This window comes from Vicia villosa, unplaced genomic scaffold (assembly GCF_029867415.1).
Source record: "Vicia villosa cultivar HV-30 ecotype Madison, WI unplaced genomic scaffold, Vvil1.0 ctg.002191F_1_1, whole genome shotgun sequence".
Taxonomy (NCBI): domain Eukaryota; kingdom Viridiplantae; phylum Streptophyta; class Magnoliopsida; order Fabales; family Fabaceae; genus Vicia; species Vicia villosa.
In genome coordinates, this window is record NW_026705863.1 from 72,843 (window position 1) to 144,931 (window position 72,089).

Below are 72,089 nucleotides of genomic sequence, written 5' to 3' on the forward strand. Positions count from 1 at the left end.
AAAATTCAAACTATACAAAACTTGTTTTAGATCTTTCTCCATGTGCCAAATCATCTCCATACACCATAACAAACTTGTTGAACTTCTCCCAAACCTCATTCCATGCTACATGACTTTAATCCTAAGCAAGCTCCAAACCAAGCTTCAAAGTTCAAATTTGATTCCAACTAACTCCATAGCTAGTTCTAAACCCCAGGTTATAATCCAATCGAGATCAAAACTTCCTTAGCAAGATTGTCATCCCCTATATAAACTACCTTTCCCTCTAAAACTCATAATCACCATTGTTTATAAAAAATCACCAAAACTCTATCTCTCTTTGAAATTCCAATTCCTTTACTCTCTCTCAATTCTTTTCATTCTATCATCGTCAACCTCACACATGAAAGCTGTTGTAACACATTTTAAGCTTAATTCATCATCAAATCAAATATTCATCTTCAAGCTCTCATCAATGGTGAAGAAATCAAATTCTTTAATTCAGTGTGATTTGATCCAATTCCTTACTTCAAACATCATCTAAACTAGGGGTAACAAAACAGGTTGTCCGCCCTGCTCTGCACCCACGCTGCCTTAAGTCCCCAAAAAAAGAGCTGGGCGGGCAAGCCCACCAAGTGATATTGGGCATAAAACTCAATCTCGCCCCGCCAAGGTGGCAGGTTGGCGGGCGGCACACCTATTTTTAATTATTCTTTTTCAAATTTTTAATAGATTAATAGGCTTTTTTATCTTTCAATTAAATTTTTCACTTATTTTTTAGAGTAATTTTTTATAAAGCTTCTTTTTAACATATTTTACTTTAAAATATGTTGCATATATTCACAAATAAATGTATAAAATAAAACCATCAGGAATTGGAATTACTAGAATCAACAAAACAGAGTCGGGTTTAAGGTAGGACGAGCTAAACGAATAGGTGAGGTAGGCTTTGGCGGGCGACGAATTTTGGCAGGGCGAGCATTGGCGGGCAGCGGATTTTGGCTGGGCGGATTTTGTTGGATGGCGGGCCCAAAACCCCAATCCAATCCACCCTATTTTATGGCGGGTGCACGAGCCGGCCCAACGGGCCACGGCCCATTTTTCCACCCCTAATCTAAACATCACACCTAAACTTCTGAATGCATCAATAGCCTTCTAGAAGTGTTGAATCAAGCAAATCAACTTCATCTTCTTCGCATCATAACTGGACTTGGACTGAGCAATTCAACATGATCAGAAGTAAAATAGATATGGATTCTTCATCATCGGACTTCTCTGAAGTTTAATTGATCTTCATCTTTGCTTAAATCACCTTGAGAAGGCGCATCAGACGTACTCTGATTAGTAAGTTCTCTCACACTTTAAACTCTATGATTTCAGCATCATTTCAAGCAAAACACGATTGTATCCTATGCAAAAATCTTCACTGAGCAATAACCTTAACATTTGGATGATTGATTCTTGTTATTAGTCATTTAATTTCAATTTTAAAACTTAGGGTTCATGTTTGTTTTGTTTCGATTTGAGAGATTGAGGATGAATCTGGAGAATATAGTTCCATATTTTGAATCAGCGTGAAGAAACGAAGAAGATGATGGTGGATATTTTGATTTCTGGAAAACTCCACCACCGTCCATGGTGGAGATGGTTTCCAGAGAAGATGAAGATAACAAGGAGCTTGGTGCGTTTTTTTAATTCAAATGGATGCGTTGTCATGTCCTCATTGGTCCACCTTTTTTTTTATTTTCTTTTTTTTAAAATACTCAGAAATTATAAAATAGGTTAATTGGGTTGGGTCTGGCGCATAATTGCTATTCATAAATCCAGATTCATTTTCTCGCCCCCTTGGCCCATTTATTTCTATTTTCTTTTTTTAATTTGTTCTAATATTTTCTTTTATTATTTTTAATACATAAAAATGTTTAAAAAATATTTTTAATTGCAAATTGTATTTTAGAATTTCATTTTAATATTTTAGACTTTATTTTGATATTTTTAGGCTATTGTTTTAATTGCTTCAGTCTTTTAATGATTGAAAATGGATAAAAATATTAGTACTTTGTTTTAATTTTTAGATTAATAAAAAATCCAAAATGACATGTCACATTTCTTTTAATATTTTTAGGGTTATAGATTTTATTTTTTATTATTTTTCTTAGTTTAAAATGACCAAAATGCCCTTTGTGCTTGTGTGGATTTTTTGTTGACTTGTTGATTAATTCTTGATGATTCCCTTCATGATGTCTTGCTTGATTGATTGCCTTGATCCATATTTGATTACTTTCTTGCTCACATGTTCCCTTAGGATTGTTAATTCAATATTAATCTTCTGATTAATTTGAATTAGTTAGACCTTAGGATCTTAAGCCAAGCATGATAACAGTTAGGGTTTAGTCCCTTTGATCCCAACCTTAGGTCCATCTGTACGACAACATTAGGGTAAATCTTCCCCCTTGGTATTTTTCTTTTGCATGGCACTTTTCTCTTAAAACAAAAATTTCTTTTCTTAATCAAATCCAAAAATACGGAATAAATATGATGCGTACAAATACGTCATAAGCCTTAAGTACATGAGAAAAAATGAGTGAGGGTTATTCCTTACCTCTTCTTAGGGTGTTTTGCACATGAGACATTTGTCTCAATCACATGGAATACTCTATCTCATATCATAGACTTTAGTATAGTACGTATCTCAAACATTTTAAATACTAAGGGACAAATACTCAAATACCCTGAATCTTTAAGGGACCATTTGATGTATTCCCTAGAAAAATACTAGAGCCAATTTCAAATCATTTTACCTCTTGGCTTTTCTCTTTAACCTTTTTCTCAAAAGGGCAAGTTATTTCCATGCTACCACATTGAAGGTCGTGTCTAATGCTAGAGTGTGAACGTTAATATCGTCCATTAAAAAACACAAACAAACAAATCTTTTTAAGAAGAACTACAAAGCTCTGATTTCTCGATTGCACATTAGGGATGCATAGGCATAGGGTTCAGGAAACCCTGGCGAGCTCAATAATAAAAACCTTTTCTTGTTCCCAATCAACTCATTCATGCATTCCCCTTAACAAGTAAGTTTTTAGATATACATACCCCTTTGATTAGAACAACCAAAGTGGATCCCGTAGAGTACTACGGACATGAGGGGTGCTAATACCTTCCCCTTGCATAATCGACTCCCGAACCTGAATTCGGTTGCGAGACCTTGTTTTTTTCCATATTTGAGGTTTGCTAAATATCTCCTTTCCTTTTTTGGGATAAATAAAGTTCAGTGGCAACTCTGTTGTTCTTTTGCGGTAGCGACATTCTCCACCATTGTTTTTAAAAGCTTCATCCCCAAGTCTTTTCTCTTCTTTCATTGACGAGACTCACTGAAAGTAATACATCTCCAATTGATGAAGTTTGATCCTCTAGGTTGCACTCCCAATAACTTATAACTCTTTCCACCTCTTGGATAAACATTGATGACATACTCTAAAACTTTTCCATCAAGTTGAATTAGCTTGATTTTCAAAATAGGCAAAGCTTTGGCTACCTTCAAATAAGAGTAGTTTTCAGGTTTTCTACTATAAACTACCATATGTGTTTGTAATTTTGTTCCTGTAAATGAACATGTGTTAACTAGGTAAGTTGGTTTGGCACCATCCTTACCCCAAAAACTAAATGAAAACTCGACGTTCATATGCATTTTTATCCATTGTCTTCGGCAATGCTCATTAAAGTTATCTAAAATAACCTTCAATCATCCACCATGCCTTGACCTCAATTCTCATAGCTTATTATTGTTATGAAAGTTTTCACTAGGTGATGATGAATAAAAAACAACATTAAAATCTTCTAAAATATATAAGTCATATATTTTAGACCATTTAGCTATGATAACTTCACCATGTGAAATCTTCAACACGTCATGTTCAACTCTAGTGCAATAGCCTAGATCATGAAACATGCTTATGAATAACAGGTTTCGCTTGAGCTTTCGGACATACATCATGTTGTAAAGAAGAAACTCATGATCAGTAAAAAATTTAAGACTGGTTGTACCAACACCATAAACCTTGCAAGTCTTATTTTCACCAAGGAGAACTACTCCACCTTGCTCTAGCTTCAAAGTATTCATTTTTTTCTTAAACACGTGTGGTAAGAGCAACCTGATTCCATGACCCGACTCTTTTCAGTCTCCAAAATCGATACCACTAGTGCACCAACATTTTCATGACCATCCTTATCTGAGGTAACTACAATTTGAACAAAACCATCATTTCCCCTCCTTTTGAGATAACTCCTCATAAATTGGTCGGTTTGTTGGCAAGTAAATAATTTTACCTTTAAATTTTCAAACCTCTTTAATTTAGACATCCATCTACACTCACTTCCTCCTTTAGAGACACTCAAGCCTTCACCGGTATCATGAATATTAAAAATTTTCACCTTTGAAAATTCTTTGGATCTCACACTCGTCTGGACTTCATCCAAATTAATAGTACCTTCCTTACCATATAGAAGGGAATCCTTGGAGTTCTCAAAGAATTTAGGTAATGAGCTTAACAAAAGTAGATCTTTGTTCTCATCATCAATCTTCACCTCAATATTCTCAAGATCATCAATAAACTTGTGAAATCCTATCAACTCTATCCACTATGAATTCGTTCTCTACCACTCGAAATGAGTAGAGTTGTTATTTTAGACACAACACGTGAGTCAAAGACTTGGTCCTATAAAATTAATCAAGTTTTCCCACATCGAAGTCACATTCTTATCTTTGGTGAATTCCCTAAAACTTTTCCCCTGAGGCACAAGATAATGGTGCTCCTGGTCTTACCTATCATCTCAGTTTTCCTTTCTTATGTTAGGCATGCAAGTGATAACACGAATTTATATCATATATTTAGCTTAAATTCCATAAATATTATCAGCATTTTCATTTAATTATATTGTTTTATTATGATATTATGCGGGTATTTCCGATGTTTCAGGTATTATGTTTGTGTTGAGAACTATTTGTCAAAATAAGAAGAAATAGAGAAAAATCAATTTAAAAGACAAGTAAAGATGGATGTGAAGCATTAGTAAAGAATGGAGGTGAAGCATTAGTAAAGAATGGAGGTGCAAAGAGCAACTGGCCCAACCCAAAAGAGTGAGCGCGTGGCCCACTCAAGGAAGTGAGACGTCCGTCTCACAATCATGGATGACGCCCGTCTTGGGCTTGCAATGAGGAAAAGGCCCAATTGAAGGAGAAGACCAAGTAAATGGAGTGGAGACGTCCGTCTCCCACTCCCCTTGCCACATCACAAAGAGGAGACGCTCGTCTCCTTGTTTGTAGCCACTTGAGATGCACATCTCAAGCCCCCTTTCAACAACGACTCTTTTTCTGGTCACGTGAGCGCACACTTTAAGGAGAAAAAGGAGGAACGTGAAGACTAGAAAGTGAGAAGTACTTTGCAAACCTAGTCCTATAAATACCACATGCATAACACTTGAAAAGGGTCCGAAATTCTGCAAAGAAACTCTGCCGTTTTTATTTTTTGCATTCATTATTTCCCTTGCAATTTAATTCCCGCTTATTCTTTTCTCACAACAATTTATACACCGGAAATTGTTGTGAACCTTTAATAGATCTAGCCTTACGTTAGATTTAGTTTTTATTCCTTGTTTTACTATTTACGCCGAATAATTTATGAAGAACGATCCAACCGACCTATGGTGGAAGTTCAAGTACTCGAAGATTCCAAAGTTTAATTTAATCCATATTTTTATTATTCAGGTTTCTATTTACCGCTTTAATTATTATTGCATGATACATTGTATGCCATTTAATATGCCTATTACTATGAACCAAATCAATTTATGCATGTTTAACTGTATCAATATGTCTGGCTAATTTAATTAAGATATCGGTATGTAAAGTAATTTAACCGTAGGGATCCGAAATAAGTTGGCTTAAATATGTTTTTATTAAATATCACTCTTTTCTGGTTTTGTGTCTAATTAAATACGCTAAAGTTGTAAAATCAATAGAGCGAGAGTTTGAGATTTTCGAACTGATAAAAGTTAAAATCAATAGAGCGAGAGTTTGAGATCTTTAACTGGATAGTAGACATATAACATTAATTTTAAGGATGGCGAAAGCGTGTTAAAACTGATTAGAATTTATTTATTTTCAAAAAGTGTTTTTAAACTCGACGCGGGACAGCGAGAGCGTATGTTAGGGAATACTAGCATGATTTTAGTAAATAGAGCGAGAGTTTGAGACTAGGAGATTTAAGTAGATAACTTCTTCACGAAATGAGCATTCTATCAATTGTGATGTTTTCAAAAAGATTTTCTATATCTAATGGGATGGCGAGAGCGTACATTATGAGTTAGGATGGTAGTCTAAATCAACAGAGCGAGAGTTTGAGAGGAGGACTTTTAAACAACATAGTTAATAGAGATTTTTAATTAAATAAGAACCTTAGCCAATGGACCTTCGGATCACCTAAGTTAGACGAAATACATACTGATATCCGTTTATCATTATATTTTTAGAATTAATATTTTAATTTTCCCGTTAGAAACAACCCAAGTATCCTTAGCCTTAGCTTTACATAGTAACCTTAGATAACGGTAGGTCGATTCATAGTCCCTGTGGATTCGATATCTTTTAAAACTACACGACATGACTGTGCACTTGCAGTCATCAGATTAATAGACACGTAAAGTCACGATGCAAGCATCAATGCATCACTCTTCAATACATTAATGCAATTTTCTTGAGTTAAAATTGCTTGCATCTTCATTTTCCACAATCCAATATTGTTGTCTCCATAAAACTTCTTGATCACCCATTTACCTATGGTGCTTAATAGTAAATAATACCCCTATGCCTCGTGGTGGGTGCCACTTGTTGTGAAAAACAAGTAGAATAATTCAAAGCACTTATGAAGAATTATTCAGAGTTTCAAACACACTAAGAAATCTGATGCGTGGGGAAAAAATGTTGGTGTAAGCCCTAGAGCCCAATAGTTTTATTAGAACTTGGTACTTGTATCAAATTAATTATTAATAATAAAATGCATTTCTTTGTCATGTTTCTTTTTCCAAAATAATAAGGTCCCAAGAATATCTAGTTCGTTTGATGAAACATTAAGTATGACTTAATTATGAGATCTCATTAATCATAAGTGTTGAACTTGAGACTTCACACACAAGAGGGGGATGAATTGTGTGGTTTAGAAAAATATGTTTTTGAAAACTTTTGGCAATTAAAATCAGAGTTTAAAAACATTTTTAAAAGTATATGTAGAGGAAATTAAATAGCAGAAATTAAATAGTTAAGGGGAGATATGGACTTGATATTTGGACTTTCCAATAATACCCGAGATCTTTTAGTAAGAAAAGCTCACGAACCCGCTTATACAAAGAAATGGTGGTTGACCTTCAACCAAAATATTATTACAAGACAATAGATATGAGCGGTTTGTGTAATTTCTCCAAAATATTTTTGAGAGTAAAGTGGCCAAGTTCCCTTCCCAATTGAGGATTAAAGCAGATAGTCTCCTTTCCACGAACACGGACCTTGTAAGGGTTAACCTTCAAGTTCCAAAAATTGGAGCTCAATAATCTTAGCTTTAGCAGGATAAACCATAACCTCTGATATTTTAATAGGGTTAATCTCAAACCTAGGAAGATTTTACTATCGGCTAATCCTCAACCTATCTTGGTTTTAACCGGCTAACCAAGAACTATGGAAGATTTTTATAATGGCTAATCTTCAACAAAAATATGAACTGAACACACAATCTCCAACCAAAGCTTTTATTGGATTTAGCTTCTAACCACAAATAATCCCTAAATGGACAGTATTCAACCAAGGTTCATATAAACGATATCCTTGGTGAATTTTTACAATTATAAATTACACAAATAACCTCACTCACAAAGAGACTTTCCTTAAAAAAGCATCTGGCTATAACATCTAGTAAGAGAAAGTAAAAAAAAACTTAGAGCGAGAGAGAGTGAAAGGAGATAGTGTCAAAACATGTTTCTAGATGATTTAAAATGAGAAATGAGGTCTCTATTTATAGGCAAGAGGTGTGCCAAAAATGAAAATTGCATTCAATAATTTTTACGGTTAGTTAATCGATTAGATTTCAAAAAACAATTGATTATAAGTTCCAAAATGGAAGTTTAAGATATATGCTCATTGCACATCATTAAGGTGTTGTCTAAATCACTTGAGGGTAATTTTGAATTGGTCTAATTGATTATACCAAAGTCCTAATCGATTAGATGAACCGAATTTTTCCTTCTAGCCATTTCCACAGCTCATAAGTCATCAGGTACAACTCCTAGACATTTTTAAAGATATTTTCTCTTTGATAAAGATATTTGAAAAAGGTTTTAGTGTGTGTGTGTGTGTATGTGTTCTTATAGACATATAATTTTATGAAAAAGCCTTTTTCTTACCTGAGTTCACTCTCTTATTAAGTCGGGAGATTTAACTCTTAACCTACAAGCCCTTTGTCAGATATTGCCTTATGTATTGACACTACTTGAGATCACTCGAGGCTTTATAGATTTTCCACTTTTGCTTGCCTTCTTTGAATAGTTAAGTTCATGAAACCATATTACTTGAGTTTGCATCTTTAACCGCTTAAGCACTATGCTTGATTTATCATCACTTATTCTTATGGTTGACCTTTAAAGTTGTCATCATCAAAATATGATTTCTTAGTTAAAGGTATATTACCTACAAAACAAGGTTCCACAATAAGGACACTATTTTTAAAGTATCCATAGTCAAACTTTATTATGAATAAGGATAACATTAAAGCATTGAGACTATTAGGTGGATGATCATATCTCATGGATCGTGGATAAAGAGCTATCAAGTCTTCACATATGCATGAATATCATGAGTAATATTTATGATGGATTGACCCACCATGAGAATACTACAGAATATGTTATGAAAAATGTCAAAAGTTATTCTTGAGGTGAAAGTGATGTATACCACCCTTCAATCTAAAACCACTATGGATCCTAGATGCAGAATCGAGTATTTAATTGCCAATCAAACGTTATGCACAACAAGATGACCATGAAGATGGTTGATGGGTATTCCATAAATCATGTCGATGGATATGAGTGACCTAGATAGAATTTGCCCATTCTACATAACATGATATATGTCTAAGGGTCCAATATTGAACTAGACAAGGGTGACACAGTCTATGCCTTGTGTTCAATATAGACATGAGGGAAAAATGGTAATTATACTCATAAAGGTTTTGTTAGATCACATGATATTTTTGTAACTTGGATAGCAGTAATGTGTTGCTAGATACTGATCATTGTTTATTATATTAAATATGTGATTTAGTATAATTGTCAACATCACGAGAACCTACAGGGTCACACACATAAGGACGGATTGGTGAGAGAGTAAAATATGGAACACCATAAGATACAATGTACTTTAGTAAAATATGGAACACCATAAGGTAAGGTGGACTTAAGAGAATTACAGAACACCGTAAATGTACGGTATATACATAAGAGAATTACGAAACACCATAAGGTACGGTGAACTTAAGTGAATCCTTGAACACCGTAAGGTACGATGCATGTAACACCCCATATTTTCTAATTTTAATTTAATTGGAAATTAAATTATTATTTATAATTATTTGGTATTTTGTTGAATTATTGGAGAATTATGGATTAAGGGCCATTGGGCCGGATGGTGAGATTAGTAGTATGGAGGTGCTAAGTGAGTAAGCCCATTACTAATTATTTTATGTTTTCATAAAGTAGAGGAAATTGGGAAAAAAGGATAGAACGTGAAGGAACTAAGAAGTGGAACACGAAGAACGTGAAAGAGGAACAAAGAGGAAGAGACCAAAGATCAAGAAATTTGGCTAAGGTAAGGGGGGACTCTTCCAATTACCATCTCTTATCGTGATTATGAATGATAGGGCATGATTAGGGATATTGTTTGGGTCAATTTTGAAGGATAGAAAAACACTTAGAAAGGGGGGGGGGGGTTGAATAAGTGTACTTTAAAAACTCTTAAGATAAAAACAATTGCACAATGATTTTTATCCTGGTTCGTTGTTAACGAAACTACTCCAGTCCACCCCCTTAGAGTGATTTACCTCACCTGAGGATTTAATCCACTAATCAATCTTGATTACAATGGTTTTCCACTTAGAACACAATGCTTAGATACCCTCTAAGACTTTCTAGAGAATTCGATCACAAATTGATCTCCTCTAGTTCTTTACAAATGAATGTAAACAAATTCTTACAAGAGTTATACAATGCTTCTTAAAAAGCTATAATCACAACTGTGATATTTCTCTTAAAGTTTAAGCTTAATCTCACTAAGATATTACAACAGTAATGAAGTGAGGTTGAAGATGAAGTTTGAGAGCTTTTGAATTTGACAGCGTTTATGTATGTTTGCATAAAGTGTTGTATTCAGCTTCTCATCAAAACTTCTATTTATAGGCGTTTGAGAAGATGATCGTTGGGAGCATTTAATGCGTTGCGTGATCCGTACAGCATTGCATTTAATGTTTCACTCGTTTGTCAACTGCCTCGAGCCTTGCTCTTCCTGCTTTAACTGACTTTGCCTTTATAGCTTCTAACGTTCCTTTTGTCAGTCAGCGTAGCCTGCCATCTTGTACTTGTTTCTGATATGATCTTTGTAGATACAACGTTTGAATATATCAGAGTCATAACAGCTTGGTGCAGAGCATCTTCTTGTTTTCTGACCTTGAAGTGCTTCTAGCGTGATACCATGAGAACTTCAGTGCTTCTACTTCTGATCTCAAGTTCTTCTGATGCTTCAATAGACCATGTTCTGATTCTGCTTGACCATCTTCTGATGTCTTGCGAGAGCATGTTCTGATGTTGCATACTTGAACCTTCTGAGTCAGTGCTTCTTGCGCTGATTTGTGCATACTCAATATATATTTCCTGAAATGGAAAATGCATAGGATTAGAGTACCACATTGTCTTATACAAAATTCATATACATTGTTATCATCAAAACTAAGAATATTGATCAGAACAATTCTTGTTCTAACAATCTCCCCCTTTTTGATGATGACAAAAACTTATATAAATGATATGAATTTGCAATCAGAATATCAGACGGCTAAAGACAATTACACAGTTATAGCATAAGCATATAAACATAGTGTGTGAATATGTCTCCCCCTGAGATTAACAATCTCCCCCTGAGATAAATAATCTCCCCCTGAAATAAATACTAGAAGAAATTTATAAATAAAAGACTTCCCTGGGTATTTTTCTTTTCAGTTGAGACGTTCACAAATGCCTAGAACTTCAGAACATTCAGAGCTTCTACTTCTTGCTTCCATAGGACAGCTTCAGAGCTTTGAATTTCTTCTTGAATCATTGCATGCTCGATTGTATCAGAACATTGTTGAATGTACCAGAGCATCATCAGAGCATCTCTACATCCTGAAATGTTTCAGAACAAACTAAACGACAAAAGTTAGAGCATGGATGAATCAGAATATAACATATGTATCAGAGCATATAGTATGTGTCAGATCACATAAAATGCATCAGAACATATAAGGGATAAGAATGTGTTAGAGCATATTCTGCCACCAGAATATCAAAACATTCTTCCTTCTTGCTTCTGATCTTGAAGCTTCATAGCTCTAAGCTTGCTTCAAATTCCATGAACATGTTTCTATATAGAATTGCTTTTCCCCATGTTTTTGCTTCTCATGTTGAGCTTTTTCAGAATGTCTTCAATCCTGCAAAAATCTCAAAGACATAGAACTTGCAAATTTTGTTAGAAATGTGGAGACTTATTCCCAGCAACTGATATAATTAATCAAATCATATCACATTTTCTCCCCCCTTTTTGTCATAACATCAAAAAGCACAAAAGATTCAGATGAAAAACAAACAAAATGAGAGAAGATAAAGATTCATTGATTGATCAAAACGTATCAGAAGATACAGAAGATGCAAGAAAAACAGATGCAAGAACAAAAGAAACAACTAAGACCAAAGGACTACGACTAGCCTATCTTAGAAACTAATCTGGCCAGAAGGTCGTGAATCTCAGAGGTGCTTTCAGTCTGCTTCTTCATGAAGGTTCTGAACTCCTCATGTGTTTCATCATGCTTATCCAAGCGAGAAGCTAGAGCATCTTGATTCTGTTGAAGGGCCTTGATAACATTCACCAGAACGGAGGGTTCAGCAGAAGAATATGCACAACTATCATTCAGAGGGATAGCATTACCAGCAGCAGCATCCAATGTGAGAACATCTTCTTGAGTTTCCTGAACAGGACTTTTCTCAAAAGGATGATTCTCAGCATCTTCCATCTCAGCATCAGCTTCTGACACAGAAGCATCTTCAGCATATTCTGGATCAGGGATCTCAGAATCTTCATTCTCCAGAGCTTGAAGAATCTCAGCCAGATTCTTTGGAGGAATGGGAGCAGCAACTTCTGAAGGGTAGACAACTTCAAGAATGACCATGTTAGGTGCCTTCTTAGAAGGATTCTCCCTTAGCCAGTTGAATAGCCATTGAAAATCTCCAGTCAAGACCGGATATTTTGGCTTCCATACAACAATCTCCCAAGAATGTGCTTCTTGTTCAGCTTCAGGAACTTCTACCAGTTCATCAACAAAGGCTTTCTCTTCAAAGCAATACCTGCCTCCAAGAGGACTATGCCAGAAGTCTTCATAGGATCTAAGGAATCCAAGATGACCAGGAGCTTCTGCTATGCATTCTTCTGAAGCTTCAGAAACTCAGAGTCCATTTTCCTTCTGAAGATCCTCCAGAGATTTCTCAATTCAACATCATCCATCCTGGCATGATGTGCTGCCTTCAGCGTCTCTAAGCTTGTCTGCATTCTCAGATTTAATAGTTCAAAACGTACACCAACAGAAAATTCCCGGCGGGGTTTGAGTCTGGTGACAGCAAAATCTGGTTTCAGAAAGAAGTAGGGTTGAGGTTCTCTATCAAGAGAGAGATAAGATTCTACTTCTTCTGACTCAGCGTCTAACACCACAAGCTCAGGTTCAGGACGGGGTTTAGGTGTGTAGTTGCATTCACGGAACAGTTGTTTTAAAGAATCAGAACTTTTAGATTCTGATTCAGGTGAATCAATGGGATTATTTTCAGAGGGGGTCATGATGGGTTCATAGTTAGCATGAGGAGGAGGTTGAGAAGTGGAGATATTTAAGTGAGGAGGAAAACGGGTTTGAAGGGGTTGGATATCAAGAACAAGAGTTTCAAGGGGATGGACAGAAGCAGTGTTGATTATGGGTGAAGAAGGAGGGGTAAGAACATCGGTAAAGGGAGAAGAAGGAGGGGTGAGAACATTGGTATGTTGGGGTGATTCTGCTGGGGCTGTTTCTGGTTGATTTTCTGGTTAAGGAGTAACCGGAACTTCTGTTGGTACAGGCTCTGAAATTAAAACAGAGACAGAGACAGGTTCAGAGATATGTATATCTTTGGATATCTTCTGAGACCCTTCAGAATCATCTTCAAGCCTTTTTCTTTTCTTCTTCTCATAGACAGATTTTACCTTGCCCAGAGCAATTTCTCTCTTTCTGGCAGTTTCCTTCAGTTGCTCTTCCTTATTCAGCTCTTCTTGAAACACTTCTTCTACTTGCTGATTCACAGCTTCTAGAAATTCTTCTTCTTCAACAATAACTTCCTTTTTCTTTTTATTTTTCTCCCTCTTCTTCTTTTCAACTTCCTTCTCATCCTCTGCTTTCTTAGACTTTCTTTTCTTCTTCTTCTTCTTTTTCTCAGCAGCTTCTTTTTCTATATGTTCAACTAAAACATATTGATTTTCTTCAACTTCAGCTTCTTCCAAAACAACATTCTCATCATCTTCTGCAGCAGCTTCTTCTTGAGTTTCCTTCTCCTTGATGACAGAAGGACGATCAAACTTGAGCTTTGTCCTTCTTTCTTTGTTGACAACAACTTCTTGAGCAGCTTCTGAAACATCTTCTGAGACTGCAGGCCTGGAGGTAGAGGCTTTCTTACGGCTGACTCCAGCAGGAGCATCATTGGCACCATCTTCCTTGAGAGTGTTCAGATATTGAACCTTAACTTCTGACAGCTCACTTCTGAAAAACGTTTCGAACTCAGCAAGAACATGACTTCTTCTGCTTCTTGCCCTAGGGAGAGGTTGAGGAACGTTTCTAACAACTTGAATAAGATTCATCTTTCTCAAGGTGTTGGCGTTTAAGAAACTTCCTGTAGCAATAACAGGATCCTTGATAATTCCTTGGGCTTCCAAGTCTTCAATAGTCTTGGTATGAACCAGAAGATTGCTAATGATTCTTCCAAAAGGAATAATATTTCTTTTCTTCATTCTGAACGCATTTCTGGAGTCCTTTACAGCATGCCACATATGATTGAAAATGATGTAAATGATATCAACCTTCTTCTGAGTACCAATGCAGTACAGAATCTATTATTGCTCTTTGTTGACAAAGTTTGGAGAATGGGTTGCTTTTCTGTGATAGAAACACCCTAGAAGAATCTTGGTCCAGACTTTGTAAATGACCTTCATATCTTTGACATCTTTTGTTTTCTTCACATCTGTGTATAGTTCAGTCAGAACAACATCCCAATCCGTTCTTTGATCAGATTCAAAGACACCAACAGGGTTTCTCAAATCGAACATCATTCTCAGAATGTTCTCAGTGATGACAACCATTCTTCCATGAACAAAAGATATAATTGCTTTAGGAGAAACAACAGCATGGACCCAAAATTCTTTTACCAGTTCTGGATAAACTAGTCCACAAAACTCAGAGAACAATGAAGTCCATCCTTGAAAGAGCATGTTATTCTTGAGACGGAACTCATGTTCTTCCAGACTGTCGAAATCAACAATTAACTCACAAATCACTTCTAACTCATTCCTCGGAATCGAGAAAGTGATTACCGGAACAATCTGTTGTTCTTCTCCTTGTTGACATTGCTGAGAAGAGGAACCAACGACTTGCGATGAAGAAGCAGCCATTTGAGCACAACTGAGATTACTGGGTTTCTTCTTGGGTTTGTGTTTAGGGTTAGAGAAAAGGGCAAACAAGTTGCAGAAATGCATGCAAGAAGAGAGAGAATGAGAGTGAAAAAAGATAAACGTTATGATTTGAAATGAATATATAGAGGCGGATTTGACAAAGAATGCAATAAATTTATGAGAATGAACATTTACAAAATCAATTGAAATCAAATGCATTAAATGATGAGTGACGTTAGGTGAGAGAACGTGATATTTGGAATGATTCACACAGTTACCTAGGGCGGCGTCCCATCAGTTTCACGCACGCTTTTACCTATCGTGTGAACACGTGTTCACCATCAGAAAGCGCTTGGTGACAGCTGTTTTTCATTGATTTTGCTTCTGATGAAAGGTGGAACTTCTCATCTTCTGATTTTGATCAAATATTTTGACTACCATTCTTTAGAAAAGATTTAGTTCTGATAGGATCATCCTTCTTTCCAAGAATGACATCTTCTGAGTGAGCAGATATGAGTCTAGAAGATCTTCTGACTGTTGGCTCTTCAGAAATTCTGAGATTCTCTAAAGATGCAGCAACTTGATCTTCTGATCCTTTGCTTCTTAGATCTTCAGCTTCTGATACTTTGCTTCTTGGTTCTTCAGCTTCTGAGATTGAGATATCTATATCTGCAAAATTCTCAAATTGCTTTGGCTTTTCAAGACCAAGCTTATCATCAAATTTGATATTGATTGATTCTTCAACAACCAATGTTCCAGTATTGTATACTCTGTAGCCTTTAGAGCGTTCAAAATATCCAATAAGGAAACACTTCTGTGCCTTAGAATCAAACTTACCAAGATGATCTTTAGTATTCAAAATGAAACAAACACATCCAAAAGGATGAAAATATGAAATGTTGGGCTTTCTGTTCTTCCACAACTCATAAGGAGTCTTATTTAGAATAAGTCTTATAGAGATTCTATTCTGAATATAACATGCAGTATTTATTGCTTCTTCCCAGAAATGCTTAGCCATATTGGTTTCATTGATCATGGTTCTGGCTATTTCTTGTAGAGTCCTATTCTTTCGCTCTACAACTCCATTTTGCTGTGGAGTTCTAGGGCAAGAGAAATCATGGGCAATACCATTTTCTTTGAAGAACTCCTCAAAGAATCTGTTCTCAAATTCGCCACCATGATCACTTCTGACCTTTATGATTTTGCACTCCTTCTCAGATTGAATCTGAGTGCAGAATTTAAAGAACACTGAATGAGACTCATCCTTGTGTTTTAAGAACTTTACCCATGTCCAGCGGCTATAATCATCTACGATGACTAATCCATATTTCTTCCCTCTGACAGATGCTGTTTTGACTGGTCCAAACAGATCAATGTGCAGAAGTTCTAGCGGCCTAGAGGAAGAGACAACATTCTTAGATTTGAATGCAGGTTTGGAGAACTTTCCCTTTTGACATGCTTCGCAAAGAGCATCTCATTTGTATTTCAGATTTGGGAGTCCTCTGACTAGATTTAGTTTGTTAATCTGAGAAATATTTCTCAAACTAGCATGGCCTAATCTTCTGTGCCAGACCCATTGCTCTTCACTAACAGACATAAGGCAAGTCACCTTTTGCTTCTCAAGATCAGAAAGATCAATCTTATAAATGTTGTTCTTTCTCTTGCCTGTAAATAGGATTGAGCCATCCTTCTGACTTACAGCCTTGCAAGACTTTTGATTGAAGATTATGTCATAACCATTGTCACTTAATTGACTTAATTGCCAAGGATATCTGCAACAGAAATTATCTTCTCCTTAGGTACCCACAACTTCTTGGGTCCTTTCTTGTTAGTTTTCCTCAAGTTCTGATTGAACTTGGGTTTAGCATAATAAACAACAGGAGGTACAACATGATATTCCTTAGGTTTAGCAGCATGATATTTTCTAGGTTGTGTCACATGCTTCTTAGTGTGTGTAACATGAAAGCTTTTGGCATGTGAAGTGAGCCTAATATCATGTGAGTGGCCATACTTGAACTGATCATACAATGGCTTGTATGTGATTTTCATATCATCTACAGGTTCAAATTTGTGTGGGGTATCACCCTCATAGCCAATGTCAACTCTTTTGTTTCCAGAAACACCATATATCATAGAAGCAAGATGACTTCTGCCAATACTTCTAGATAAGAACTTTCTAAAGCTCGAGTCATATTCTTTCAGAATATGATTGAGACTAGGAATAGATTTTTCTGAGTCAGAAGGAGATCCAATATCTTTGGATAATTTTAAAACTTTTTCCTTCAGTTCAGAATTTTCCACTTCCAGCTTCTTAGTTTCAGAATCAAATAGCTTTTTCAGCTTTTTGTATTTGATACTAAGATGAGCCTTGAGTTCCAGAAGTTCTGTTAGACTGGAAACTAACTCTTCTCTAGATAGCTCAGAAAATACCTCTTCAGAATCTGATTCTGATGTAGATTCTGATCCATCATCAACTGTGGCCATCAGTGCAATGTTTGCCTGCTCGCCTTCAGAGTCTGATTCTGATTCTGAATCATCCCACGTTGCCATAAGACCTTTCTTCTTATGAAACTTCTTCTTGGGATTCTCCTTCTGAAGTTTTGGACACTCATTCTTGTAGTGACCAGGCTCATTGCATTCATAGCATGTGACCTTCTTCTTGTCAGATCTTCTGCTTCCAGAAGATTCTCCATGTTCAAGCTTCTTAGAAATTTTGAAGTTCTTGAACTTCCTATGCTTGCTCTTCCAGAGTTGGTTTACCCTTCTGGAGATCATGGACAGTTCATCTTCTTCTTCTAATTCTGATTCTTCAGAATCTTCTTCTTCAACCTGAAAAGCGTTAGTGCATTTTTTATAATTAGATTTTAATGCAATAGACTTACCTTTCTTCTAAGGTTCATTAGCATCCAGCTCTATTTCATGACTCCTCAGGGCGCCGATCAGCTCTTCCAAAGAGACTTCATTCAGATCCTTTGCTATCTTGAATGCAGTCACCATTGGGCCCCATCTTCTGGGCAAGCTTCTGATGATCTTCTTGACATGATCAGCTTTAGTGTATCCCTTGTCAAGAACTCTTAATCCAGCAGTTAGCGTTTCAAATCTTGAGAACATTTTCTCAATGTTTTCATCATCCTCCATCTAGAAGGCTTCATATTTCTGGATCAAGGCAAGAGCTTTGGTCTCCTTGACTTGGGAATTTCCTTCATGAGTCATTTTCAATGATTCATATATATCATAGGCAGTTTCTCTGTTTGATATCTTCTCATATTCAGCATGAGAAATAGCATTCAGCAGAATAGTCCTACACTTGTGATGATTTTTGAATTCTTTCTTTTGATCATCACTCATTTCTTGTCTTGTAAGCTTTACTCCTCTAGCTTTCACTGGATGTTTTTAACCATCCACCAGAAGATCTCATAAGTCACCATCTAAACCAAGTAACTTTCAAGTTTATCTTTCCAATATTCAAAGTTTTCACCATCGAATACTGGTGGTCTAGTGTAACCATTGTTACCATTTCCATTGTATTGCTCAGCAGAGGCAGATGTAGATGCAGGAGGTGGAGTTTCAACCATCTTGACTTAGCGTTTTTCTCTTCCTGAATCTTTTCTAAACACGGTTAAGTGCTTGCAACTTAGAACCGACGCTCTGATGCAAATTAAAGGATAGAAAAACACTTAGAAAGGGGGGGTTTGAATAAGTGTACTTTAAAAACTCTTAAGATAAAAACAATTGCACAATGATTTTTATCCTGGTTCGTTGTTAACGAAACTACTCCAGTCCACCCCCTTAGAGTGATTTACCTCACCTAAGGATTTAATCCACTAATCAATCTTGATTACAATGGTTTTCCACTTAGATACCCTCTAAGTCTTCTAGAGTATTCTGATCACAATCTGATCACTCTAGGAACACAATGCTTAGATACCCTCTAAGACTTTATAGAGAATCCGATCACAACTTGATCTCCTCTAGTTCTTTACAAATGAATGTAAACAAATTCTTACAAGAGTTATACAATGCTTCTTAAAAAGCTATAATCACAATTGTGATATTTCTCTTAAAGTTTAAGCTTAATCTCACTAAGATATTACAACAGTAATGAAGTGAGGTTGAAGATGAAGTTTGAGAGCTTTTGAATTTGACAGCGTTTCTGTATGTTTGCGCAAAGTGTTGTATTCAGCTTCTCATCAGAACTTCTATTTATAGGCGTTTGAGAAGATGACCGTTGGGAGCATTTAATGCGTTGCGTGATCCGTACAGCATTGCATTTAATGTTTCACTCGTTTGTCAACTGCCTCGAGCCTTGCTTTTCCTGCTTTAACTGACTTTGCCTTTAATAGCTTCTAACGTTCCTTTTGTCAATCAGCGTAGCCTGCCATCTTGTACTTGCTTCTGATCTGATCTTTGTAGATACAACGTTTGAATATATCAGAGTCATAACAACTTGGTGCAGAGCATCTTCTTGTCTTCTGACCTTGAAGTGCTTCTAGCGTGATACCATGAGAACTTCAGTGCTTCTGCTTCTGATCTCAATTTCTTCTGATGCTTCAATAGACCATGTTCTGATTCTGCTTGACCATCTTCTGATGTCTTGCGAGAGCATGTTCTGATGTTGCATACTTGAACCTTCTGAGTCAGTGCTTCTTGCGCTGATTTGTGCATACTCTATATATATTTCCTGAAATGGAAAATGCATAGGATTAGAGTACCACATTGTCTTATACAAAATTCATATACATTGTTATCATCAAAACTAAGAATATTGATCAGAACAATTCATGTTCTAACAAATTTGATCATATGTCAGAGTTAGGTTTTGGGATGATTTTAATAGAAGTTGAATAATTGATGAATACCTCTGTGAATGCTATATAGAATTGTATGTTAATTGATGTTTGTGTTGTGGGTATTGTATCAATTGTTGTGTTGTTGCGTTCTTCCATAAACACTGAATCTGAGTTATGAGTTTCCAATAATTGGATAGAAAGTTAGGTTTTAATGTGTAAAACTGACATAGGATAATAGATTGATGAAATTGGATGAATGCCATATGTTAATGTGTGAAAATATGGTGTTTTAGACTTAAAATCGTAGCCTGTTATGAGTGAAAACGAGTGGAAAACGGACTGGTGCGAAATTGCATATTTTTGGAGAAATACTGGTGTTTTGCGTATGGAATTCTGTCATACGCGTATGGGATGGGGCCATACGCGTATGGGTGTGTTGATACTCGTATGGGAATTTTCAGTGTAAAATTAGTTCTGTTGATACGCGTATGGGATGACTGAAATGCGTATGACTTCGGATGATACGCGTATGGGAGGTGCCATACTCGTATGACTTCTGTGTGTAAAAATTCTGTTTTGTGATTTTCTTCGAAAGTTCAATGATGCGTAACTTTTGATCCGTAACTCCGTTTTTAGTGCCGTTTCGAGTATGATGAACCTTATAAGATAACCTATGAGTTTAAATGATAAAATGAGGTGTATCTTTCAATTAATTTTGAATTATGAATTATTGCTTGATGAATGATGTATTGTACATATATATGATGAGATATGAGAATACATGCTATGTTTTAAACAATGATTCGTATGACGATTTTGTTTAATTGTGTAATGGAACTCATGAGATATTTCATGTGATAATATGAGTATGATGTGAATACTTTGTTCGTTTGATGGATGATATATTGTTGACATATGTGATGAGATGTGACAATATAAGATGTGTTTGAAAACATGATTATGTGATGATTGTTGAGAATTGTATAATGATGATTGACTTGTTTTGGAAGATGTGAATACATGTATATTCTTACTTTTGATGATGATGATTAGTGTAATACATGTATGTTCTGTAATGATGGTGATGATGATTTGAATTATATTGGATGATGTTAATGTATATATAAACATGCTTTAATAATGATGATGATGATGATGATGATGAAATGAGTATAGGATGATGTTACTCATAGAATGATGATGATGAAAGTATGTTGTATATATGTTTGCATGCATTCATAACCATTTGATGAGGGCTGAATCCTAATGATGAGAGGATTCAGTGAAGGGCAAGATTCCCACTGTGTGGAATTTGTGCTGGCAGGGCCGTATCTGGATGATGTTAGATCGGTCAGTGGGTGATTCCCATTGATGATGTTTGGTACCACATGCATAGAGTCAATTGCATTCATATGCATGAATTTGATAACATGAATGAATGTATTTCATTGTTATGTTTTGGTGATATGTGATTCGTGCGATGATGAATTATCTAAATATAGATGAATTGGGTGAATAATATAACTATTGATGTATTGTTATTTATAATGCAATAATATTTGTTAATTGTGAATGAGACTCACCCTTACACTATATTTTTCACATTGAGGATAGCGGCTTCGACTCGGTGAGGATTAGCTCATGAGTCAATGTGTCAGTTAGCGTCGGGTCATGCTCTGATAGATGTAACACTGGGGGAACGTTGTTTTTAAATTTATGACAATAACTCTATTTTGTTTAAATTATTTTGAGGATTATAGCATTGATGGTGCGATGCTAGTTTGATGATTTATTCCGCTGTATAAACATGAGATGTTTGATTTATGAGTTATGTTTAGATGTTTCTTCAGTGAATGCATGACATATGACCGATGTTGTTTATTTTATTTATGAATTGTGACGCCCTTGTACATGTTACTCTGATCTATTTAATTAAATTGCCGCGGGGTTTAGAAGGGTGTTACAATGCACTTAAGTGGAATACGAAATATCATTAGGTACCTTACACTTAAGTGAAATACAATACACTGTAAGGTATGGTGCACTTAAATAGACTTTTTCAGCTTGCATCCCACACAATCGGTTTTATGAATAGAACCCTTATGTGGAAGCTTTTACACTTGATGAATTTTAAAGCCAAGTTGTATTCTCTCTCTCTCTCTCTCAAGGTCTTCATCTGTAGCAGCTAGCAATGAGATTAAAGGCACTTTATTCATATGGAGTAGGTAGAGACGTCGTTCTCCGTTCAACGCTTGTGATCATTCTTTTGATTCTGCATCAAATTGTATTAATCTCCACAAGAGGTATTTGTTTCTATGAGTAATCATGAATCATTCATAAAGATTGGCTTAAGAGAAATTTTGTTTTCTGTTGCACTTTATATCGCGATTTCCCTTCATAAAGAACCATGTCAACTTAAATAAATGGTCTAAATAAACACAATAACCTGCCAAAAGTGAAAGCAAATCCACAACAAGGAAAAATATGATAAAAGACAAAAAAAAACAAAAGAATTTGTTTACCCTAACTGGATAAACAACTTAAACTGTTATGAACAAACCAGGACCAAACAAAACTAGTAAACAATGGAGAACTGGAGGTTTAAATGCTTTTTTTTCAAACAAAACAACGTCGTATTGATAATTTTTTTTAAAAAAAAAATATAAGTAGACTTTATTCAAAACTTATTTGAAACGACTTTCCCTCCTTAGAATTAAATTTATTAGTTAATTAGTATTTTGTTATTCAGTTTACGTTGCAATTGGACTTTATTTAAAATTTATTTAAATTTTATACCAAAAAAAAAAAAAATTTATTTAAATTAATATTTTGTACTATTTTGTTGCGTGTGATGATTATTTTTAGAACTTGAATTTAAAGAATAAACTTGTGAAATTATGATATTTTGAAATTTTGTAGGTGTCGTGATTTTTTTAGAGACCGACTCATCTGGTTCAATCGGTTTAATAACTATATAGTTTTTTTATAGAGACGATTTATTCAACCGAGTTATCCAGTTTAATCTGGTTTAGTCATGCAGTCTGTTTTAATCTGGTTTAGTCATACAGTTTGACCAATGACCTATTGGTTCAACCAGGACCCTCATCGTTTGATGATCGGTCAAATTTTTAAAACACTGGACCGGACCTACCGCCCTCCAGACCTGCCTTTGCAACTTTGATGACTTCTGTCAATATTCTTGCTGCTTTTCAGCTTTTCAGCTTTACGATTTTTGGCGATATCAAAACATGTTTTGTTTCTCTTCATCACTCAAATGTTTTAAGGCATATTTCTCCAATACTAAAATAGGAATGACATGTTGTTTCTGAGAAACAATGTGTTGTACAGCTCGAGTGCAGTGTTAAATGAGTAAGGGCTTGACATCACCACCTGGATATAGTGAAAAATAAGCAAGAATTCCCACATTTTTGTTAAGAGACGTGGATAAATAAATTAGATCATGAGAGTAGAATTCGTTTTAGAACATGAAATATAGACATTCTTCCTAGGGGTGGAAAAAGGGGATGTCCGTCCCGCCCCGCTTTAAGCCTGCCAAAACAGGGGCGGGCGGGCATGTTTGCCAAGTAAAATGGGACTTTAAGATTTTTCATGCCCCACCAAGGTGACGGGTTGGCGGGTAGTGGACTTGTTCGCCTATTTATTTTTTATTTTAAATAAATTAATAGACTTTTTTTACATTTCAATTAAATTTTTCATAGTATTGATTTCAAAATGTTCATGTTTTGTTGTGTAGTTTGTTGGAAATATTACATTTATGCTTTGTGAATTAAAAGAGGGTTCGTTGAGCCTTTTTTATAGAGTGTTTCAACTTTCAACAATTATTTTGAAATTTGGCACTTGGTTTAACAACAAACTACACAATGGAACAAGAAATTTCCAAGATATTGAACAATTTTTAGATTATGACATATACAAACATGGGTATGAGTATGTGAATATTTTTAATGAATGATCATTCATCATATCATACACTGAAAGGAACTAACCATTATCAGTCTAAAAAGGTGGTTGTTCATTCACTAAATTTATGCAGGCACCAACAACATGAAACTCATTCAATATTGAAGATACGCCATATGGAGATACATGGTCAACATTGTCTTCCCATTCTGGCTCATACATGCTCCAAGCTGATAGGTCATCTCTTTCACAGGGAGTTGTAGCATATGAATTTGAACTTCTATCATAATATTGGTTATGAACTGCTCAGAGTCTTCTGCTGATGAAGTACGGATTGAAGCAGGCCATTATTTTATGGAGAAGAACAATCAGACTCTAGTGTACTAATTGGTGCATGAGGTTGGATAAAAACGGGTTGTCGCCCGCGGGGCAGGTTGCGACGGGTAAGCAGACCCAAAATGTCAACCTAATCCGTCATTTTTTGGCAGGTGCGCAGTCCGGCCTGGTGGACCACGGTCCGTTTTACCACCTCTACATGAAAATTTATGAAATTAGTAGACAAAATTGTTAGGAAAATGATCAATTTTACGTGTCTACGAAAAACTAAATGAATAGATGAAGAGGTGAATGAATTTGACAACACTTAATTAAAATTTTGGTACGCTTGCAAAGTAAGATCAATAAATGAGGAATGAATTATTTTTGAAACGAAGTTAAAAAAATTGGGTTTAAGAAGTGTGAAAGATCAAATCATAACCTTGAAATTTATAGTGCAACAAGATACCTCTGATTTTGATGTTATTAGTGGTTACATTCCTTAGATTGGATTAGTAGAACACCTCAAAGTAAAAATTTAGGAGAATTGAAAAAGACTTATTTGAAAATATACCATATTGAGAAAATAGAGAAAAGATAAAGAAGAAGATCTAAATGTACATACAATGAGTATATTGAAGGATTTTGAGGTTTGTAAGAAGGATATGGCTTCAATGAGGAAAGTAAACCATGCTTTGATTTTTTGTCAATTTTTTATCCTACTATAGCTAATATGTGTTTTATAGAAGAGAGTTGAATTTTATCACACAGAAGAGTTGGACGACATGTTCTCATATATATTTCTTTTTTATTAGAAAACCACATAAAAAGGTTTGTTTAGTGAGTGTATTGAAGGATTTTGAGGTTTTAAAAAAGAATATGGCTTCAATGAGGAGGGTAAACCCTACTTTGATTTTTTGTCAATTTTTTATCCTATTATAGCTAATATGTGCTTTATAGAAGAGAGCTTAATTTTATCGCAGAGGAGTTGGGCGACATGTTCTCTTTTTTTATTTATTAGGAAACCACATAAAAAGGTTTGTTTGGACAATAAAGTTACAATACCTAAAGAGAGTTTGACTATCCAACAAAAATTATTGGTTATAAATGTACGAATTAAGAGAAGAGAGAAAAAGAAGAAATTACAAGAAGCTTCATTATTCAAGTGGTGGCATTTAAAAGGTAAAAAACAAAAAGTTTTTCAACACAAAATCTTTGAGGAAGATGTCAATAGCCACAAAGAAACCTTAATGATAAGTGAGACAAGTGGCATATAGAATTAGAAAAATAAAAATAAAAAAGATGTTGGAAGAATTAGAAAGGTTCGGACCTATGGATAAAAAAATTTAGTACACAGCATTATTTATTAATTTTACATTGGCTTTCAAAAAGAAATTAGTGGAACAAAAAATGTTTAAAGTAATGTTAGAATAAAAAATGAATGTTTTAAAAATTGATTTAGGTATACAAATGCAGAAGTTATGAAAAATTATAAGAAACCTAAGAAAGACACAAAAAAGCAATTAGTAATGTAGGAACTCAAACTTTTGAGGAGCTATACTATTCCTTAAGAATCAAGGAGTGAGAAAAATGTATTAGTAGAAAATATAGAGAAATGAAAGAAATGCAAACCATCAAACTTAAATTGGATGGTTAAAATAGAAGAGAGCCTCGTGTATTTGATGCAATATGAAAATATCACTCGAGGTGAAAGAACTTTTCGACAGACTAAACGAAATTATACGTAAGAACATTGCCGACATTGGTAAGTTTGTGTTGTAAGACTAAACAAAGTAAGACTAAACAAAATAATACGTAACATAAACGAAATAAAAATAGTAATCAAAGATAATCAAACTGCTAGAAGTGAAAAAGACTTCATTGTAACATAGTTTGAATATATATAACCGACCTCATGTAAACAATAAGACTAAGTCCATTCAAACTTTTTAGTAAAAACAAAAAGTCACACCACCCAGATTCATGTTTCAGGGAGGCTTCACATATAGCCAAATATACCTCCTATTTACAGTTAATGCGTTTGTTAAGCTTCATGGAAGTTAAATGATGCATATCATCAAAAAATAATTCCCAAAAAATGTATACCAGGAAGTATAAAAAAATTTGACTGTCAAGATAGCCAGCTTAGGTAACAAAGAGAAATTTTAAGTCGGCCACCGTCAACTTCCCTAGAGCCTCAGAAGAACCGCCTACAGTCCTATTAAAAAAAGACAATAAATGATGTCATTACTTATGGCAAAATATGCAGGGCATCCTTATTCAATCTTAGCTTCAAACTTACCCTTCAAATACTAGTTCCTTCTTCTCTTGAAGTTTCAAGATCCTCTCCTCGATTGTGTTTTCAATGACAAATCTCACAATTCTGCACATAAAAATAATGTTGGAACTTCAAAATAAAAGAACAAACCTAACATGTTTTTCTATTAACTTAACCATTTTTCTAATGTTTGCAATTTTAATGTGCAAGAAGCAGTACTTGATTGGTTTGTATTGCCCTATACGATGAATTCTGTCCTGAGCCTGACGCTCCACTGCAGGGTTCCACCAAGGATCCATCAGGAAAACCTGAGATTGAGCAATAAACAAATCGTTAACCACATGAGAATTCCAACTTAAGAATGACAAGTAACATGATTCTGGCTACTTCACAACTCAACTTAAATTAAACAGTAGAAAACCAAAAGGTTGACATAATTATGCAAAAAAAAAGATTACACACATGAGATGCTGCGGTCAAATTCAGAGCAACGCCTCCAGCTTTCAAGCTCATGAGGAAAATTCTACAGTCTGGGTCGTCGGTAAATTTCTTAATGGCGACGTCCCGAGCAGCCAATGTCATACTTCCAACCAATTGAACGCAAGATACACCTGACTGCAATTAGTTCACCATGTCATCATCCCGATGCATTTTTCATTTATAAATAAAATAGATAGTGAAGTAAATTTACCTTTTGCAAGGAGTAGTTTATAAGATCCAAGAATGATGTAAACTGGCTAAAAACAATAGCTTTTGCAGAACCATCCATTTCAACCATAGATCTAATTTCTTCTCTCTACACAACCATTTAAACTCGTTGAGGTAGACGAAGAGTAACAAGACATTGTAAAATATAAGCACATGACAGAATATACACCAAGTAACAGAAGCTTTTTTTTGTTGCCATGTGAAAAATAAAATTCAGCTGATGCTTGTCATACAGCCGGTCGCTCTCCCCACCCCAACTCACTCCCACTTCTACCCACCCTCTCGAATTCCATCTGCATTGTCTTTCAATACATATGTAAGCTGTGATAATTTTGCAAGCCCAAAATCCTAATAACTTTACTAAAGTTTCCTTTAAAGGATGCTTGGTGTTATAATATAAAAGCTTTTGCAGTTTCGGGGTTCCGGAAAATGAAAGACCCATTTACAAGGAATTGATTCCACAATTTAAACCTGTGACCTCTTAGTCACATGGCAGGAACTTCAACTTTTCACCAACACCCCACTTCAGATAATCAAAGTTTGTTCGAACATGCATCATTTCATTGATCAATTGCATCTTGCGGGTAAAAGGAAAAACCAACCCAAAGCTAGTAGAACTACTCATACTTGCCAAAAATAAAGAAGATAAAGATCATATATAGTATCATTTAAAGATGTATACATACCAATGCCTCTATTTTAGTACTTGTCTGAAAATTCTCAATCTGAATTCTGTTTAAAATGCTTGAAGGTCTGAACCCCTTAATTGTTGTTTTAGGAACCACAGCATCCTTGTTGGAAGTCAAATCAACAGTGAGTAATTTAGAGCAAGAGGGGCATGATACTTGACCTAAGGAAGCAGAGAAATCTATCAAGCATGCCTTGCAAAAAGTATGCTCACAAGAGGTAACCTGAATTAATAAATTAAAAGAAATTTGAAGGAAAATCAGTAGCACGTTAAAATTAGCAGAGAGGAACTTGTATATAGCATTTTAAAAAATGAAAGTTTAATTAGAAAAAGAAAAGATATGACTAACCACAGGATCTTCAACTACATCATGACAAAGGCCACATTCTACTTCAACATTACCATTACTAGCCAAGTTCCCTTGTTTTAGTGCTGCTGCAGTTGCAGAATACACCACAAGATAAGGATGATCCACAGCCTGTATATTTAAGCCAGATATGTATAAGCCCGTGACAGAAGATCTCATACACCTTCCAGAGATAAAAGAGTACAAACATATATTTTTAATTGAAAATAAGGAAACTTACTTCCTAGTTTAATAACTCATAAAGCATATAACCATATTTCAAACAAGTCACTCGGTTTTAAAATAAAACTATGGAATGTCTATCATATAGTGCCTGTTCAATTTATGACAATTGTTCTTGTAGCAGTTTCTAATTTGAAAAAAATAAATAAATGAAAAACTTATTGATATGATTTTGTACTCTTAAAGTGTAAGCTAAGTTAAGGCTATATTTTTTTACAAATTTAATTTCCGCACCAAAGTTGATTCTAAATGAAATCGTCAGCATGGAAAAACTAAAAAAAAGTTAGAAACACATGTTTAAATGACTAGAAATACAAGAACTTAAGATGCTTTAGTTATGAGTGTTAAAAGTTTCGAAAGCTTCCATAATTTAAATGCAAGTTCAATATGTTTTTAGTTCTTCTAAATATATTAGCTATCCTTTCTAATCCCTCTAAATGTTCTGTTACCAATTTTAATATTAGTTTTTTTAACAAAAGTTCACATGGTATATTCCAAATGACTTTTTTGAATGAATATCATTGTTAAAATATTTGAAGAAAATGTTTAAAGAGACTAAAAATGAGAGTTGATATATTTAGAGGGACCAAAAATGAGAGTTGATATATTTAGAGGGACTAAAAACATATTTAACTCTTTAAATGCATCTCCAGATTTGAAGCATAAAAAAAAATATCAATACCACAGCAAAAGTATACAATTTTTATGTCCCCTTATCATTCACCTGACGTAGTCGTGTGAGGAGGTCAAAAATATGAGCATAATTATTCGTCAAAGTATTTTCTTGTACGTACCTGTAAAAGAGAAAGCATATTAATAAAACCATGCTTTATAAAAAAATTCATGCAAGGATTTGTTTATGTTGGCATTTCGTAAGTTAAACATTTGCATACAGCTATTGAAATTGAACATGGCGGTTCAGGCTCACCGCAATGGTAAATTTTGGCAGATAATGCCGGGTTTTTCGCCATAATCCGCTATAATGGTGCCACAAAGCGGTTGGTATGGCGGGATTTTGGCTCTCCGCTATGGATCGCCATCCGCCATCGACAACAAGTCCCAAGTGTTGTCAAGACCGCGTGCGAAATCTCATGAGATAGCACGCTTTCACGCATCAGCTCACGTTTACTGATGCGGCGCAGTGGGGAACTCATTGGATGTGGCAGTGTGATCGGCGAGACATGCAAATGTGTGAAATTGTTTGTTGCTGCTCCTTCTCCCGCCACAAGCAAACTCAGGAAATAATGCAGTAATACTATTGCTATGTTCATGCACCTCTCTTATGTAACTCATTACTCATTAAGCACATCTTCAACCCCTAATTTCAATTTTTTTTCATGGTATCAGTATTCTAGAGGAAGATTTCCAGGTTTATGGGGTTATAGAGATACTAGACAACCCTCATTAATAATAGAACCGCTGAAAATTCGCAACTTAGTGATTTGATCCATAAACTCAACACCAATAAATAAATATAATGTCATTCATGTCAAACCATTTCAATTTTGTCAAATACAAAACTGCATTTAACCATATTCTAGGCAGTAAGATAAAGAATTTGACATACGTATTAAACTGTGCTTGACTTTCACTGTATAGTGATTCATAATAGTCTTGTTCTTTTGTATCTAGGCTATCCCTCCTCAATGATACCTGCAGGTAGAAATGTTGTAGAAATAAATTACTCTCCATATGAAGAAATCCAAACTTAGCCAACAGGAAACAAAAACTTACGATCCTAGGAGGAAGTGCCAGATCAGCAGCCCTGCCAACTTTAGTTCGCCTTAACACTATGCTCTTTAAAATTCTGTTTTTGAGCAATATCATGGCTCTTTTCCCCCCATCACCATATCCATATGATTGAATTGGTGTGGCAATATTCTGATCAAGTTTTAACAGATAATAAAACATCAGCTAAACATCTTGTATAAAATTACAAGGAATATGACTTCTCTCTGACTCATTCTAATATGTAGAACCCAAAAAAGACCAAAAACTGCAGAACTTACTTTGTTCCACCAACAAAAATGTCTAACAGAACTGTGGGGGCAGTTTGAACATTGTTTAGAGGAGCTACACAAGAGCACATGTATAGTGAATATAATAAGTGAACAGTGAAATAATGATAATAAAAATTATATAAACAACAGACTAATGTACTAACAAAATTGCTAATCAAAGTATGCAAACAGAAAAAACACTTTAGCATATTGATTAAGTACTTGAAAGTAGAAAAGCTAACCCTTAGTATTAAATTGGGTCCTTAATTAAAATCACTGCCTGCTAAATTAAAATCCAAAAAGTGCATTAAATATACTGAGCGTAAGCCAAACCTATGATTAAGTGTCCTGCAGTCACAGTCCTTGCACAGGTTATAGGAATAAGGAACTATCTGCAGAAATCGTACCTGCATACATGGCATTGTATTTCAATTATGTTGGATAAGATTATAAGCTATATAAAACATCCCTTATTCTCCACCTAGCAGCATTTTAGGAATTGCTTTATTTGACAAATCAATATATAAAAAAACAATGAATAAATTACTAGCAAAAAGACTGGCAAGTTACCAAAGAATATAGCTCTCCAACACGGTTCTGAAGGGGTGTGCCACTTAATGCCCATTTGTAGAAAGACTCTAAAGCAAGAGCTGCTTTTGCAGTGTTAGAATGCCTAGATTTTATATAGTGTGCCTATTAATGGGAAAAAAAACAAGTCAATTCATTGAAGTATCAACAAGTTAAATGTCTGAACCTAACATAATAAGAAATGTGAATATAGTAACGAAGTCAAAACATTAAGCTTGAGTCGTAATACTATTTTCTTGATTTTTCTATAACAATAAGTTGGAGATAACAGATGACCATAAAAGTTTAATTAGGCAGTGCTATCCAAGAAAGAGACTAAATATAAGTTGGTTCAGAAACTGACCTCATCCAATATGATCCTCTGCCACTTAACAGCATGGAGACATGACTTCTCATTATCTTCTATTCTTGAGCTCATTTTCTTCTCCTTCTTCTTGATAGAGCCCTGCTTCAACCCTCCATCCCCCTTTGAACTCTGACCACTTCTCTTTTTCTTCGTTTGCTTTGATTGTTTTTCGGTTTTAATAGCACCGGGCCCACAATGGTACTTCAGGTGAAAAGTTAAACTACTCTCCTTAAATAATCTTCCACAATATTGGCACTTCTCCTTAGGAGGCATCACATGTCTTCTGTACTCCGATTCAACAATAGAATATGTTGTTATTACAAAATCATACTCTGAGAACTGTTCAGCACTCTTCCCTCTTTTTGCCCCATGATAAACCAGAACCTTGGTGCTTCCTTTCAAAGTAAATCGATCAATCTCGCTAACCCACTGAGTAACAGCAACCACGGGACAGATGACAAGGGTTCCTTTGATCGCAGGAAGGACTTTAGATGACCCGGGTGAATCTGAGTGTTCATCTGGTTCGCAACTCATTTGTTGAAATTCACGTTTAGCAAGGACAAGGGCAATTGCTTGAATAGTTTTCCCCATGCCCATTTCATCGGCGAGGATTCCTCCTCTAGTTACAGAACTTTCTTGCTTCAGAGCCCAGGCTAACCATTCCTTTTGGTACCTCAGCAAAGGAACAATCAGATCCGAGGATGCCTCAGCCGTCTCATTCATCACTTCACTTTGTTCTAAGTTAACATCTTCCAACAAATTCTGATCAATCCATCTGTCATGTTCATCTCTCCAAGCATGCCATAACAACACTGGCTTAGGATTTTTTGTTTTCTTTGCTTTTTGCTTCTTTTTCACCTTAGGTGGATCAATTGGAGCTTCAACAACATGCTCCTCCAGCATTCTCTCTATATCACTCAGGTCTTCGATTTTTATCACGGATTCTCTTCCTCTCTTTCGAGACTGTGCCATTATCTTTTTAACTAAAGAATCAGTATCAGAACCACTCATGCTTAAAGTTGGGACTTGATTCAAGTCAGAAGTGAGCTGCCCATCAAAGTCTTCAGCTGCATTGAATTTTCAAAAGAAAAATTTTCATCCATGTAAAATAGTTTCAATTTTCATCTAGTAAATTTTACTCCTAACTCAGGGTCCAATCATAACTCATAAGTTAACTAGAACCGTAAACGGACTACCACATCATTAACAATTCCCAAAGTTTAAGATCATACTCGCAACATCTTAAACAAGTAAATCATCACAAAATTTTAAACAAGGGAATAAAGGAAACAGATTTACCTTCAAAATCAGAATCAGAACTCCAAATCGAATCAAGATCACTTTCATCAGTGTCACTGCCAGTATCATCCATCGGCTGCTTCCCCTTGTCAGCCGCTAATACATACATACGAAAAAAACCAAAGTAATCAACAATCAGCAAACACTAACAAAAAGCACACCTTATTCAAAATAACAATTCTCAACTCCCCACACTAAAAGAAAAACCCCAAACCAAACACAATATACTGCATCTTCAATAATCCAAAACCAACTCCAAAATCACAACAACTATGCATCAACCCTATTATCTAAACGACAAACAAAAAATAATAATAAACACCAGTATTGCCGATTATTCACCGTTTTTATGTTAAAGAACAAATTATGGTTAATTCACACAGCGACAACAACCGCAACCAGTGTCACAACGACTTCGCGAAAAGCCTTCAAGCTATGGCGGCCTATTTAAACCTTATAAACATTTCAGAAGTCTTAACATTTTCTCAACGACTATACACAAACAAAGTAAACATTGAAACCCCGGACAGATAAATGAGAAAAAAACGAAGTAAAGGTGAGAAAGGTTTAGTCACCAGAATCCACATCATCGAGGAGAGTTTTACGACGACGAAGTTCCATCGAAGAAGAAGAGAGGAAAAAATGAGAAAGAAAGTGTTTTAGGGTTTGCGACTGAAGACGCGTTTTAGGTTGAAGATGAACGAACCGACGATCGTTGGAAAGTCACAAAACACACTCTTCCTTCTGAAACGGCGGGAAGAGCAATGGGTTTATAAGAGTGGTTAGGATTCAGTGCTGTGATATTCTGTGATGTGGACACTGTATTATATATGTGACCCGTTTTAGTTAATTTTGTTTTTATTATTAATTGATTTACCAAAAAAGTTGATGGATTCTTAAATAATCTACTAAAAATCAGGTATTTAGCAATTCCTAGTTCACATCCATAATTTAAATTTTATTAGGGATATTTTAAATCTTATTATATTGAATTTGGTAATTTTATATTTTTTTGGTAAGTAAATAAAAGAAATAAATTTAGTTTAAAAAATACATTTAATTATTTTTTAATTATTTAAGGAAAAAATAGATTTTAATTTTCATGCATATTTATTTTCAATTTTAATGGGTAACTCTACGTAAAGTATTAATATTACAAAAAAACTTAATTATAATTTTGGAATTTTTTATTAAAATAACTAAGTTTTTCAAAAAAATATTTTCAATCCTTACTTATTTCCAAAGTACTAAATTTTTAGAAGGAAAAAAATCAGAGTATATCTCAATCCAATTGACGCCGCATTAAAAAATAGAGCTAGCATCCATTGAATTTATGAATATTTGGAGGCGTCAATTGAATTGGTGACATTTCATGACAAGTAGATGGAGGCGTCAATTGAATTGACGACCGTGTACAAGGAGTATGGGCAATGAATATATTGGCGCTGCACTTACTTCTTGTACATTATCGTCAATTCAATTGGTGCCTACATATGTAGTCGACAATTCAATCGTTGTTAGTTTTATTTTTCTAATCGCAGTTGCCAAATCGGATTGACATGTGCTATGCATTACCAATTTTTGTTTGAAATATGTGTACTTTGAGAGTTAATAGATTAGTAGTGTGGTATTGAATTGCTGTTTGGGTGAGGATGCTGTTAAATAGAGATTCACAGGATTCAGGTTTGTTCAATCGGCTTTTGAAGTAACATACCGACTAGAACTGGGCTTCGGGTAGCAACTGTCATGGCAATATCCATAAAACATTGTTCTGTTTGATTTCTGTTCAGGTTTAGGATAACTGAAATTATAGGTTTGGTGTAATTGTCTAGTTAATTATGGAACATTGTGGCTGAGGTTGTTTACGTCTGTAGCTTCTCAGGATTCTTAATTGTCATCCTGTTAGTAGGCTGCTATATCAATTGTAATTGGCATGGCTCATGCCTTATGTCTGCATTTTTAATAAAAGCTCTTTTGCTGTTTCAAAAAAAAAATAGAAAAACTTAATTATTTGAAGAATATTTTTTAAAAACTTTGTTATTTTTATAAAAAGAAACTCTATTATATTAATGTATAAAATTAATTCGTATATTTAAAATTTAAAAAATTATTATATAATAATTTGTCATATCTTATAAGTTAAATGTCATTTGAAAATATATATGTTATCAATTTTAAATACAACAAAGATAAGAAAATAAAATTAAAATTATTTAAATTTAAAATAAAGACAAGTAAAATAATGATAATTAAACTTATAAAAATATAGAGTGAAGTCCTATTTTAGTCCCTCACAAAAACTGTAGAGGTCAGATTAGTCCCTCACAAAAATTGTAGAGGTCAGATTAGTCCCTGAGAAAAAAAATCTCTATTAAATCCCTTACAAAATTTAACCGAGCCATGTTAGTCCCTGAACTAAAAAAAATTTTAGAATCGATTTTTTTTTTACTTTTGAACCGTGACTGGACTGTTAATAAAGACTCATTTTAGTTTCTCACAAAAAATAAAGAGTCCAAATTAGTCCCTAGAAAAAAAAAGGTCTATATTTAATCCCTTACAACATTTAATCAAGTCATGTTGCTCCCTCTTTTAGTATTTTTTCAAATCGATTTTTTTTTTTAAATTGTGACTGGACTCTTATTTTACGACTATTGAATTGAAATTATTTATGAAGGGATTGTAGATAAATCATCGCGATACCACGACGTTCATTTCTTTGTTTGGTTTATTATCAGGCTTATGGGTGAGTGACTATGGTTTTTGCTGTTATGTATTCTTGTGTATTAGATGTCGTTTATTGTTTTAGTTGTTAAAGACCTTTTAGGAAGGTTTAGTTTTGTTACTAAGGTGATTTAGGATAATTTCTTGCTTTTGTAAATAATACTTGTGGCGAAAATAATATACATGGTATGTTGGAAGAAAATTGGTTTATACCATATCACTTAGGTTTTGATGATAACAAAGTATTTAATGAACAATTAGGTACACTAACATATGTTCAAGTTTGCATGATCATTATTCAAAGAAATTACCGGACTTTGACTCTGATAAGAATATATGAAGAGAAGTTTGAGACTCAGATTATGAAAGATCGGAATATGATGACTCAAATTTTGAATGATAAGATTTTAATGTCTCACATCTAGGAAACCCAACTTTTGGTGAAAACTTGGACTCTGAAGACCATGTGCAAAGGAACTCAACCTCTGACCCTTAATCAATTTCTGAAAGCAGGTTTATCTTGTCAAGTGCAGTCATAGTTTAAAAATACGAAAAAAAATCGTTTGAAAAAATATTAAAAGAGGGACTAACATGGCTTAGTTAAATTTTGTAAGAGATTAAATAAAGACCTTTCTTTAGGGACTAATTTGGACTCTCCCTTTTTTGTGAGGGACTAAAATGGGTCTTCACTGGTGGTCCAGTCACATTTCAAAAGTAAAAAAAATCGGTTTGAAAAAAATATTAGTAGAGAGGACTAACATGACTCGGTTAAATTTTGTAAGGGATTTAATAGAGAATTTTTTTCTCAGGGACTAATCTGACCTCTATAGTTTTTATGAGGGATTAAAATGAGACTTCACTCAAAAATATATTATTCGTAAGTATTCAGGAAACTTTCTTTGCAAGTTGTAAAGTTCATAACGAATGAGATCACTTTCTTTTAGTTTGGTGTAACCTATTCAAAGTGGGTGTGCCATTTTAGTAGTATCCCATTCATTAAAATATTATAATCAAAACAAAGGTGAGGATTAAACACTTTTATAAAATGTGGATAAATATTTTTTTACCAGTTAATCAATCTAAGAAGTTCAGCCTAATCTTAAATGTCCAAATTAGAATATCTTCGTACTAGAATGATGGATAGATGAACACTCGCTAAAGCTACACGCTGTATCTAAGCTACTTATTTCGTTTGATTCAATTTAATGGTATTTCACATTCTGCGTTGTGCCAATTGGGAGTAGTTTCAATCATTCGTAATATATAGCCTCGTCTATGTGCTATGACATGTACTTTTCATTCACTTTGCAAATATTCACATCTATGTTCTTATTGACTTGGGTGTAGGAATGCTAACCTTTCAAACACGCTCTCGCTCCACCGTACTACATGTCAACACCGACGTGTCGAAGAGCTTTACATCCTGTTTACTGTGGAAATGGTAAACAACTGCTAGTCCTCCCAAAGTCTTTGAGCGAAGGGTTACTTGCAGAATCGAATAGTTGATTCTTGGACACGTGCTAGTGTAATTAGGGTCTGGCTTGCCTGATTCGACAAAGGCTTGATCCCAAGAGGAACGGTTCTCTCTCAGAAGTTCAAATAAGCCAAGTTTTCCACACAATGATAAGTTAAAATGTCACTGTTGACTGAACTAGTGTTAACTGGTAACGTTCAAAAGAAATGTACGACGACTGTATCTGTGGTGAATTCCATCATCGTAATGGAATCATCGTTGACAATGTATATAATAATGAAAAGAGACAATTCAAAAGCAAATGAAATTTAAGTGAACCGTTCAAGAGGAATAACGGATAAATATGAAAATTACATTGAAATAAAAGTGGTGATTCACGTACATCAACACACCTGAAACTCCTACTTCCTCGCGTTGGGATTATGAAGTTTTTTGTAAGTGATTTTAGTACAAGTGAACACCCTGGATCCTCTGATGGGATATCTTATTTATAGTACAATAATATAATTGCCTACATGTTACACAACTTCCTAGAAACCTCCTACTAGCCATACAACTGGCTGCACGATCCTACACAACCACCCCCATGTCTTTGGCGCTCATTTTAAGAGCCAATTCTTTGTCAACCGCTAGAATTTGAATTTCAAATTAGCCTGCTTAGCTCCATCCTTCGACGTTAACCCTTAGTACGCTTTTTGTCATAAATCTTCTAAGTCTTGACTCCTCCTCTTGGTCGACAAAACCAAAAATCGACGCTATGCCTCAGTTACGTCGACATTTTCTAATTAACAGCTTAACCTCATGCCTTGTCATTTTCCTGGGTTTTCTTGCAAATTCCACCCGTAGGACCTGAACCCTTCTTCTGTGAGCCCTTTTCTCTTGATTGTGGTTGTGTGTGATCAACAATTCTATTTGCTTATCTTTGTGTTGATCTGTTTGTGCTTGCGCTACTCTTGTGGCTTGTGCTTGTGCTACTCTTGTACACTATCTGTTTTTGTCTGAGCACTGTGTGCATACTGGTGATGTATGCTGTTTGTTTGTATTAGCTTGTGTTTTTTGTTTTGGTTATCCGCTGGAAGTGTTTCTCTAGTATGGTGGACAGGATGTTTTAGCCAAAAATTTGCCAAAGGGGGAGATTGAAGGTGTTTTGCATGTTGGCTGCATTATTGGTAAAACATACCTGGTTGATTGTGTATATGCAGGTTGCATATATGTGTGGAGCTAATACATGTTTTGTAATGAATGTCATGATCGATGTCATGACATCCATGTGTGACAGCAGGAGCTGTTAATTTTTATTAATTGTGTTTCCTGATTTATCACTTTTATCTGTTTAGGAAACTTTTTATTGAGTGCTGCAAACTTCGTTCAGAAGATCCTACTGACAGCACATTGTGTAACAGACAGTTGGCGTGTGAATTAGGTTAACTTTGTTAACCCTAATGTGTTTCTAAAAAAGCCCAAGGCCCAAGACTGCATATAAAAAGAACTGCAATCCTAATTTGGAACGCAGACAGAAGATTGTGTAGTGTGAAGAACGACTGTTCTGTAACTGTCTCTTGTGATCCACGCTATTATCTTTGATGATTGCGTTGGAATGAGTTTGTGTTTTAGTTGTGTCACTCTAAGCTTTTAAGCACGAGTGTGTGTCTCTTGATTGAAGCTTTTAAGCAGATCAAGGTGTGTTTTTGAAGTGTTATCTGTAATTGTTTATTGTGTATGTGTTATCACTGCTGTGATTGAGGGGGAGTGGAATGGAGATATTCCATATCTAGGTAGAACCTAGGTAGAAGGGTCATTGGGTAGGGATTAAGTGGGGAGTTGTAAACTGGGAGTTTAGCTCTGAATTGATACTGCTAATAGTGGACTTCATCCCTGGCTTGGTAGCCCCCAGAGTAGGTTGTTTGAACCGAACTGGGTAAACAATTCTATGTGTTCTTTACTGTTTTATGCTGTTTGTTACTATTGTCTGTGCTGCGTAATTGTGGATGTCATAACATCCAGTTTGACATCGAGCGTGTATTACTAGAATTTTCAATGCAAGTGGTCAAACAATTTTCTTTCCTTGTTACTCAACTGCATCAAGGCCATGATGTTGCCCTTGGCCAACTGATCCTAGCCTCTCTCTATGATTCGTTGACTGACATGATGTACCAGATCAGGACCCTCGACCATGAAAAGTCGAAAATAAAGAATGTCTTGGCTCATGGCCCCTTTTGGTTTCTGCAGCTATGGCTTAATGCCACTTTTTCCGAAGACCTCAAACCTTATGGGATGAAGAGGGTAGCGTGTTCCTCAAAAGAAAATCACCTTGTGTGGAAACGTCTAATTCCCTTTACTCCTCTAGAAAAAAACTTCCCTAATGTCTCATATTCAACTCTTTCTGATCAAATAAATACTTCAAAATCTTGTAGTCACTATACACATCGAATCTCGATCTAAATAAATAGTGCCTTCAAAGTTTCAAAACAAAAACAACGGCGGCCAACTCTAAATCTTGCGTCAGATAATTCCTCTCATGAATCTTAAGTTTCCTTGAAGCATAAGCTACAACTTGTCCTTTTTGCTTCAACATAAAGCCTCGCAAAACCTTCCTTCTTCTTAACCAACAAAAATAGATGCACCTCACGGTGACACACTCGAACGAATAAACCTCTTCTCAAACAAATCTTCAAGTTGACTCTTCAACTCTTTCAACATCAGAAGCAGACATCCTATATGGAGCCATCGATACAAGACTAGTTCCAAGAACTAAATTTATTGAACTCAACTTTTCTTTCCGGCGGTAAATCACTTACATCTTCAGGAAACACTTATGCAAATGCGCCAACTATCGGCAATTCCTCAATCGTTCTTTCCTCATGAACATCCAAAGTTGCAAACAACCTAAATAACATCGCACGTCTTGCACAGACTCATTCGCTTCTAATATTATCAAGTTGACGAGACAAGTCTATCCCATTCCAATACGACCTCGTCTCCTATCAACAAGAGATTAAGGGTGACCAGTTCCTCAATTTTTTTCAATAGATAGGCGACAACCATAATGGTAGCGCAAACCATCGTTACTCAACTGCAATAGAATCCTTTATGTCACCAAAAGTACTATACTTCAATAATTCCAAAAATCATATGAACATGCTAACACACACCTTGTGATAACATTAGAACAGAATTCCTTTACACCATTATCAACACTTTTTATTCTTGGAATCATACTCGTCCCTTCGCATTTCTAACTCCGACTTGAATGTTCCAACAACTTCGACAACTTTTCCAATCTCTTGCCAAGGATCCCTTGACAAGGTCCACCGCAATCCATCGCTGAATCATTGTTCTTACGTCAACATCCTACGCAACGGTTATTCAAACTGATAACTTCACAGTCCACCAATAATGTTGAATATAGCAACTTCCTAAACTCCATCTCATAACAATTATCCTTATTCCAAGACGTTCCGACTTGTTAAACAACCAAAATCTTAAATCCATGTTACCTTCAAATTCGGAAACCAACAAACTTCTACATTGCTTGCTCTGTCTCCTTAAGCAGTATATTGCACCAACAACTTACAACTGAAACATATCCGAGAAGCACAGCTTCTCCCCCACTTCGCTCAAACTAACCCTACAACAAAACAAACAAGTACCAACAGTGTTTCACACACATGTCGCGTAATAAGGAATAAAACACTAACAACATTCAACTGTCACACAACTCAACTAACTCGACAACTTGGCCGGACGGACCGACCTGCTTTGATACCACTAATGTAACACCCCAAATTCTACCTGAAAATATCATGCGAGAAATCAGAGTATTTTAAAAAAAACTATCAACAAACATTTGGGATATCACATTTACTTCATATAAACAACACATAATCAAATACGTAACACTTCAATCTCAGAGGATCACAAACGACTTATATCAGCTCTAAGAACAAACCAACTTTTATTTAATATGCAGCGGAATCATAACATTTGACTTTATAAACAAATCATCTTTATTAAATCATAAACAACTTTAAAACATCATAGTACTTCTCGTTATTCAACTTAGAACTCAACAACTTATATATTAACTACATGAAACAACCAAATAAACATCCCCCCGAGTGCTACGTATCAGAGCGACACACCAACTGGACTTGATGAAGCTACAAACTTCCACAACTATACTTGAGTACCTGCCCATTTCCCATGGTAGGGGAAACATCAGTAGAAGGGGTGAGATATCAAACAGTATAAAAGAATGGATGATAATACTTATAGCAAAAATAAGATCATACACTATTCACCACTTCTCATCTCAAAGCAACTTGCATCACAACAACAATGTTAATAATCAATCATAATAACATATTCAAATTCGCAACTAAGTCACCCACAACTACAACATTTCCTTCATAATCACAACGAGAATCAACGTAACTATCATCACGACAAACGTCAACAAAACATAGTGTAATACGGTGAACTGACTTTTAGAAATGTCGTGGTAAGCAAGAGTCGCCACCGACTTTTATTTTATCCAATAAGAAAGGCTAAAAGAACAGAAAAAGACCTTTTAAAGATTTTGAGTTCAGGGGGTAAGTTATACAAAGGGAAGGTGTAAGACACCCTTTGCATCCATGGTTATCCATGGGCTCTTAATTGCTTAGCTCACTTTGTTTTTTTAAAATGTTTGAATTGTTTAAAAAGTAGGGTGTAAATAGAAATTCGAATAAGAACTTTAGCTTGTTGTAGCGGGGAAAATCTGAGACCGAAGCCATGGAATTGACTCGACTCAATATTTCAGTGAAAGTCGCCACCGCGCTTTATTGTTTCCAAAGGAAAAGGGAAAAGAATGAAAAAACCCAAAGTTTGTTTTTAAAAACAAAAAGAAGAGATCTTAGGTACGGGTGTTGATTATACAAGGGGAAGGTTTTAAGCACCCCTCATATCTGTGGTACTCCACAGGAACCTTTTTGAAAATCTGTGTCGTGTGTGTGCTAAAAAAGAGTTTGTTTTATTTTTAAAATAAGCTCGGCAAGACGTTAAGCCTTGGGCCTACATACCTCCTCGGTGCAATGGAGAAGTCAGAGCTAATGTAGTTCCGCTTAAAAGGGAAAACGTTTAAAAACGAATAAACACTTTATCGTCGTCGGAGAGAAATACTCAGCCGTGGATTTTGAGCATGAGAACAAACGAGTTCTTTGCATCGCAAATGAAAGAAGGGCTCCAACTCGGATAGAAATCAACGAGTATGCCACTAGCTCTCTCACGCGGAAAAAATCTCATTATATCAATCAATTTCAAAATCGTAGGGGTATCGCCACTCGTTTCGACAATTAATAGTGTCTAAACTTTTGAAGAAAAGAGGCCACTAAGGGTAAAAGATATTTTTTTTAAGAAAAGGTTTTGAAAAGATTGCAAACATAAGAAGGTTTTTGAAAAAGGGAGAAGATTTTGAAAATTAAAGAAGGGGAGGAGATGAAGAGGCTATCCTATTGCGTAAAATAAAAGCTAGGGAAAGAAACGGTCTAACCGAAATAAGAAGCCAACACTTGACATTATGAGTCAAGGTAGATTTCCCATCCTTTGGAATATCGACACTAAACCAAAACATTATCACTTAGGGATCCAGATGAACTTATTATCTTTAGCACCACTTTGCATTAAGCACATTAAAATTCTGACAAAAATCGGGCAGAGTAACGGTTGTTTTCGGGTAAAATCCTTATATCAATGCCTTGGAATTAACCATCAAGGGCTTTCAAGGAAATACCTGCATGCACAAACAGACAACAATCCAATGCCAGACAGACAAAATAACGACAGAGTAACAACAGAATAAGGGTCCAGAGGTACTAAGTCCATAAGTCCGAATCTCCATAATGCTCTAGATAGTAACCAATAGTCCGAAAGAGAGCCTTAAACGTTTTTTAGATTTTTGTTATTTATTAATGTTTTAGCATAAAAGTAAAGTATGGTCCAAGTGGACAAAGGGAAAATAGCGGAAACATAAACATATGTCCAAATGGACAAAGAGAAAATAGCGGAATATAAACGTCCAAATGGACAAAGGAAAAATAGCGGAATGTAAATATGATGAAATGATAAAATAAAGCGATAAAGCGAGAAATATAAAGAGTGATATAATAAAGTGCGGAAATTAAAGTTAGTTGTTAGATGTTAAAGATAACCATCTAGAAACTTGTCAAGTATGTTATCAAAGTTAGTAATAAAGATCGATGGTGAGTGAAGGATGTTCTCGGATTTAAATTCAATGGAAATTTATCAGAAGCTTGATAAAATCATAGCGACTACACGATAAACCTCCATAAGTCTTAAATCAACCGCATACAATTCTCTTCCATATTTGATCTTTTTTTATTCGGGACACAAAATATTGCGCTATGTTAAGCAGATCGCCAAGTGATTTATGTAGAAATCACCCTACAACGAGGCCGGTCAAAACTTTATGTGCTAATGCATGCGAGAGAAATGATATGTAGATCATTCTCCGAAAGCAATACCGCACGAAAATAAAATAGGTAACGATCTAGTCTTTACCAAGAATCCATAAGAATTCTCAAGGTGTTAAGACTTTCATCGATCAAAAGAAAAAAAGGAGAAGAAGAAGATAAAATGCATAAAGTAAAATCAACTCACACTATCATTAATATCATTCATCTAATATTATGGATTTAGTCCTTTCAAACCTATCAACATCCTAGATCCAATGATATTAATGAAGTGGAGGAAGTAGGAAGCCAAAACAAGCATAAAAAAGGCAAAAAACCACATTCTGCCAGCAGGAAATCGATTTACCTCTGTAGGAAATCGATTTCCTGAGTGCAGAGTTCAAATTTTGAAAAAAAATAAGGTGGAAATCGATTTCCTACAGAGGGAAATCGATTTCCTGCACGCAGCATTCAAAAAAACAGCATTAGGAGGCATAAAACTTGACTTAAGCAAACATACAAATACCTAATGATCACACATCAATTGGAGCACAAATTTTCCATCAATTCACCATCAAATAGGACCAATATAGCATCAAAGATGCATCACACACAAGCACAAAAGAATCACATTATGATGGATGAATAAAGATGAAGAAAATTACCAAATCTTGAACAAGACTTAGATCTACTTCCAACACAAATCTTGATCTCTCAACAATTGAAGAAAAAAGAGTGAAATGGATGGTGGTTTAGCTCAAAGTTTGTGAGGTTCAAGATGTGACTCACAAACTTTATGAAAGAAAAAGAGCTTTGGTGAATTTGGTAAGGATGAGGAGAGAAATTGCAAGGGGTTTTTTGGCTCTCCAAGCTTGAGAAATGAGGGAGTAGAGGTCTCTATTTATAGAATTGGAGCAAGAGTAGTGGCAATTTGGTCTTTTTGCATCTGGTAATTAGCTTATGTTTAAATAGTGTTTAAATGATATTTAAATGGTAAAAATGGTAAAATGAGGTTTAAGTGGGTTTAATGAAGAGGTTAATTTTGATGAGGTGGAAATGTGGTAAAATGACAAAAAATGATCAAATAAAATGTGATTGGTGCCAAAATGATGTCATGCTTCCCTCCTTATATTTTTTGAATTTCGCCCCAGGAAAATCGATTTCCCTCATGGGTAAATCGATTTCCATAGTGAAATCTTCAAAAATCTGTTTTCTTGCACTGTTTTGATTTCTGCCCGATCTTTTACCTGTAAAATATAAACAAAAGAGACAAAATACATATTTTTGGATTTTGGTTAGTATAAAACAAATTAAAGGCTATAGATGCTCGATAATTCCCCTCAGAGATAATCACAGTATCAAAGATAAAACTCCACAGCGGTGCTCTTGATTGATGATTGAATGCAATCAATGTATGATCTTAGGGTCAAAAATTGGGGTATGACAGATGCCCCTATTTAAGTTTCTTCTATCCGGAGATGTGAGGGTTAAAATACTCAGCTCGACGTAATTGAAGAGACTTAAATATAAAACACACAATTTTTGAACCTAAGGTATGATGCGATGCTAATGGATGCATCAAGTATGATTATAGAGTAGAGAGGAGTATAACACCACTGGGGAGATAAGAAAGGATTCCACTGGGGGGAAAAGGTATACATCATCTAGGAATAGAATCGGACTTCACAAAAGAAAGAAACAGTCGACAGAAGCTTTCAAGATAAAACATGATTGAACTTCGAGAAGAGAATATCTGAGGCCTACATGAATGTGGCTACATCAAATGAATATCAAGGTAAAACATGATTGGACAACATCAAATGACAACCAAGGTAAAACGTGATTGGGCAACATCAAATGACAATCAAGGTAAAACATGATTAGATAATCATCACAGGTCCATCAAGGTAAAACATGATTGGATGTCATTAAGGGATAATCAAGGTAAAACATGATTGGATAACATCAAATGACAATCAAGGTAAAACATGATTGAAAAAAATACCAAATGACAATCAAGGTAAAACATGATTAGATAACCAAGATAAAACATGGTCGAAAGCGATCAGGATAAAGCATGATTAGAGACAATCAAGATAAAACATGATTGAAGGGAAACAAGATAAAACATGGTCGAAAGCGATCAGGATAAAGCATGATCAGAGACAATCAAGATAAAACATGATTGAAGGGAACCAAGATAAAACATGGTGTAAATGATCAGGATAAAGCATGATCAGAGACAATCAAGATAAAACATGATTGAAGGGAACCAAGATAAAACATGGTGTAAATCTTTCAGGAATGACACTGAAAGAAGAGAGAGAAATCATAACATCCAGGAATGGCCCTAAATGAAGAAAGGATACATCAAGGAACAACAATAGACGGACAAGACAAACAAGTATCTGTTTTGGATAGGTGCCAAGTAAGTTGGACTTTGATCTCAAGGTGAAGATGTTGATAGCAACAGTGTAACACCCCTTTTTAATACCCCAAAATATTTAACATATAATCAGAGAATAGCATGCATATAATCCAAAAGGGCGTCACATCGATGTTTTAAAAAAAAACTAAAAGCCTTTAAAACTGACAGCATTTATCTATACTACACAATGCACCTGGTCATTTTAATAACACTTAATATAAAATCACAATTTAACCTGGATATGCATTCACAGCGGAAAATATGATACTCATGTGATTCATAATGATTCATGTCCCATACCATGATCATACATCGACTAATGGTCTCAATTCAACATAAGATAAAATCAGAACGTTTGGCTTATAAGCCTCTCAAAATGACAAGTAACCAACAAAAGTTTACAAGTCATAGCATAATACACGAGCAAATATAACATGAGTTCAATACACCTAATCTACCCAGTGTTACATGACCAGAGCATCGACTCACTACCTAGTCTACAATAACCAAGGAAGAACCTCCGGCTAGGTCACACGCGGCTACTAAACTTCAGAACCTGCATGTCGCCAAACGAGGGCAACATTAAAACAGAAGGGTGAGAATACGAACCATTATGAAAAAAGTATAACGGAATGCAATGGTTAAATTAATAATTCCAGAAGTTGATCACATTAAACATAGTTATATAAATAATAATAAGACAATATATAATTCACATGTTAACAAGTAAATACTGCGTACAAGGGAAATATCAATTCAATACCAATATTATATTCTCAATTATGTACACATCTACAATAGTCACATAGTCACGTATTTAACCAAACATGTATTCAAACATCACTTATTTCAATTATCAATCTCACACACATGTCACAACACTATCAATGCACACAATCAACTATCACATAACTCTAATGTGACTCGATGCAAGATATGTGACGCTATGCATGTGGTACCGAATTGTGAACCCAAAGTTTCACCGCTTTCCGATTCAATATCTAGAATCCAAGTCACGCTTCCGATCCGGACAAGACCAAAGCCCACCAAAGTGTAAACATATAGTTTACCGCTTCCGATTCACTCTAGAATCTAAGCATCGCTTTTGTTTCAAAGCAAACCACCTTTGTTTCAAGGCACACCATGATATGAATGTATGTATAATGTTAATAAACATATGCAATTAAGATCATCTCTACCATCTTAATATTTAACATATCACAATAATTCACTATATGAATTATCCACAATATTGTACACAACATTCTTATCATATAAGCATTATTCACATATAATGGTCATCAAGCGGTTACTATACACTAAATGCATGAATGTGTGCATTAGTGACTGCTGTGAATCTGTATGTGAATCAGATCTCGATCGAATGGTTATTGATACACTAAATGCACGAATCTGTATGTGAATCAGATCTCGATCGAATGGTTATTGATACACTAAATGCACGAATGTGTGCATTAGTGATGGTAGTGAATTTGTATGTGAATCTATCGAACGATTACTGATACACTAAATGCATGAATGTGTGCATTAGTGACTACAGTGAATTTGTATGTGAATCTTTATCTGTTTGTATTTGCATGAATGAGTTCATTAGTGACTACAGTGAATTTGTATGTGAATATTTATTTGTTTGTATTTGTGTGAATGCGTGCATGAGTAGTCTAATTAGTGACTAGTGAATTTGTATGTATGTGAATCTTTACTTGTTTGTATTTGCGTGAATGCGTGCATGAGTAGTCCATTAATGACTACAGTGAATTTGTATGTGAATGCGTGTATGAGTAGTCCATTAGTGACTACAGTGAATTTGTATGTGAATCTTAATTTGTCTTTATTTGTTTATATTTGCGTGAATGCTTTATGTGAATCTTAATTTGTCTTTATTTGTTTGTATTTGCGTGAATGCGTGCATTAGGAACAGAAGTGAATGTGCAATCATTTTAAGTAGTGCATTAGTGACTACGGTGAATTTATATGTGAATTTTTATTTGTCTTTATTTGTTTGTATTTGCGTGAATAAGGAAGGAAGTAATCTGCATTTGGTGAATAAAATGAGATTGATGATTTGGATTTTAAAAACTAACATAATAACTAATTTACAAATATTTGTCTACAAAAGAACTGTGCATCAGTGAATCTGCATCAGCTAAGGTTCCATGTAGCTAACTCCCTTGGTGAGTAGAATGACAAAAAGAGGTTTAGATAGAAGATCTAGGATTTGGATTTTAAAAGCCTAATATAATCACTTGTTTACAAAGTATTTGTCTACAAAAAGAACTGAAACAGCATGAGCGGAGTGGCTAATCAAGATGATAATAAAACAAGTAAAAAATTTTGCTAAAATTAATTTGATTTTTGTTTGAGTCAAAAGGTCAGTCGTTGATAATTTAATAATTTTTTTTGTTACTTGATGGTAGTACTTTATATCCCAAAATCTCGTAATATTGAGATGAAAGTTTACTTTTTCTCATGAAACCCCCCTCTCTCTCTCTTTAAACAAAAAAATAAACACATATATGTTTCATGTCAAATACCACCAATTAGTTGTGAATAATAAAATTCACATATATACATGCCGCAATCTCATCAAACATTATGGGGCCAATCAGACAAACATATAACACGAAATGATTCGATGGAGATTGCATTTAACTCGATTGATTTCTTAATACTATACCAGCAAAATATTGAGAGCATCTTTCTCACATCATTGTGTTTTAAAATTGCATGTTGGGGAATTAAACAAGTCTATCTTTATCGGCTGACAAACGACGATATTTAACACTATCCACCATTCTGGTGCCATAGTAGTTGAATCCCCTTTTTTGTAATAAATTGCAGTTAAGTTAGTGTTCATTATGACTGGATATGGATAAAAAAAGGGTGCATTATTTTTTTTTGATGTGACACAATAAATAAATTACATCAATTTATACAAAATTTGCGATTGATTTGTGGTATTCAAAATTCACGATTGATTTTTGGATTTTGTTACTTAAGAAATAATTTGTGTTAGTATTCTTTAAGATCAAAGTAAATTGAACAACGTAATGTAAATGTAAAACAATAAAGTAAATTGCAGAAATAAAGAGATAAGAGTTTAGAGAGATTGCACCAGTGATTTATCTATGTTCGGTCAAACGTTGACCTACTCCAGTCCCCAAGACATCTTCATGAGATTTTGACTATAAACTTTAAGTTTTTACAGGTAATGTCGCACGCTCGCGAAAAGATGAACAGAGTCGCCACCAATATATTTATCCCAAAGAAGGAAAGGAATATCGGAAAACCTAGAATAAAGAAAGGATAAGAAAAGGTCTTTCGACCAGAGATAGGGTACGGGAGTCGGTTACGCGAGGGGAAGGTACTAGCACCCCTCACGCCCATCGTACTCGATGGTATCCACCTATGTTTGTTGCTATCTAAAGGGTGTATAAATCTAAAGCTTAATGCTAAGGGAATGCATGCAAATGAAAGAAAAGAAACACGGGGAAAAAAGGTTTATAAATAGTTGTGCTCGCTTAGGCCCCGCGACCCAATGCCTACGTATCCTTTTCAGGAATCAGAGCGCCGTAGTTCGGCTCACATGTTTTTGTTTGTTTTTGTGTTTTTTAGTTGAACAGTTACATTTGCACTCCGCTGCTCGACCTCTGGAGTCTTAAGCTGGGAATGGAGCGGAAATAACGTGTCCGATTAGGAGAAAGAATGCCCTGAAGGCAAGAGAAAGAATGCCTCGGAGGCAAGAGAGAGATGAGAGAAAATTGGTTTGTGTTTTTTAGGTGTAATTCCATGAGGGACGAAAACCCACTACAAGGCTTCGCATCACTTCCTTACTTTGTTTAGGTCTAAGCCTTTATTAGATATTTTGAAATGTTTTTGGTTAGGTGTCTTTTAAGGGAAATTAATTTGTGACTTGAATCATGCCTTAAAAAAGAGTTTTTTTGAATATTTAGAGAATGCACATCGAGGCCTACGCCACAATCGTTTCTCTAAATAACGGTTAAGAAATACACCGAGGCCTACGCCTCAATCATTTCTCTTCCGCTAAGTGGGAAAGAACATACATCGGGGCCTACACCCCAATCATTTCTTTCACACTAAAAAAAAGGCATTCAGCATGATTCGCGTCGTCCTTTATTAATGTTTTAAAGTTGAAAAGGAAAAGGAAAAGGACCTAATCTAATATGAACTAAAAGCCTATTCTAAGTCCTAAATTGTCAAGTTAAAGTCTACCTAAATTATAGGATTTCAAAGGGAAGACTAACCTAAAAGTTATGGATTATAGGTCCTAAATCTAAAGGAACACACAAGTGAAATTACAAGCAAAAATTACAAGCAAAACAATGATACAAAATTAGTGCAAAAATGACTAAAAGAATGACTTGAAATATGGTACAAAACATAGAAGCAAATGATGCAAAATATAGTACCAAAAGTGAATTAAAGGACTATTATTTTTATTGATTTTTATATGACAAAGAACAAGAATTCTAATCAAGCAAAAGAATTAAAATACAAGCCTAAACTAATATTTTTTAGTGATTATTTTCTATGTCAAAAACTAGTACTAAAGTCTAAAATTAGTAAGAAAAATTAGCAATTTAATTACTCAAAGAAAATGGTAAAAAATCTAATTAAACCTAAATTATAAATGAAAGGAAACAGGGGGTGAAAATTGGATATAGGGCTGTGAAGAGTAACCTGGGCGCAGGGCCCATGGAGAGAAGCCCAAGGTGATATTTTTTTGTTGAACAGATTTTTGTATGCAAAAGGATGGTGACGGGCCAAGTGGGGTGTGATCAGCAGAACGGCCCAAGATTGGTTTTTTGTTATAGTTTTGATCCATGTAGTTATTCAGATTCTTATTCAGAACAATAATAAATAAAGAAATGAATAATTACTTAAAAAAAATATAAAAAAAGCATAATTGAAAGGGGATTAGGGTTGCACCTGTGTCGATTCAAGTTCTCAAACGTGTTAACCTCTTCGTCCCACTCTCTCTTGACGGCGGCGCGGCTTCAATCTTCTCCGATCGGTGAAATCTCTCCGATCTCCACAAATCACACTATTCCTCTTCTCTTCGACTCAGTCTCTTCACGCTCTGGTTCAAACGTAACTCCGACGAAGTTTAACGGTGCACCGATCTCTTTTTCTTCTGTTCTTCTTCCCGAATTCCGAGTTTTGAGTATTGAAGCAATAATGATGGAGGCTCAATGATTTCTGCAGACGTATGTTGAAGACGAAGATGGAGTTCGAAGCTTCAAGATTTAGTAGAGGTTGAAGATCTTATGGCGAGGTTGAGGATGAAGCAGGGTGAATGGAGTGGTTCAGCTCAGCTTCATTCAGAGCTTGATGATTGCTCTGAGGAAGCTTCGTGAGGAGCTCTTTGTGAAGATGATGGTGATGAGAGGAAAAGCATGAGTATGATGAATGAATCGAAGAATGGTTGAAGAAGATCTGTGGAGAATTGAAGATGAGGTGAAGAGAGTTATGGAGAGATGAAGAATCGAAGAAGGTTGAGTGAAGATGGAAGTGGTGTTGAGAGAGAGTCTGAAGATTGAGAATGAAGGGTGAAGATTATGAATTGTGGAAGAGAGAGCCCCAGAACTGAAGCCAAATTCTGATTTATATCAATGGAGAAGCTTCAATCTGAAGTAAAATGAGGTTGGTTCTCTTTGATTTTCTTCTGTTTTTTTCTGTTATATTATCTGGATTCTGTTAGGAGGTAGTTAGAGATCGGTTAGGATTCTGTTACTAATTGGTTATGAATCTGTTAAAGGTGTTGGGATTCTGTTGGCTGTTAAGAGGTTAGGATTCTGTTAGCGGTTATAACAGAATCAGTTAAGTTGAAAGTTTGTTATTCGGTTGATGAAGTTTAGTTATGGATTTGTTTAGAAAACTGTTAATAAGAGGAAATATGGGCAAAACTAGTTAAAGTGAAATGCTGGAACTTGAAGTGTACTGCCAGTGGGTTAGTGTGTGTATTGATTTCTGTTTGGGTTCTATTGACTGTTTTTTTTATATATTCTGAACAGGGCTGAGTGTTGAATGATAAAAATGGTTAGAAGTAGTTTGAATTATGCAGGGTCTCAAGTGTTTGGTATGGGACTGTTTAATATGCAAGGCTGTTGCTTATTGATTTTGAATTGGTTTTGATTTGTGAAGCTTTTTCTTTGCAGGGCTGTCTGGATTGTGTATGGTATTTCGAATGCAAGGCGGCAATGGTGCACTAGGCAATTATCCTGAAGTCAAATTGGAATTTTCCACTGAATGAATAACAACAATGAGGCTGAAATGGGATAGGTCTGCCATGGTCAACAGTTGTTGTTTTTTGTATATCTCCTTGTAAATCCTCCATTTTCATGTAATGCCCTTGTATGCTTTAATTTGTAAGGAGTGATGGTATTCCTTCTTGTATCACAAATTTCATCCGTATGAATCTTGAATGAAGTCCTTTGAATCAAACTTGTATTCCATATTAATTTAATCCAAGTTTAACACTCGTGTCCTAAATGAATCTCAAATTCATAATATTCATAATACCTTGTACTTGAAACAAACTTGATATAAATAAGACATTGGTTTGATATACCCAAAATAAATGAACTCATTATCGTTTTACTGCACAAACCATGAATCATTTCTTGTACCTCAATCGGTTGTAGGAACCCCTTGAATTGGTGAGAGATAGAAAAATAGAGTCGGAGAATGACTCAACATATCTTGTTCCGCATATGAATAATTATTAAGAGCCATAAAGGAGTCCTTACACCCAAGATCCTCAATCTCACTTCAAATTATTTACGAATGCGTGATTTTATTGATGACTTAAAAATGCAAATGAATGAGATATGTAAGCCTATTAAGAATAATTAGATGGGCAAATTTTGGGGTACAACAGCTGCCCCTATTTAATCATCTTAAACCTGAATGAGAGATTGGCGCTAGCCTTTCGAGCATTCAAGGTAGAAGAAGGTTAAATACTAAGTGAACCTGAAAATTTGCCTGATTAGAGATGGGATCCACTGGGGTAAAAGACAGTGTCAACTCCATTGAGGAATAAGGTATCAATTCTGGATTGATTAAAGTAACTCTGGGTAAAAATGGAATAAAACTCAACTCTGGGTTGAAAAAAAAGAAAAGTAGGTCAACTCTGGGTCGAAGAATAAAGGGGAAATCAGTATTAATAGGACAAGATATAGGCATCAACTCTGGGTTGAGAGAGAAAGCAAGAATATCAACTCTGGGTTGAAAACAGGAGATAGACATCAACTCTGGGTCGAGAGAAAATAATTCAACTTTGGGTTGAAAGGAGAAGGATGAACAATCAGAAATAACCGTCAACTCTGGGTTGAGTGGGAAAGAGAAATCAATTCTGGATTGAATAAAAGATAACCATCAACTCTGGGTTGAGTGGGAAAGACAAATCAATTCTGGATTGAATAAGAAATAACCGTCAACTCTAGGTTGAGTGGGAAAAAGATCAACTCTGGGTTGAATAGAAGGTAACCGTCAACTCTGGGTTGAGTGGGAAAAGGATAAAAGATAACCATCAACTCTGGGTTGAGTGGGAAAAGACAAAGGATCAACTCTGGGTTGAATAAAAGATAAATGTCAACTCTGGGTTGAGCGGGAAAAGACAAGAGATAACCGTCAACTCTGGGTTGAGTGGGAAGGGATAATTAACTCGGGGTTTAAAGATGGAGGGAAAGTCAACTCTGGGTTGAACACAAAAAACATCAACTCTGGGTTGAAGAAAGATGAACATGATTGACTTTGGGAGATGACACCACGATGGCAACTCTGAGTGATCCAATGGAATATCGATTGAATATTTGTCGTGAACCCATCTGATGAGTAACTTGGCTTATGCTTCACATGCAAATGTTTGATTTATTTAATGCACTTCTGGAGATGCAATGTAATGATTTCTACATGCAGTGTACTGATTGATGGTCAGGGTTTCTGCTTTGTGTGAGGGATAGATTAGGTGGAGTTCTAAAACTCTGCTTGATTCAAGATAAGGTGGATGCCCCTGCTTTATTGATGATTGGATCATGTGGAAAAAATGATAACGAGAATGCAATGATATGCATGATGCATGTATGACTATGGATGGAATGATTGTCTCCAAGATACAAGGAGTGGATGGAGGAATCCTTGCAGGAAGGTTGTTGCTTGAAGGATAGCCCTTGTGAAGGTGAGGTGTTTGGCTTGACTCCTCGACACTTGTCTCGATATCTGACACTTGATTGAAGATGAAGAGATGAATTGTTACTAGCTTGCCCCAGCTTGTATGATCTCTTGAGATAGAACTTTGATAATGCTTGAATCATGGAGATTTGCGATGGACTGCCCCAGTGTTGATTATGGAACGAATGCCCCAGATTGAAAGGAACTCTTTCACCAAATGGATTCTTCAGATATTTGCTCAGTAGATGACCAACCTTTGCCTTTGTAAGATTACTCGATGGAATTTCAATGTTGAACTTTCCTTGGTATCAAGTACTTACTTTCAAGTTAGAGACAATTCTGTTTTGAAAAGGATAATGAGAATGCAATGCACATGTTAATCTCAAGAGAAAATTTTTGTTTGTCAAAATGTTGTACTGATACTAACACAAGTGACAAGCAACATTAGGAGTCAGTTTTGACATGATTTTACAGTTTGTATGCTTTCGGAACGAACCCTGCTTCAATTAGGACTTTTGAGGGTTGTAACGTGGCCGAGTTCACGGTTTAAAAAACAAAGGATAAAGGCTCAAATTCTACTTAACCCACCCCTTCTTCATGATGTTCTCCAGTCCTACGTTCAGCTAGTTTGACACGAGTATTCAACTTTCAGGAAGGATTATGATGGATGAGGATCTTTTATGGCTTTGATGGAGGTGGCAGCCAACCTTCGGTGCTTTTGTTGATGATCACAACAACTTGTCCCTTGGAGGTTTTTTCTTTTGCTTTGTCTTTTGCTTTCCCTAACTTTTGCCTGGACAAAAAGTTTCTTTTGATTTTGGTTTTCGTTGTCCAGCGGGATATGCCCTAATTTTTGCCTAAGTCATTTGCTTCAAAGCTTTTCTTTCTTTTGACCTTTTCTGACTTAGCGGGCTATTGTTTCCTTCTTTTTTTTTTATCATGATTCATAACTTTCTTTTCATTCTTTTTTTTGTCTCGTTCGGGAACAAGTTGTATGACTTTTGCGATTGACTTGATGAAAAGGTTGTGACTGCCTTCTTCTTAGTGAATGGGAGACATCCATTGTGGATTGTGCTCTTCTTCTTTGTTGTGAGATGTGATATATGATTGATCCTCTGATGGAATACCTGAAATTTGAGTGCTCGGTCGCATTAACTGAAGACTACCCTGCCCCTGGTTAAGATTGAGGGTTTTGTATATTTGAAAAGAAACTACTACTCCTTAGGCTCAAAGGGGTTGACGAAGGTTTCACTCCCTTATAACTCCAGTGTTTAGGAATTGAAACAATGCCTGTACATCGTCAGCAGGATCTTTGTTCTAAAAGCATACAGTTAGTAGTTCATGTGTTTTTGATTTTCATCATTCTCCTTTTTTAGTTGCTTAAGACAAATGAGTTGAATATCAATGAACATAATGACAAAGATGAAATGATTTGAGAAAAACATGTATATTGCATTGTTTTTATTTATTCAAACAGGATGAGTTTCTTACAATGAGAAGTACTTGATAACAACGAAAGTAATACAAGTGAAAGTGCTAGAGAAATCTATACAATGGCAGGTTTGGCTTTATTTTGATGCAAATGAAATGTTCTTTGACAAACATAAAGTCTTCATGGTCCACTGGTGGAAGCTCCATTGTGAGGTGGCATGGGATTGTTGATCACATTAGGTGCCACAGGTGTAAATGTAATCTCTTTTGCGTCAAGCAGGTCTTGAACTTTGTCTTTTAGAACTCTGCACTCTTCAGTAGTGTGACCAGATCCTCCTGAGTGGAATTCACACTTAGCATTAATCTTGTAATTTGGAGGGAGGGGATCAGGAGGAGGCCTAGCCTCCGCTAATTGAACCAGTTTGAGGTCGAGCAAGGTAGCGAGAAGTTGGCTATAAGACATTGGTATACGATCATACACTCTCTTCGGCCTATTCTGCCTCTGTTGACCTTGTCTTTGTTGATAACCTTGTTGTTGGAAACCTTGTTGTTGTTGTTGAACATACTGTTGATAAGGGACCCAAGGTTGTTGACCAACAGGTGCCACATAAGCTTGAGGAGCGGTGGCGGTCACTTGATAGCAAGGAGCTTGATCTTGAGCAGAAACAACACTAGTCTCGCCTTCTTTCTTCTTGATGAAATTACCCTGAGGCTTCTTGTACCCATATTGATTAGCAGCAGCAGCATTGGCGGGATTCTGGATCTTACCAATTTTCAAGCCATTCTCAATTCTTTCACCAATCCTGACTAGATCGGAGAAGCCGGAAGAAACACTACCCACCATCCTTTCGTAATAGTGCCCTTGAAGAGTATTCATGAACATATCAACTAGTTCGGATTCAGAAAGTGGTGGATTAACCTGAGCAGCCATTTCTCTCCACCTTTGGGCATATTCTTTGAATGTCTCATTGGTCCTTTGCACTTGATTCTGTAGTTGCAACCTAGTCGGTGCCATGTCAATGTTGTATTGATATTGCTTGAGAAAGGCATCAGACAAATCCTTCCAAGATCGGATCCTATTACGCTCCAGATTCATATACCAGTTCAAAGATGCCCCAGACAAGCTATCTTGAAAGCAATGGATGAGCAATGAGTCATTGTGGATGTGAGAAGCCATCTTACGACAATACATGATGATATGGCTCTTTGGACAGCTTAAATCCTTGTACTTCTGAAAGTCGGGAGTCTTGAACTTGGGCGGAACAACCAGATTAGGAACTAGGCACATCTCTTCGGCATCCATTCCACAGGCACTAAAACCTTCAATAGCTCGAATCCTTTCCTCAAGAATTTGATACTTCTCAGCGGATCTCTCAACAGGTTGAGCTCTTTCAACAGTTGGTATTGGATGCATTTCTGGATTAGCAAACTGAGGACCACAGAAAGCAGGATAGGGAATCTCTGTATGAGGAGGTGGAGTAGGAAACGGGAAGACAGGCCCAGTCATAGTTGGCACTCCAGAAGTTACGGGCATAGGTCCTCCTTGGTTTGAAGCTCCAAGAGTATCAGCAGTCATGAAGCTAAATGGCATTCCAAGGGTAGCATTAGTCCTTGCTTGGAACTCAAATGGAGTAGAAGAAGGTGGAACGACCTCAAGTTGGCTAGCAGCAGCTTGGTTACCAACAACGGGAATCTCTTGTGTAGCAGGAACCCTTTCAGTTCGCAAGGCTTGGATAGCTTCCAGGATAGCATCGACCTTGCCTTTCATTTGGTCCATCTCTTCTCTAATGGCAGCCTGATCTTGTTCATAGTTCTCCATGATTCTTCTTCTGTGAGCTCTTGTCAGATATCGGTGTGGAGGAATCGTTTTGACTGATCTGATGGAGAGGAAGAGTGGTAAGAGTCTTGGTAACCATGGATGCACATGCATGAATGTAAAAATGTTAATGAAGATGCAAATGCAGCATAAATCAGGATCAAGGATCAAGGCTTCTTGGATAACAGCTTCTCATGGTCAATAAGATATGGTCGAACCCTCCAGATTCGGAGGTTCGACGTTGCTTTCTGGATAAATAGCTTGTGCATAAGTCAAAGATGGTCGAACCCTCCAGATTCAGAGGTTCGACGTTGATTCTGATAGATAACCTTTGCATAAGTCAAATAAGGTCGAATCCTCCAGATTCAGAGGTTCGACGTTGATTCTAATAGATAACTGATATAAAACTTCTGTATAAGTCAAATGTCCCAGGATCAAAGGTTCGACGCCTTTTGAGTACCAGGAGAACCAATAGTCACCAACATAACATGTACCTGCACCTGTATAGAATATGATTCCCTCCCCACTCACGGGTGTAGTCTAGGTCAGGGTAGGTCAATATGGCAACCAGCGTTATCAGTTCTCCTGAGATACCACCATTGTTGCATCTACATGCCAACGATGATACCCCATTTGAACCTCGACTGGGCGTGGGTCTCATGATCGCACTAGACAAGACCTGACATCTCATCGGCGTCATGACTATCCACTCTATCCTAGGTATCCTATGTGTCAACTCTGGCCTGGGTATTGGGCCTTTTACCTCAAATCAGTAACATCCCATCCCAACAGACAACAGAATAATAATCATAGTATATGAAAATAAAATGCGATGCATAAAGAAATAAAGCAATAAAGCAATAAAGTAATAAAGCAATAAAGCAATAAATAAACACCCAAAGAAAAGAAAACAAACGTAAGCTAGGATCGACTTGCTAAGAATGGACCAGCACAGGTCTATCACATCCCCAGCAGAGTCGCCAACTGTCGCACGCTCGCGAAAAGATGAACAGAGTCGCCACCAATATATTTATCCCAAAGAAGGAAAGGAATATCGGAAAACCTAGAATAAAGAAAGGATAAGAAGAGGTCTTTCGACCAGAGATAGGGTACGGGAGTCGGTTACGCGAGGGGAAGGTACTAGCACCCCTCACGCCCATCGTACTCGATGGTATCCACCTATGTTTGTTGCTATCTAAAGGGTGTATAAATCTAAAGCTTAATGCTAAGGGAATGCATGCAAATGAAAGAAAAGAAACACGGGGAAAAAAAGGTTTATAAATAGTTGTGCTCGCTTAGGCCCCGCGACCCAATGCCTACGTATCCTTTTCAGGAATCAGAGCGCCGTAGTTCGGCTCACATGTTTTTGTTTGTTTTTGTGTTTTTTAGTTGAACAGTTACATTCGCACTCCGCTGCTCGACCTCTGGAGTCTTAAGCTGGGAATGGAGCGGAAATAACGTGTCCGATTAGGAGAAAGAATGCCCTGAAGGCAAGAGAAAGAATGCCTCGGAGGCAAGAGAGAGATGAGAGAAAATTGGTTTGTGTTTTTTAGGTGTAATTCCATGAGGGACGAAAACCCACTACAAGGCTTCGCATCACTTCCTTACTTTGTTTAGGTCTAAGCCTTTATTAGATATTTTGAAATGTTTTTGGTTAGGTGTCTTTTAAGGGAAATTAATTTGTGACTTGAATCATGCCTTAAAAAAGAGTTTTTTTGAATATTTAGAGAATGCACATCGAGGCCTACGCCACAATCGTTTCTCTAAATAACGGTTAAGAAATACACCGAGGCCTACGCCTCAATCATTTCTCTTCCGCTAAGTGGGAAAGAACATACATCGGGGCCTACACCCCAATCATTTCTTTCACACTAAAAAAAAGGCATTCAGCATGATTCGCGTCGTCCTTTATTAATGTTTTAAAGTTGAAAAGGAAAAGGAAAAGGACCTAATCTAATATGAACTAAAAGCCTATTCTAAGTCCTAAATTGTCAAGTTAAAGTCTACCTAAATTATAGGATTTCAAAGGGAAGACTAACCTAAAAGTTATGGATTATAGGTCCTAAATCTAAAGGAACACACAAGTGAAATTACAAGCAAAAATTACAAGCAAAACAATGATACAAAATTAGTGCAAAAATGACTAAAAGAATGACTTGAAATATGGTACAAAACATAGAAGCAAATGATGCAAAATATAGTACCAAAAGTGAATTAAAGGACTATTATTTTTATTGATTTTTATATGACAAAGAACAAGAATTCTAATCAAGCAAAAGAATTAAAATACAAGCCTAAACTAATATTTTTTAGTGATTATTTTCTATGTCAAAAACTAGTACTAAAGTCTAAAATTAGTAAGAAAAATTAGCAATTTAATTACTCAAAGAAAATGGTAAAAAATCTAATTAAACCTAAATTATAAATGAAAGGAAACAGGGGGTGAAAATTGGATATAGGGCTGTGAAGAGTAACCTGGGCGCAGGGCCCATGGAGAGAAGCCCAAGGTGATATTTTTTTGTTGAACAGATTTTTGTATGCAAAAGGATGGTGACGGGCCAAGTGGGGTGTGATCAGCAGAACGGCCCAAGATTGGTTTTTTGTTATAGTTTTGATCCATGTAGTTATTCAGATTCTTATTCAGAACAATAATAAATAAAGAAATGAATAATTACTTAAAAAAATATAAAAAAAGCATAATTGAAAGGGGATTAGGGTTGCACCTGTGTCGATTCAAGTTCTCAAACGTGCTAACCTCTTCGTCCCACTCTCTCTTGACGGCGGCGCGGCTTCAATCTTCTCCGATCGGTGAAATCTCTCCGATCTCCACAAATCACACTATTCCTCTTCTCTTCGACTCAGTCTCTTCACGCTCTGGTTCAAACGTAACTCCGACGAAGTTTAACGGCGCACCGATCTCTTTTTCTTCTGTTCTTCTTCCCGAATTCCGAGTTTTGAGTATTGAAGCAATGATGATGGAGGCTCAATGATTTCTGCAGACGTATGTTGAAGACGAAGATGGAGTTCGAAGCTTCAAGATTTAGTAGAGGTTGAAGATCTTATGGCGAGGTTGAGGATGAAGCAGGGTGAATGGAGTGGTTCAGCTCAGCTTCATTCAGAGCTTGATGATTGCTCTGAGGAAGCTTCGTGAGGAGCTCTTTGTGAAGATGATGGTGATGAGAGGAAAAGCATGAGTATGATGAATGAATCGAAGAATGGTTGAAGAAGATCTGTGGAGAATTGAAGATGAGGTGAAGAGAGTTATGGAGAGATGAAGAATCGAAGAAGGTTGAGTGAAGATGGAAGTGGTGTTGAGAGAGAGTCTGAAGATTGAGAATGAAGGGTGAAGATTATGAATTGTGGAAGAGAGAGCCCCAGAACTGAAGCCAAATTCTGATTTATATCAATGGAGAAGCTTCAATCTGAAGTAAAATGAGGTTGGTTCTCTTTGATTTTCTTCTGTTTTTTTCTGTTATATTATCTGGATTCTGTTAGGAGGTAGTTAGAGATCGGTTAGGATTCTGTTACTAATTGGTTATGAATCTGTTAAAGGTGTTGGGATTCTGTTAGCTGTTAAGAGGTTAGGATTCTGTTAGCGGTTATAACAGAATCAGTTAAGTTGAAAGTTTGTTATTCGGTTGATGAAGTTTAGTTATGGATTTGTTTAGAAAACTGTTAATAAGAGGAAATATGGGCAAAACTAGTTAAAGTGAAATGCTGGAACTTGAAGTGTACTGCCAGTGGGTTAGTGTGTGTATTGATTTCTGTTTGGGTTCTATTGACTGTTTTTTTTTTTATATTCTGAACAGGGCTGAGTGTTGAATGATAAAAATGGTTAGAAGTAGTTTGAATTATGCAGGGTCTCAAGTGTTTGGTATGGGACTGTTTAATATGCAAGGCTGTTGCTTATTGATTTTGAATTGGTTTTGATTTGTGAAGCTTTTTCTTTGCAGGGCTGTCTGGATTGTGTATGGTATTTCGAATGCAAGGCGGCAATGGTGCACTAGGCAATTATCCTGAAGTCAAATTGGAATTTTCCACTGAATGAATAACAACAATGAGGCTGAAATAGGATAGGTCTGCCATGGTCAACAGTTGTTGTTTTTTGTATATTTCCTTGTAAATCCTCCATTTTCATGTAATGCCCTTGTATGCTTTAATTTGTAAGGAGTGATGGTATTCCTTCTTGTATCACAAATTTCATCCGTATGAATCTTGAATGAAGTCCTTTGAATCAAACTTGTATTCCATATTAATTTAATCCAAGTTTAACACTCGTGTCCTAAATGAATCTCAAATTCATAATATTCATAATACCTTGTACTTGAAACAAACTTGATATAAATAAGACATTGGTTTGATATACCCAAAATAAATGAACTCATTATCGTTTTACTGCACAAACCATGAATCATTTCTTGTACCTCAATCGGTTGTAGGAACCCCTTGAATTGGTGAGAGATAGAAAAATAGAGTCGGAGAATGACTCAACATATCTTGTTCCGCATATGAATAATTATTAAGAGCCATAAAGGAGTCCTTACACCCAAGATCCTCAATCTCACTTCAAATTATTTACGAATGCGTGATTTTATTGATGACTTAAAAATGCAAATGAATGAGATATGTAAGCCTATTAAGAATAATTAGATGGGCAAATTTTGGGGTGCAACAGGTAATGCCCATGAACCTTGATACAATTTGATCTTAAGATTTTACAAAGGCTTATTCCCAACCAAAATGAAAGTTTTTACCCAGGCTGAACTAACAAACCAATTTAGAGATTTAGAGATTTACAAGACTTATCTTAATATCCAATCAGAATTTTTTCCGAAAAAGTTCTAAAACCAAAATAAAGAATTTATGATTGGTTTTCTCAATAACAAAACTCAATTTCCTAAGAGTATCACACCTTTGAGATTCATAACAACAACAAGACCAATACAGTTTCTTCCTCGCAAGTGGTTTTTCACTTAAAAGACTTAAGTGAAAGAATATATATATATATATATATATATATATATATATATATATATATATATAGAGAGAGAGAGAGAGAGAGAGAGAGAGAGAGAGAGAAAGAGAGAAAGAGAGAAAGAGAGATGAATTTCAAAGAAAATAGAGAGCTTTGGAAATTAGTGTGAAATGAGGAGGAGAAAACACTTCTTTATATACGAGAAGAAAAATCCTAAAAAGGAAAAGATCCATGGACATTTTTAATGGCCCAATCGATTGACTCCTAAACCTAATCGACTAGACGAGTGAAATAATAGATTGTTTAGGCTCATTTTGGAATGTTTTGAAAATGAGCAGTTTCCAGTCATTAATACACTATCATAATTGATTGTATACTTAGTTAGGCTTCTTCCAATAGATTGGTTTAAGGTCCCAATCATTTGGGTAGTTCAAAAAAGTCTTTCCAATCAATTAGCTTAAGATCATAATTGATTGGGTAGTTCAAAAATGCTCTTAAAAGGAAGCTGACAATTTCCAAATCACTTGGCTCGATCTTGAAAACATTTTAAAGATATTTGATAGTTAGAAAAGAGGTTTTAAGTGTGTGTGTGTTGGCTGGGATTTTCGACAAAGAAAAAAATACGGCCAAGAGAAGGGAGTTTAAAGGGTTCCTTTTGAAAAGCAAGATATTTGAGTCGACCGGAATCCTAGTCGACCAAGAGAGAGTCCATAAATAATTAAATGGGTCTGGAAGTACCAAAACCCCAAAGACAAAACGAACAGTACAGACCATGCAAGTGAAGGTTTTGGAGGGAAAATGAATACAAAATGGGAGACGTGGATCTTCGTGGGGGAAAGTTAAGATGAAGACCGTGGGAGTTTGAGTGGGTCAAAAATCGCCATAAAGTAGTTATCGTTTTGTATTATAAATAAAGAGCTTTGTACTTAGTTTAGGGGGTTCAAATTTGCAAACTCCTACACTCTACGCACTCAGAGTATCAAAGCGAACGAGCGAAATGAGTCAAGCAAGGGCTATGTACGTTTGAATCACCTACTTTTTTTGCAAATTTTAATGTTATGTCGTTTACTTTCAAACCTTGTTATTTTCTTTGCATGTTTGTTTTTTAGTTTTGTTTAATATTTCATAACCTTTACAAAAACCATCATCTTCGATGTTGAAAGTGTTCGACGCCGTGTCGAACGTATCCCTTTCAAATTACAACACTAAAAAACTCTTACAAAAACTCTTTGAATCCAAAAGCGCTGTCCTGATATTCCCTAGTCGATCTCGCAAGTCACCTTTAACAAGAGACTATCGTTGTTTGCCAATTTCCAAGGTAAATGTGTGTGTGTTTTGCCTTAGTCTCTTAGGAGTTACTTCCCCATTTTCACAAAAATTTGGTCACTCAAACAGACACGACTAGGCGAGTTTTCACACTTACTCTCTTTTATAAATCTGAGGCTTTCAAGATCCTTTGCTAGATAAATCAGTCATACAAGCACTTCAATGGAAGCTTGAGTCTCCTACTAGATGAGGCTTAATATGTCTCCAAGTTTGATCACCATCATTAGAGAGTTGAAAAGTCATTACCATTGACTTCAAGAGTCTTCAGTGTTGTTGTAATACGGTGGGAGAACTGACTTTTTTGAAATGTTGCGGATAGCAAGAGTCGCCACCGACTTTTATTTTATCCAATTTATAGAAAGGCTAAAAGAACAGAAAAAACCTTTTAAAAGACTTTGAGTTCGGGGGGTAAGTTATACAAAGGGAAGGTGTAAGCACCCTTTGTATCCATGGGCTCTTAATTGCTTAACTCACTTTTATTTTCAAAATGTTTGAAGTGTAGTATGTGAATAGTAAAAAGAATTTGAATAAGAACTTTAGCTTGTAAATAAGCGTAGTCTTTTTGAAAAGATTCTTTGAAAAGAAGTGGGAAAAAATTTTGAATTTTGAATTTGAATAGAGCAAGCAATCAGGAGCACCTACCCTAAGTTAGAAAAATTGTTCTTTTAGCTTTTCAGTTTGAAAGGGCTATCCATACCATAGGAGGGTAGGAAGTCCTTTCATTGGATGTTAAGGGTCATCGAGAAATTATCGTTTGCCATAAAACTGTCCCTACCATATAGAGGGTAGGTAGTCTCTAGGAAGGATAAAATAATCATTTAGGCAACAGGCGAGGATAGCTTAGCGATTGGGATAATCATCATTTACCGAGGCAACTTCGAGGGACTAGATCTCATATGATGATGATAATGAACTGAGGCAGCATTTGCTTTAGGTATCCTCGGAATCGAGGGACTTGACTATTTTAGAATCGTAATTAAAAAGCACAGGCAGCATAAGAAGGGCTACCCTAAAGGTGTGTGTGTGGCACAATCACGTGATTCAGTTTGGATATTTTGTAATTAGGCAAACTAAATTCATTAGTAGGCTTATCACTCCCTAGGATTACTAACCACGCAGTTAAGATAAGCAAAATTAAAGGCAGAAATTAAAATCCCTACGCTATTACAATAAACACTTTTGGGCAAAAATAAAGGCGGAAAGGAAAACCTGAGCTACTACAATAAACACCTGTATGCAAAAATATAAAGACGGAAAACTTTTTACAAGACTTTGGGGCAGTTACAATAGAATAAACAGATCAAAAATTAAAATGGTAAACCTTGCAGCATATGAATAATTTAGGCAGACAATGAAAAATAAACAAGGCAAAAGGCAAACCCTGAGTGGGGCAAAAGTTAACCATGGTTAATAGAAATCAGATTAAAACCTAGACTAGGGTTAATGGACAATGCCTACCTAATGTGAGATTTTTATATGGGAACTAATTACTAAGCATAATTGCACAAAACGAACTAAATTAAAATTACGAAAAAGAGTTAATTGATTAAACAAAACCCTAAATTAAAATTAACCTAAATTGTTTAACCTAAATTAACTAATTAAAATAAAACCTAATCCTAATTATTAATCTAATTAGTAAATTAAAATTAAATAAATTTAAAAATATTAATCCTAATTCTCTAAATTAAATACACTATATAAAAAAAACTAAACCTAGATTAGTTGATTAAAATAGGGTTAGTGATTAATATAGAAAAAATGAACATAGGAAATAAAACAAATATAAGCAAATAAAAAGAAATTAGAAAACCAGGTGTTTGATCCAGTGTGGAGCATCCTTGAGGGTCTTTGGTACGCCTGCAGATCCACACGCGTTGGATGAATGGAAGAGGTGATCCGACGGCTGAGGGATTGAGAGCGTATTATGGGCGTGCATGAGAGGAGAGCGTTGGATCTGCTTGCAGACAATTTGTTTGAATGACAAAAATTGACGTAGCCAGAGGGAACGAACCCAGGTGTCTTGCCTTGCAAACGCGCCTATACCCATTCCTACTGTATTCGTTACCTGATATATACACGCGCAACATATAATATAATGAAAATAAGTTTAGAAAAATTTGAATGAAAGGAAGCTTCGCGCCCAACCTCTTCTTCCTCGCGAATGCACACAGACTTATGGCAACGATTTTTGTTCGTAGCAATAAGTTATACCTACGGTTTCTGGGCATAACCATAGGACTTGCAAATATCAAAATCGATAAATACACAATATAAATCAGCAGTGAAGGTACACAACGATTCAAAATCACCTCCTGAATACCACGACATCACTCGTTTGTCCCAATTAATCCTGTACTGAAAAACCCCAAATTGAAGCTTACTAACCCTGGCCATGGTGGATCTTCATACCTGCCTTAAAAATCAAAATAAAACTAACAGAGAGCTTGCAGACATCATTTTAAACACAAATATACCAACATATTATGTTGAACGTGCACGAATCCTTAAAATCGAAATTAAAAAAAACATTAAAACGTGAACCTGTTCTTGCAGTTCTGGGTACCCCAGTTAATGATAAGGATGCCTTTAGCTTCAGAGAACTACGAGGAAGCTTTTTGGATGCGTGGGAGGGCTTGAATCTCTCTCTAAATTCGGTTGCTACCTCCTTGTAGTACACGGTTTTTTTGTTCTTGAGCAGAGTCCTCGAGGCAGAGAAATTCGTTTTTTAGGGTTTGATTATCTTGAGATACTTATAGAGACTGAATTAGATTAACTTTTTTAGGAAGAATTCAATCAAGTCAAATATTATCATGAGGAAATTTGATTAGATTTCTTCATATGCAAACTTTCCATTCTTTGTCCAATTCTATTTCTTACATCTTTTTCATGATTCCATGGCCTTTGGATGTGAATTGGATCTGATCAAAAAGCCACATGGACTTTGGGCACCAAGTTAGGATTTTATTTTGATTTTATTTGATTTAAGTTGATTTTAAGTGAATAAATCCAAAATAAATGTAATAAAAATCATAAAATAGTTATCAAATGATCCTTGGGCCTTGCATGATCTCAAAATCACGTGTATAGCCCAAAACTTATGGCCCATTACTTGAAAATGCAAGATTCTTCATTTAGGGTTTCATGCCCTTCTTCAAATTTCTCCAACTTCTGACAGTCATAACTCACTCAATTTTTATCATATGGAGATGATCTAGGACTTTTTGGAAAGCCCAAGATGTCCTCTACAATCCACTTTGGAACATATTTTTCATTCGGAGATTTTATCTTGATGATATGACTCCTGACAAAAAACAACTTTTTGCGAGCTTCTAGAAGGACCTGTAATGTTTCGACTTATATCTCGTATGTGGAAGCATTTCTTGACCTTGGGTCCAACATCAAAGTTGTAGAGAATTGATGTTCCTTGAGAATGAGTTTTGATTGGGAAATTTCTGATAAAGTATGAGAGAGATATGATCAGTCAAAGTTTGATTGACTTTCTCCTAGAAACCCTAAATTAGCCACTTGGACTATTGATAATTTCTGAGCTCTCCTTGATGAATCATGATCAAATCTTGATCAAATGATGAATCTAACATTAAAATGTTGATGTTGATCAAAAATCAGGAGTTTTGACTGTACTTTGACCACAGGTGACTTTTAGGTCAGACTAGTCAACTGTTGACCATTTGAGTTGTTGATTGAGCAATCTTAGGAATCAAAGCTTGAAACTTGAGGTGAGGATCCCATGAATCATATGAGAGGCCATGGAGTCCATTTGAGGTATCAGAAGTTGAGTCTCCTTTAAGAAAAGCAAAACCCTAGTTTAGAGGCACTTGTTTAGGAGATAGGTAGCTTTGAGCAATTGGAGATCTTTGAGCATTTGAAAGTTAGATGGTGTTATACCCCAAAATTTGCCCGCATCTTTTTCAGAAAGAAGGCAACAGACTTCTGTCTAAAAATTGGGAGTTTCATATAATCTTGGATTTTATTTCATAAATATCCTGATTTTATGAATACTTGGTTTTTAGAATTTTTCTTATACGGTATTTTGGTTCGCTGTTGAATTTATTCTTACACAAATGCCAAGTACTGTTTATTACTTCACACACGCTGTTTATTTGAGATTTATTTGCAGATAAATAGTACTGACGCAATTGGTACAGAATTAAATTTTTGCAGGCGCAGAATCCGGGATTCAGACTGTACTGGTAACAAGTAAATTATTAGTAGTTTTTTGTTTCCCACTAATTTTTGTACTATATTATTATTATTTTCAAAATCTCTTCTATTATTTTCAAAATCTCTTCTATTATTTTTAAAATCTCTTCCTTTCTTTTCAAATACACTTTCTTTCAAATCCTAACTTTATTCTATACATCTCTCTTCAAACCCTACCATACACTTTCTTTTAAATCCTAATACCACTCAAATTTTCCTTTTTATGTACGGAATCACTTCATTCCCGAACGTCTCTATCCTTCTTTTCACTCTATAAATACCTCTCATCAAATTTCAACTCATTTCTCAAACTTCTACCTCATATTTATTTTCTCTTCTTCCCCGGCAAAAATGGCAAAGTGGATGGATACGTGTTTTCTTATGGTCATCACCGTCTTGGTGGTGATCATGTCCTTTTTCTGTCTGCATAGTCCTGAAAAGTGCGGACATGGGTTGCTTACACTCCCGATCATCTATATGTTGTTATTTATAGCATGGGTTTTTAATCGTCATTTTTAAAGTTTGTCGTATCTTTCGCTTTCAAATAAAGTAATGTTCATTATATTTGTCTTACTGTTCATTATATTATGTAATTTTTGTACTGTCAGTATTAAATGTCGTACTATCTGTCGTACTGTAGTTTAATTATCCAGATAATATTTTGTGTGTTAAATATTTATTTTTCTGTGCATTAAATATTTTTCAAGGTTATTATTGGTAATTTCGTTCGCGTACGGTATATTTTATTTATTTATTATGTTTGTGTTTTTCTAACAACTCATGTAAATAAATTTTCACCATTAACACAACAAAAAAAACAAAAAGAAAAAATTAACTTTAACTGTTGAATTTGTTATGTTAATGCCCGGACAGCCAGTTGACAGTCAAACCCGCTGACAGCACGATTCTCCGTGTTTTGTACCATCAATCAAATCAATATTTTGCATTTCAAAATTCCAAGATTTTTGTTCTAGAAGTCTTCTGATAATCACATGATCAGCAAAGACTCAACACTGCACAAAAATCAGGTACGCTTAACTGTCTCCTACACGAACAGTCCCTAACTAGGGTTTTTTGTTTTTTTCAGGAGAACAAGTTTTTTTAGACCTCAAATGGATTTCATGGACCTCCATATATCTCAAAGTACCACCATACAAATTTTCAAACTTCAATTCACTCAGACGCACAGTCAGCAGCTCAAACAGTCAACAGACGACCAGTTTGACCGAAAAGTCAACAGACAGTCAAAAATGAAATTTTTTGTCAACATCCATATTTTGTCAAAATATTCATCATTTGATAAATGGTTGATCATAATTCATCAAGAAAAGATCAAAAATCAACAAAACCCTAAGTTTCAAAATTAGGGTTTTCTCCTAAAAAGTCAACGAAACTTTGACCGGCCATAACTCTCTCCTCGTTCATTCAAAAAATTCCAACCAAAGCTTGTTTTGAAGGAAATTCAATTATCTTTCAAATGCAATTGATCCCATGGTCATTGGATTCACCATTTGAAAAATATGAGCTCAGACATTACAGGTCATTTTCAAAGTCAACAAAAAGTGGTTTTTTGTCAAAGGCCATAACATCAAGATAACTTCTCCAAATGAAAAAAAGTTTCCAAAGTAGCTTGTAGAGGACATCTTGAGGTTTCTAAAAAGTACAAGAACTCCTTCATATGATCAAAATTGAGGGATTTATGCCTTGTTGAAGTTGGCTATTTTTTGGGAAAATGCATGAAACCAACATTGATCAAAAATGTTTTTTTTCCAAAAGGGGCCAAGTTTTCATGATCCAAACATGATTCCAATAATGCTAAGGGCCTCCCACGACCAACCTAAGGCCCATAACATTTTTATTTCTTTTTTGGTTTAATTTTATTACGTTTAAAGTTAAATTAAAAAAGAAATGGTGAAGGATAATGATACCATGCTTTGATCTTAAGCTAAGGCCATCAAGAATGATTCAACTCTGCAGCATGAAGGTACATAGCAGGCCTAGAGCAAGAGGGTGAAGAAAATTCAAAGCCATGGCCAAAGAATTCAAACTTTTTAATATTAAAGAATTCAAAGATTCAAAGATCATCAATGCTTCTTAGCTTAAGTTTGAAGCTCATTCATTGCTTATAAATGAAGTAGGACACTTCAGTAAACAGACACACAATTTCAGAACCAAATCCATGCTTGTAACACACTTGTATCATGCTTGAAATATTGTAAGAAATTTGAAATTCGAATTTTAAGTTTCAGTCCAATTCAAGTCCAAATATTCATTCCAAAACATTCCTCAAGTATCATTGAACATTTCCAAATCATTTCCAAGCTTGGAGGCATTCAGAACCGTACCACAGAGCTCATGGTTTGTACCAAGTAAAACCAACATCGAATCCATACTTCCACGCATTTTAAATAATTTTTTATTGCATATCCATGTTTAGATTAACCTGATGAACGTTTCTGGATAGTTAATTAAGGTTTGGTCACGTATTCAAGAAGATGCCATAGTTAGGGTTTTCCAAGTCTTTTTAGGGCTTTCCTCTACAGGTAAAATTAGCCTCAACTAAAGGCATGGCTGAATTCGTGAGATTCAGACGAATCCATAGGTACCCTCGCGAAATATTTTTGTGTTGTTTTGCTTGTATTCGTATTGACAGGGCTATAGCAACGATTGGGAACCGTCGCTAAAGGAAGTTGCAGACCTAAAACGACGGTCTGGAGGTTGAAGATGACCACGCGTCGTTCCCTCATTCGCTGGTTTCCGCGCGCGTTTGGTTTTGAAACGAAGGGATCCTGGGCGTTAAGACATACGCGTTATCATGCTCCTTCTCATTCCAAGCCATCTGATCTCATTAATTCCCCATCCAACGTGCCTGAATGCTCATCCTTACCATAGACCTTCCTATCAACCACACCAGATCATTAATTATATATTTTCTATTTTATTTTATTTACTTTGCAAAATTAATTTAAAATAGTTTAAAAAATAAAAAAAAATATAATTAAAATATTTTTAGGTTTATGAAATAATATATTATTTTTTTACACAAAAATATTTTATTTTTTCTTAATAATTAAATATTTTGTTTAATTAATTAGTATATATTTATATATTTACTTTTTAATTATTTCAACCTATCAAAAAATCAGAAAAAAATATGTTCTTTTTATTAAATTAGGTTTATATATTATAAACTAATTTTGTACATATTTAGAATATTTTTATTTCTAAGTTTAAATTATTTGTATAATTATTTGTATAATTATTTGTATAATTATATATTAATTAACTTAATAATCTCCAAAACAAACTTCAAAAATACAAAAAAATTAGTTTTATTTTAAAATTAATTAACAAGCAATATGAACATATTTTAGACTTAATTTTTAGGTTTAAATTTTATTTCTAATTCTTAGCTTTTTAATTAAATTAATTATGCATTAATTCTAATTAAAATCAACCATCCAAAAACTCCAAAAAGATTTCCTTTTATCTTATTGCAATTTAAATTCATTGATAAGTGTATAGGTTGTCAAAATCATGTAAATAGCGTAGTTTATATTTCTCGCACAATCGATGTAATAGTGTAGATTTACTTTCCGCATTTTACATTCCCGCACTTTAATTTCTGTACATATAAAACTGCGTGTATGTCAAAGATAAAAACTGAAGCGTTAGATCACTAACTTCAAAGACAAAAATACCTGAAAATGGAACACAATCACACTTGCACCTCTTAGGGTAATCCCTCTGTTACTCTTTTCAAAATCAATTCTACTGTTTCGAATACAAATCCAAGCTTTTGTTTACATCCGGTAAAAGGAGAATTTTCTAAAAGAAATAGGAAGAGACCTTATAAATTTAGGGTAGATCTCCTAATTGCTTGCTCAAATCAAAACAACAAATGTCTCACATATTCACTGCTTTTCAAAATAAAACTTTCAAAAAAAAAAGACAATACTTGGTATATATCCAAACAAGGATCATTACGAAGTTAAAGATCTTTTTTCAAAACATCTTTCGAAAGATAAAACACTTTGTATACATCCGTACAAGGATCATTACAAATTCAATTTACAAATGTATTTTAAAACCACATACAAGCATTTCAAGGCAAGACAAATGATTCAAACAAGTGAGCTAAGCAATTAAGAGCCCATGGATAACCATGGATACAAAGGGGTGCTAATACCTTCCCTTTGTATAACCTACCCCCGAACCCAAAATCTCTTAAAGGTCTTTTTCTGTTTCTTTTATAAACCTTTCCTTAATTGGATAAAATAAAAGTCGGTGGCGACTCTCTGATTTTCAAAACTCAAAAAATAAAAGAAGAGTCAGTTCGCATCTCACGCGAGATAAAAAACCGATGGCGACAGAACTGGCGACTCTGCTGGGGATTTCAAAAACAAAATGTTTTCAAAAGGGGTTACCTTAGAGTTTAGATCACTTCGATGTTTTCAATTGCTTGTCTTGATTGTTCTATTTCTTCAAAGGTTTGTTTGGGT

The 72,089-nt window shown here is 35.4% G+C and overlaps 1 protein-coding gene across 1 annotated transcript; it reads right to left on the reverse strand.

The window, feature by feature from the left end:
• Positions 1 to 25,910: 25,910 nt before the first annotated feature.
• On the reverse strand, positions 25,911 to 33,321 carry LOC131638151 (ATP-dependent helicase rhp16-like). Its single transcript, XM_058908700.1, has 16 exons — positions 33,105 to 33,321; positions 32,530 to 32,625; positions 31,228 to 32,297; positions 30,867 to 30,989; positions 30,630 to 30,703; positions 30,306 to 30,369; positions 30,031 to 30,177; positions 29,864 to 29,949; positions 29,021 to 29,090; positions 28,057 to 28,185; positions 27,706 to 27,930; positions 27,003 to 27,107; positions 26,774 to 26,926; positions 26,531 to 26,619; positions 26,336 to 26,416; positions 25,911 to 26,251 (listed from the first exon to the last, which is right to left on the reverse strand). Exons 1-16 carry the CDS (start codon positions 33,148 to 33,150, stop codon positions 26,179 to 26,181), a joined length of 2,631 nt encoding a protein of 876 aa, XP_058764683.1. The 5' UTR covers positions 33,151 to 33,321; the 3' UTR covers positions 25,911 to 26,178.
• Positions 33,322 to 72,089: the final 38,768 nt, after the last annotated feature.

Coding starts and splice junctions, on each gene's coding strand:
- LOC131638151 (XM_058908700.1), bottom strand. CDS start 33,150: ATGGAACTTCGTCGTCGTAAAACTCTCCTCGATGATGTGGATTCTG. Junction 30,704..30,866: donor TTGGAGAGCTATATTCTTTG/GTAACTTGCCAG, acceptor CCATGTATGCAG/GTACGATTTCTGCAGATAGT. Junction 29,950..30,030: donor TGGCACTTCCTCCTAGGATC/GTAAGTTTTTGT, acceptor TTCTACCTGCAG/GTATCATTGAGGAGGGATAG.